The 71,940-nt window shown below is 46.7% G+C and overlaps 1 protein-coding gene across 1 annotated transcript; it reads left to right on the forward strand.

The window, feature by feature from the left end:
* The first annotated feature begins 367 nt into the window (after positions 1-367).
* Positions 368-31,758, forward strand: SUPT5H (SPT5 homolog, DSIF elongation factor subunit). Its single transcript, XM_088462119.1, has 30 exons — positions 368-548; positions 5,364-5,480; positions 5,802-5,970; positions 6,058-6,123; positions 8,231-8,245; positions 9,155-9,224; positions 9,356-9,424; positions 9,506-9,571; positions 9,819-9,849; positions 10,916-10,984; positions 11,253-11,504; positions 13,240-13,329; positions 14,205-14,275; positions 14,383-14,488; positions 14,674-14,767; positions 15,308-15,444; positions 17,906-18,061; positions 18,660-18,806; positions 19,284-19,430; positions 19,522-19,647; positions 19,727-19,811; positions 19,935-20,039; positions 20,135-20,237; positions 23,975-24,105; positions 24,560-24,665; positions 24,779-24,937; positions 25,355-25,523; positions 25,605-25,808; positions 26,112-26,207; positions 30,232-31,758. The coding sequence occupies exons 2-30, from the start codon at positions 5,400-5,402 to the stop codon at positions 30,370-30,372; spliced, it is 3,261 nt and encodes a 1,086-aa protein (XP_088318245.1). The 5' UTR covers positions 368-548; positions 5,364-5,399; the 3' UTR covers positions 30,373-31,758.
* Positions 31,759-71,940: the final 40,182 nt, after the last annotated feature.

The following is a 71,940-nucleotide window of genomic DNA, read 5'->3' on the forward strand; positions in this document are numbered from 1 at the left end:
GCCAGCAGGGGGCAGAGGTGGGGAGGTGGCTCTAACATGAGGCGATACAGAATCGGGCACAGATCTGGGAGCAGGATAGGTTCTACCACACATCAGGGCCTGGCCAGCAGGGGGCAGAGTTGGGGAGGTGACTGTAACATGGGGAGATATAGTAGAACCAGGCACATAGCTGGGAGCAGAACAGTTGCTATCACACATCAGGGCCTGGCCAGCAGGGGGCAGAGATGGGGAGGTGGCTGTAACATGGGGAGATATAGAACCAGGCAAATTGCTGGGACTGGGAGCAGGATAGGTGCTATCACACATCAGGGCCTGGCCAGAAGGGGGCAGAGCTGGGAAGCAATTGCAGTACAGGGTGAGGAGACCAGGTCCTCTCTATCATCAGTGACGTCATTTCCGGGGCGCCGACTGATGCATGAAGCCTCGTCGGAAAGCGGCTTCTTGCTGTCTCTGTACGTGATGTCATTTCCGGCGCTGTGGACGTCGCTTCCCCGGTTGTAGGTGCGGACGGCGGAACTGCGGCCGGTTCTCTCTCCGGTGTCTGAGCGGTGAGTTGTCCCTGCTCCCACTGCTGGCTGTGTGCTGTAACATTGCCGCCATATACATTACACCGGGCCATGCCCCGTAGTCAGTCACAGCTGCCCCACGTATGTAACCTGTGCTGTGTGTGCGGCTGTATCCAGTCCTGCTGCCGCCACCGCTGTGTATATAACCCGCTGGGCACTGGGAGGAGGAGCAGCTGCTGCTGTGTGTAGCACAGAGATGACACAGGGCCTATACATGTTCCCTACAGCACACTCGCACTGCCCATTGCTGTGCAACTACCCTACAGGTCACATACATGTACTGAGTGCTCTGCCCCTACAGCCCTGCCGCCGTACTCCAATCAGCCCCCACAGCCACGTCCCCGTATGCCCGCGCTCAGCCCCCACAGCCACGTCCCCGTATGCCCGCGCTCAGCCCCCACAGCCACGTCCCCGTATGCCCGCGCTCAGCCCCCACAGCCACGTCCCCTTATGCCCGCGCTCAGCCCCCACAGCCACGTCCCCGTATGCCCGCGCTCAGCCCCCACAGCCACGTCCCCGTATGCCCGCGCTCAGCCCCCACAGCCACGTCCCCGTATGCCCGCGCTCAGCCCCCACAGCCACGTCCCCTTATGCCCGCGCTCAGCCCCCACAGCCACGTCCCCGTATGCCCGCGCTCAGCCCCCACAGCCACGTCCCCGTATGCCCGCGCTCAGCCCCCACAGCCACGTCCCCGTATGCCCGCGCTCAGCCCCCACAGCCACGTCCCCGTATGCCCGCGCTCAGCCCCCACAGCCACGTCCCCGTATGCCGCGCTCAGCCCCCACAGCCATGTCCCCGTTTGCCGCCATTCTCCAACCTGTCCCCGCAGCCACACCACTGTAAGCCGCCATTCTCCAGTCTGTCCCCACGCCATTGTATGCCACGCTCAGTCCCCACAGCCACCCCGCTGTATACCGTTCTCAGTCCCCGCAGCCACCCCGCCGTATGCTGTGCACTGCATCATACCGCCGTATACTGTATTCTGTTCCAACAGCCATGCCATCATATGCCACACTCCTTTCCCGCAGCCATCCTGCCATATGCCACGCTTTGTCCCCACTGCGGTGCCACCATATGCTGTGCTGAATGCCACAGTCTGTTACCTCAGCAATGCCATCATACCCAGCACTCTCTTCCTACAACCATGCCACTGCTGTCTTTTCCCTAACAAGCCGCCAACACACCATAACCATGCCTCTGGGCTCTGCACTGTGGCACCATAATCATATAAAGAATAAGTTCACAAATCACTGCCTGCCCAGACATTTCCAAAAACGTCATAATAGTAATCCTGAAGTTCTGAAATTCAAAGGTATTGAGAAAATTACTATGAAAAATCGTGGTGGGGACCATGATAGAGATCTAATGAAAAGGGAAACATTTTGGATTTTAGCACTGGACACACTAATACCGAATGGATTAAATGAAGGGATAGAAATCACCCCTTTTTTAAAAGATTAAGACATTGAGTTGCATATGTAATAATCCATATTCCTTGTACAGCCCATAGGACACATATACATAGGATGGCATTTGACTGGATAAGTATTATTGTTATAGAGTATACTGCAGTTATATTATGACAGTTTTTAATTATTTATCTGTACTTTGTATGTATTTCATGCATTTACATGCAAAATATTATACTTAGCAAGATTATGTGTAAAAGATTATGTGTAAAATATTAGTAATTGTGGAGATGCACAAAATGTGGAAGTGTATAAACTCAGTCTGCTTAGTATATGCATTTGTAAATTATCGAATTTGAATTAGACGGGTGGATGCACAGGTGTGGAGTTACACCCCCCCACAGTGATTGGCTAGTTCAGCCTTTGTATGGAGCCTGTAACGTCATGAAGACCAGCCCTCTGACGAAACGCGTTAGAGAGGGCTTCATTGACGTCAACTACACAGACTCCCGGTGCCCCGTGCATCTGACCGGGGACGTATGTGGTCCGACCAGCAGCGACCTGCAAGCAGTGTTCAGCGGTAGGGTGTGTGAGCTGACGGATCCCCCAGACGGTATCCGGAGCAGTTGCCCGGTGGAGTTTTCCTATTTATTCACGTGGTAACCAGCTCACACTGTTTTTAATGAGGTACGAGCGGTAACGGTTTATGTGTGTGTTTTATAGCAACAGATGTTTCATTAGACCAAGGTTTATTTGCACTATGGAGCGCTCTTCTTTTATTATATATTAATATATATATATATACTGTAACCACAAACATGTCCATATGCTATGCTACCATAACATGTCACTGTACGCTGTGCTCTGTCCCCATGGCCCTGTCACTGTACGCTGTGCTCTGTCGCCATGGCCCTGTCACTGTACGCTGTGCTCTGTCCCCATGGCCCTGTCACTGTACGCTGTGCTCTGTCCCCATGGCCCTGTCACTGTACGCTGTGCTCTGTCCCCATGGCCCTGTCACTGTACGCTGTGCTCTGTCCCCATGGCCCTGTCACTGTACGCTGTGCTCTGTCCCCATGGCCCTGTCACTGTATGCTGTGCTCTGTCCCCATGGCCCTGTCACTGTATGCTGTGCTCTGTCCCCATGGCCCTGTCACTGTATGCTGTCCTCTGTCCCCATGGCCCTGTCACTGTATGCTGTCCTCTGTCCCCATGGCCCTGTCACTGTATGCTGTCCTCTGTCCCCATGGCCCTGTCACTGTATGCTGTCCTCTGTCCCCATGGCCCTGTCACTGTATGCTGTCCTCTGTCCCCATGGCCCTGTCACTGTATGCTGTCCTCTGTCCCCATGGCCCTGTCACTGTATGCTGTCCTCTGTCCCCATGGCCCTGTCACTGTATGCTGTCCTCTGTCCCCATGGCCCTGTCACTGTACGCTGTGCTCTGTCCCCATGGCCCTGTCACTGTACGCTGTGCTCTGTCCCCATGGCCCTGTCACTGTACGCTGTCCTCTGTCCCCATGGCCCTGTCACTGTACGCTGTCCTCTGTCCCCATGGCCCTGTCACTGTACGCTGTCCTCTGTCCCCATGGCCCTGTCACTGTACGCTGTCCTCTGTCCCCATGGCCCTGTCACTGTACGCTGTCCTCTGTCCCCATGGCCCTGTCACTGTACGCTGTCCTCTGTCCCCATGGCCCTGTCACTGTATGCTGTCCTCTGTCCCCATGGCCCTGTCACTGTATGCTGTGCTCTGTCCCCATGGCCCTGTCACTGTATGCTGTGCTCTGTCCCCATGGCCCTGTCACTGTATGCTGTGCTCTGTCCCCATGGCCCTGTCACTGTATGCTGTCCTCTGTCCCCATGGCCCTGTCACTGTACGCTGTGCTCTGTCCCCATGGCCCTGTCACTGTACGCTGTGCTCTGCCCCCATGGCCCTGTCACTGTACGCTGTGCTCTGCCCCCATGGCCCTGTCACTGTACGCTGTGCTCTGCCCCCATGGCCCTGTCACTGTACGCTGTGCTCTGCCCCCATGGCCCTGTCACTGTACGCTGTGCTCTGCCCCCATGGCCCTGTCACTGTATGCTGTGCCCCCATAACCATTTTGCTGTATGTTGGGCCCACATGTCTGTGCGGCATTATGTCTACTGCTATATATTGTCGTTTAACTACCATTTGCCATACTATATTGTGCCAACATAGGTGTACTTCCATATACAGTATTGTTCTCGCATGGCTATGCAATCATATATTAAACCAGTGGTTCCCAAACTCTGTCCTTAAGGCACCCTAACTGTCCAGTCCAGATTTTCAGGATATCCATACTTAAGCACAGGTAACTTAATTACTACCTCAGTGAGTGTGATTATATCATCTATGTACAAGCATGGATATCCTTAAAGCCTATACTGTTAGGGCGTATTGAGAAACGAGTTTGGGAACCCCTGTATTAATCTACTTAAATAATAGTAATTTGCTTTAAAGCAACCCAGTAATTCTACCATATACTGATTGATGCCACTGTAACTATATATTTAGATGCTATTCTCAGCCCACTCATCACAATATACTGTTTTCATACATATAGAAGGCTACAGTGTTAACTGTTTCCTCAAATATTGTGCCCATGTATTTTAATGTCATTCTGGAATCCTGTTTACACATCACTTTTGTCTGATGGAAATGTGGGCTCGATTCAGACCCGGTCGCTAGATGCGTACGCTCGTTCCCAGCGTATGCATATTCGGCTAAGTGACGGCAAGGCAGGCGATCGCATGGCAAGGCATGCCCACTATGTCTTGGCGTGCGATCGCTTTGTGTATGCAGACGCCCACCAGCCTGTCTTAAGACGCCCACTTGCGCACGTCATCTCCAGGAAGTGTATGCAATCGGTACATCGGGTACCATTGGGAGCATTCGCAGCGCTTGAGGTTGCCTGTACCCTGCCGCAAGCACTGCGATCACTTCAGTGTAAAATACAACCAGGTGACGTGTACTATGACGCTGCTTGTTAATTATGCACGCCTCTGAAACGGCGTTAAGACGCTCAGGCACGCATGCGTTCGCAACTCCACTCGCCCGTTTCTAGTGGCCTGCCCGTTACCACCCACAAACGGCCTCTCCTGTCACTCATTCAGCTGGGCTGTCTATGCTATGTGAGCGTACCCTTCCCGATCGCTCGGACTAGTTTGCGCACTGCGATGCATGCGCAGAATGCGGACCATCGGCAGCTACGAGCGAACGCTTGCTAGCGACCAGGTCTGAATCAGGTCCTAAGTTTCAAATAAAAAAAGGGTAGTTTGTGTTTGTTTGTGTCGCCAACCATAAGCACTCATATGCTGTAATGCACAGCTAACTTACTGTAGTTAATCCGATGTATTGTATTTATGCAGACCCATTATTCCTGTGTCCGCCCTTAGCGGAGTAAAATGTCAGACAGCGAGGACAGCAACTTCTCCGAGGAGGAGAGTGAAAGGAGCAGTGAGGCTGAAGAAGCCGAAGACAATGAGGTGGGTCTTGGGCTTCCCCTGAGAAGATTCTATATTTCTGGCATTGCATGTGCAGTTCAGCTGAGTTCACACTATTGTTCCATTGATCTGTATCGATGCCCTGCAGTATCATTCTGTAGTCCTACATGCAGTAAAACAGGTGTGCATAGGGAAACCTCTGCCACCATGGTCTAATCTTTAACCTGTAGCTCATGAAACGTTACACTGAAGCGCCAAAAGTCACGTATGTGAAGGTAATGGTAGGAGGCATCGCCCATAAGACTCAGAGGAAAGGATGTAACCGTTAATCACAAAGATCCCGTAATTTGTATTTTGCTCCAGGAAGTGGGGGAGGAGAGGGCCAGCCCTGCTGGAAGCGAGAAGGGTGAAGAGGAAGAGGTGGAAGAAGAGGATGAGGATGAGTATGATGAAGAGGAAGAAGAAGACGATGAGGATGATGACCGTCGTCGAAAGAAACCAAGACATGGAGGGTTCATCTTAGACGAAGCCGGTTAGATCATTTGAACGGGTCATGAATTTTCCAAATACTCCTCCGGCCGCTCTTCCGTTATTAATCAGACATGGCCTCTCTCCACAGATGTGGACGATGAGTATGAAGATGAAGATCAATGGGAGGATGGCGCAGAGGACATCTTGGAGAAAGGTAATTTGCGGAACCATGCAAGTCATCGTGTTTTTGGTGGGCTGCGTTAGAATGTTTGATTGCTGTGGAAGTTTGCGTGTACCAGAAGCAGCGGTGACAGTAAAAGGATGTGTGGTTTTTGTTGAAAATTGTGTTGATCGGTCGGTTGCTGTGTATCTGGCTGGAGATGTCCTCTGGGGCTCAGACCCAGTGTTGCCTGTCTGGTGACCTTATTCATAACTCCGATGCTGGACTCTCTTATGGCTTGGACTCTCCTTGTGCCTGAACTCACGTCATGGCTTTGGGGGGAGGGGGCAGAGGGGACTGTTCTTGTCGTGCGTCTGACTTCTTGCCTATATGCTGTTGTAGTGATTCTATTGGTGATCAGTTAGAGGACTCTCTGGGTGCTTTCTTGTCCACTGTTGGGTGAAGGCATCTAGGGATTGAGGGGCGTGTGACTGATGGATGATACCTTTTGGACCCCCGGTGTTGTACGGTCTACAGGTCGATTCCTCTCAGGAGCTTGGGGGGGGGGGTGGGGAGTTAGGAGATTTGTGTCTGTTATTTTGTATTGATTAGACCTTACTCGGTTTATCTTATTCCTTGCATGCCTTCTCTCAGTGTCTGGTAATTAAACTCTATATTCTTGCGTGTTACATTGTGTAATGTATATAATGTATCCTACTTCCATTGTTCATGAACATTGTGCGTGTGTATGTAATATGGTCACCGGCCAGGGTGTTGCTGGGTATCACAGTTCAGACCATCTGCTTGTGCTTTCTAATGCCCCCCCATAGATGTCACACACCCACACGCTGCGTTATGTACCATCCAGGCAGACACCAGAGGAAATGCACATTGATGTTTTCATGTAACAAAACAACATGTTTTTAATACAAAGCTCTTCATCAGTTATGAGATCATACTGTAGTACTGGGGATCTGTACTGTCCACCTGGCCCAGTCCAGTGGAGGGTTTGTTCTGTCCACCACAGATTGCTCACAGTCTGCAACATAATACAGTAGTGGGTTGCCAGTGAATCGGTCTCACATTATTTTATAGCCTTGCTGTCTTTCGCTCCACAAGCTATTGTCCACTGATATCAGCCGTCGAAGGTTCAGAAAGGCTCTTGCAGTGTTTTTGGCTTGTTTTACAGACTTTGGGGTTGATTTATCAAGCAGTGGAGCAGTTGAGGAGTTCCCCCATAGCAACTAATCAGATGTACTTTGGTAAATGCTTCCTCGAAACTGATTGGTTGCTATGGGGAAACTTCTCCACTAGTCCACTTCATCTCCATTGTCTCCTAGTGTCCATTCTAGCACCCTGCACCTGTTAATGCCCCGGTGCAGTTCCTCTTTCCTGCCTGGGTTGTTTGCTCCCTTCTCTGGTGCTTCTAGCACACACACACGGCTGAATCCTCAGCAGTGTGCTAGAACCACCAGAGCAGAGGGCGACACCCCGGGCAGGATAGAGGAACTGCACGGTTTGTCGAAAAGGTGCAGGGTGCTAGAATGAAGACTAGTTCCTGTGTCTTTAGGTCTGAGATGCTCCTGGCTTGCACACGATTAGCACTGTTCCATTGATGGGCATTTTATTTGGATAGTTTGGCAGCCTCCACAGATAAATGTAATATACAGAGACTGAAGTCTCTCGTCTCCTTTTATATTAGACATCCTTCATATCGGTAGGAGAATTTTGACAAAGAGCTCTGTACTGTAAACACGTTGTGTGACGTCCAGTGACCCCGCTTGTGATTTGTGATCACTGTGTGTCTCCTGTATCTGTGAGGATGGTATGAAGCTGGATATCTGCCCCCTAACAGCAGTTCTAGAATGCGGTGTATCTCACATCCGGTCCCCTATCAGTGCCCTCCTATTATTATTACACTTCCTCTCAGTGATCAGACTGTTTGCAGCTGGCATTGTAGCGTTAGCATTGCACAAGTATTAGTCTTACCCTTTTTGCTTCTCCCATGGTATCCCTCTCCTCCATTTATGCTGCTCCGTGAATCATGCCGCTTCTTCTGCCATACATTATAATTTTTCCCTTTCCCCATTTTCCGGTCCTCGTGGTTGATTTTGCCGCTATGTTTTGCACCATTCTGTCTTGGCTTCATCACCGCTCACAGCTGAAGAAATTGAAGGTAAGTGCTCATGCCACGTGCACCAAACCCGCCTAAGACCAGCCCCGGTGCTGGGTAAAGTGCTAGCAGTAGGGCCAAAGAATGGGTCTCAGGAGTTAGTAGGGGGTGACATCATGCTAGAGCATTATTTGTAGCATTGTGCAAACGGCATGTGTACTGTGACTGATGGCATCCAGACATTTAAAAAATAAAAAACAAAAACCTCCCAAATACTTGTGTGTGGAATTTTTTGGGAGTGCTCTGTGTGCTCTCGTATATACTAGTATGGTTCAAGACTGATTACTCTGCTCCCGGCCAGTACTAACCTCAACTCGGTGGTTACCTTGAACCGGATGATTATATTTTGGGGGTTTTTTGTTTTGTTTTATATGCTATTTGCGGTTATCTATTGATTTATTTATTTTTTTTGCCATTGGCTGTGGTACTTGTGTCTGATGTACAGTCACATAAGTGTGTGTGGGAATAAAGAGTTACTAACGGACTTTAAGCCACGTGTACATTGAATGAGGCATGGTCAGAAATAGGCTATTATTGCCTTTACACAAACACTAGCCAATGTTGCTGGGAAGTGAACCCCTCACAGACATAGGGCGAGGCAGCCGCTTTCTGATAGGATCGGATATGAGTGAGAATGCAGCCTGTGCATACACTAGCAATCCGCAACGATGCTCTAGTGAAATCACAGGCTGTATTCTCACGAATAGTAACTAAGCACACAAAATTGCTGGCTTTTGCCATGTACACACACTCTTATATTTAATATTTCCGATTGCATCGCTGCTCAGTCTAGATCAGTCTTTTCCCTTCTGTTATGCGGATGAGCAGGTTTAATTCAGTTACAGGATAGCTTTCAGGTGAAGTGGATCGAATCCAGTTTGACACCGTGAAATAATTTTTTTTCCCCGGCAGCCTCCAACATTGACAATGTGGTCCTCGATGAGGATCGCTCCGGGGCCAGGCGTCTACAGAATTTGTGGAGGTAAGACCCACCTTGAGCGGAAGTGGAAACAAGCACAGACCGGCGCTCTGTAGTCTCGCGGGCTCCAGCGCTTTCATGATGCCCCGACGTTTTCTTGTTCAGTGTCAGACTTTGCCTGTTTCTCTCCGCAGAGACCAGAGAGAAGAGGAGCTGGGGGAATATTACATGAAGAAATACGCCAAGTCGTCTGTCGGGGAGCAGTGAGTTCCATGCCTTCATTCATTTAGACATAACTCCCGTGTTCCATGTTTGTACCTAATACCTGTTCTCGCTATTCCCAGTATATATGGGGGATCAGATGAGCTGTCAGATGACATCACCCAGCAGCAACTGCTTCCGGGAGTCAAGTAAGAAGCTTTTACCGTACTCCTTTGCTTTCCACTGTGCCTGCGTGCTTTGTAGATCACCTTTCCTTCATCTGTAGTAATAAGTCATTGATTTATCATATATCTGTATCTACGAATGTGTACAAAGTGTTTGTTTTTCACAACTTATACTTTATTTACTTAGCAGAATAATTAATATTAATGGTTAGGTTTTTGTAGGCTGATGCCGTATTCAATTTCTGCCTGAAATGGTTTTACTTTTTTACAGAGACCCAAATCTGTGGACTGTGAAGTGTAAGGTGAGTGTTTTACGTGTGTGTGTGTGTGTAGGTGTAGGTGTGTGTGTGTGTAGGGAGAGGAGATTGCAGTGTTTGTAGTCACAGTGGGAAACTATGATTTGGGCAAATGTTAGGCTTATTTTCTGTGTGTTAAGATTTATTTGTTGGTCTTAGAAGTGGTAATCTACATAATGCGGACATCGTTATTCCATTAACGTGCTCTGTTAACATCTAGGTATACATATTGAATCTAGAGTCTAATAGCAAATCACAAGGTCCTGGATTCAGCATAGTGTTATTACAAAACTCATTCTCACATCCAGCCCTGTTTCACCTACATCTAGACAAGGACTCTGGACAGTAACACACGCAGAGCTTGTAGATGTCCCATTATTCATAAAGGTTGACGCCAGTGGCATAGTGTTCCTGTAATGGAAGAACCACTGCCATCTTTCCAATCAATATTCCCGTAAGCATTGGTAAAAGTGACCCTTGATCACACCTGTTACCTGATGATCACCAAGGGGTAAATTTACTAAGCAGCATTTTTTTTTTAAAGCCACCGCGTCTCTTGGCGGTTTTGGCCTCTGGATTTAAAGGGACCGTGATATCATAAGACACGCCTGGTTTTGTATTCGTTTAATATTCATGCCCCTTTAATTCCAGCTACTGAAGATGCAGCGGTTTGGAAGACCACCACTTGGTAGTTTTTTTTACCTCCAAGTGTTAATACTGCTTCTGAGGAAAGAAGTTTGACTGTAGTTGGCTTATTTAGGCTGGAAGTTTGCTGACTTAAGTTGATTGCTAGGTTCCTGACAATCTACCCCCAAATAGCCAAGTATTGCTGGGCTGTGGATAAAAGAGAGCACTCATGGCTATGGAAATGCTCTGCTCATATTATCAAAGCACATATTATACAAACGGTTATGTCATATAGGTTCAGTAAAATCTATTGTAGCATAAGGAAGACCGTTTGCTTATTGATCCAAGTCTGTTACATGGGATGTGCGACAGGGCCTCAACAAAAATGCTGCTGGTCACTTGTGTGTGTTTGTGTTGAAGGTTATTATTTTCTGTGCCCCTGCAGATTGGAGAAGAACGTGCCACCGCCATTGCTCTGATGAGGAAGTTCATTGCCTATCAGTTCACAGACGCCGTATGTGTTGTTGCCATCCCTCTCTCTCCAATTCTGTTCCCTCTCTTGGTCTTCTAACCCATTCGGTCCCCTGTAATTTCCCCTCTTCTATAACATCTCTAGTTTCCTGGCTGGTTTGTTTCCCCAACAGCCAGCTCACTGAATCGTTCCCTTCTGTCATGTGACATTTGGGCCACTGCTATTCCATTCATGCATATTTTTTAATCTCTATTCTAATTCTTCTCCTTTGTATCATTGCCTATTTTAAATTTTTTTTCTTCTACTACAGCCCCTTCAGATAAAATCTGTAGTCGCGCCAGAGCATGTCAAGGGTTACATCTACGTTGAGGCCTACAAACAAACTCATGTCAAGCAAGCCATTGAAGGGGTGGGCAACCTGCGAATGGGCTTCTGGAACCAGCAGATGGTACCCATCAAAGAAATGACTGATGTCCTCAAGGTGGTGAAGGAGGTCACCAATCTGAAGCCCAAATCATGGGTCCGGCTCAAGAGGGGTATATACAAGGACGATATTGCCCAGGTAATCAGATGTAAGGTTTTTATTTGGGGGTGGGTATCAATGAGAGAGGATCAATGCATCCTTGTGAGTACTGACCACAAAACAAATACAGAGAAACCGATCTATTTCCCCTGTCCTCTGTTTTCCCCTCCCCCTTATTCTCATTGGTTTAGTTAATTTTCAAATTGCCTGCGCAATTCAATTGTTGCTCAGTTCGGACGCCTAATGCCGCGATGAGACACATTTCTTCTCGCAGCGTCTTCAGGTGTGAGAAGAGATGTGTTCAAAGTCTGTGGTTTGGGCACTCTAACCACTTATTTAGACTGGTTTAGCCACTTTGCACAGCTAAACCTGGCGCTGTAGGCACGTTAAATATAAATGGGCACCTCAAAGGAGAGAAAATTGAATTGCTCCGTCGGGCGCTTATTCATAGAGACTCCCAGCAGGGGGCATGCAAAAAATGTAATCGCCCCCCTTTGAGTTTGTTATTTGGGATGTAGATATCAGACTGGTGAATGGCAAGCCGCCGGTCTGAATCCTGACGGGAAGCGCGACACGGCACTTAAGTTAGATGTCGAAATAACGACACCTATCTTAATACTGGCGCTGGGTTAGGCACCTCTTAGGGTTGAGGGTTAGGTACCACTGGGGATTATTTGGGGTTAGGCACTAAGGGGGAGGGTTAGGATTGGGCACGAAGAGCTATAGAAGGGAAAAGCTTAAGAATTTGAATAATTTTTAATGTGAAGTTCCCGACTACTGCACCATCCTCTATACCTAATGCTAACAGTGTCCCCAAACAGAAATCAGAGATTTAGGGCCGTATTCAATTAGTTTGGCACCCGCGATACTTTTCCGCCTGCCGTACTATTCGGCTACATCGAGGGTTTTAGCTGCAGAAACTTAACGCGTGCGTCCCCGTGATTCACCCTATTCAATTCCAAAGGACGCAAAAACGCAACCCTGCAAAACCTAGACATTCGGAAAGTCCTGTAAAAAATGGGGAAATCGGCCTGACACCCCCTAAAAGATGCACTAACATTGGGGATCAATATAGATGTCCCCGATTAGCCCTAATGAAGCTATTTGGGGTACTTTAGTGCTGTCAATTGCTTCAAATTAGCGTCTTTGCACAAGTGGTGAAGAGTAGCATTTAGCATTTTTTTTTTTTGGTGAGAATAAGTAGTCCTGTCAAATTTGGGGTACATGAAAATGGGTTCAAGCGTAGTTAAGTCGTTAAACTGCTGTTTTAAAACATGTAAAAAACGCACCTTCAGCAAACACCTGCAATCAAACCCCCCCCCCCCCCCATACTTGCAGACTCCCCAAAAAAGTCTATTTTTCTACTTTTTCTGTTTGTACCCCAACTTTGAACTTTTTTGCCCCCATTTACTAAGTCATTTTTTGGGGTGTTCCACATTTTTTTTTTTTTTTTTTTTAGGGATTTTTTTTGACGCAGTTACAGTTTGGAGGGTGCACAGGGGTATCGCACCTTTGCACCCCAAAACCGCAATTCTGCACTTTTTTCCGCCTGCTATTCTTAGGCGAAACTTTTCCGCGTACGTGAAAAGTCTTTGCAGTTGAATACGGCGTAAAGTTTCCGCCTGGTGAAATGCTGTCGTCCGCGATACTTTTTTGCGGATTCCGACTTTACGCGGTTAATTGAATACGGCCCTTAATGCAAGTACAAAAGACTTTTGTATATGTTTTTTTTATGTATGTATACAGCTGATACAATGGCCTGTCTCTCACTAAGGTGGATTATGTAGAGCCCAGCCAGAATACAATCTCTCTGAAAATGATTCCCAGAATTGACTATGATCGGATCAAGGCACGAATGAGTCTGGTATGTAGCATTAGCTGATGATCGTTACTGTTCATGGGATACGTCGTAGACCCATAGTGATGCACTTACACGCTATAACTGTTCATACTTTGTGCACAGAGCTACACTTTGCTGATTGTTAGCTCTTTATAAACGAATACCACAAACATTCTGATGTAATGAAATCATGTGACATGATGCAAATACATGTTTCTGACAAAAGCCTAATAAATCATACAATAAACCGTGTCACACACCTCTTGCTTACTCTTAAATCTCCCCCCAGTATCTCCACCTCTCTATGTTCTAGATCATTCACCCATGTGGCATGTTTTACTTTCTTCTGCTGCTCTTCTTGGACTACTCTGGCTCTACTTGGTTTCTCTTGGCAATTTCAGGCTAAAATCACACTCCACACCACTACCACCAACATTGTCTGGGTTCCCCAAGCGGCCTCACACCTCTACCACCAGCATTGTCTGGGTTCCCCAAGCGGCCTCACACCTCTACCACCAGCATTGTCTGGTGTTCCCCAAGCGGCCTCACACCTCTACCACCAGCATTGTCTGGCTTCCTCCAGCGCCCTCACACCACTACCACCAGCATTGTCTGGCTTCCCCCAGCTGCCCCACACCGCCAGCTGCCCCAGACCTCTACCACCAGCATTGTCTGGCTTCCCCCAGTAGCCTCACACCTCTTCCACCAGCATTGTCTGGCTTTCCCCAGCTACCCCACACCGCTACCACCAGCATTGTCTGGCTTCCCCCAGCTGCCCCACACCGCTACCACCAGCATTGTTTGGCTTCCCTCAGCTGCCCTACCCGTCACTCTCTAGTCCCTAACAGGCTAATGCCTCCTTATTCATTATTTCTTTATTTTACTCTCCCACTATATAGAAAGATTGGTATGCCAAGAGGAAAAGGTTCCGTAGACCTCCGCAGAGACTGTTTGATACAGAGAAGATCAGGTAAGAGCTATGCGTGTAGTAAAGCAATATATGGTAATCCTAGGTTAGATAATATGTAGTTTGCTTCTGTTTTCCTTGTTACTGACCAGTCATCTCCCTTTGCACAGGTCCTTGGAGGGAGATGTCTCCTCAGATGGAGACTTCCTCATTTTCGAGGGGAATCGTTACAGTCGTAAAGGTTTTCTCTTCAAGAGCTTTGCTATGTCTGCAGTGGTAAGCCAGCCCCTCTGCTTGTGATCTAAGGCTGCTGTCCATAGTGACATAACCCCAGACAAAGCCTACCCCCATGTCATTCAGTAAGGAGTCTGCATACTGGGGTATGTGTCACACTGGTTAATCTCTGTAATCATTGAATATGTTGTACACACAGAGGCAGAACCCAGCTCTCTTCCCCACAGATCACAGAAGGGGTGAAACCAACTCTGTCTGAGTTAGAGAAGTTTGAAGATCAGCCAGAAGGGGTTGACCTGGAGGTGGTAACAGAGTCAACAGGTAATTGTCAATGCCTGTGTTACTATGGAATAATAATATGATAATGGTGCATGTAAGTGCAGTTCCGTTAATTCCTTGCACATAAATACATTTATGTTGTTTTTTGTTTTAAATAGTTATTCGTAGCCTTTTTTTCTCCATCTGGGACACCCACAGATAACTGTGTCCTAACAGCAATCTAGGATTTAGGGCACCACATTTATCGTGCTCTCCGGATCTTCCCCCTCAGAGGGCAGGATCACTGCGGAAGTGATAAGAAGTGGTAGACGTGGGTAAATGGGAGTGTTTTAAGCATAGGTTTACACAGATGCCCAATCACAGTATCACTCTTCTAGGGAAACCCTTGCAAGGTACCAGATTACTGCACAGTTCTCCAACTGGAGTCTGAGAAGTTTCCATTAATACCCTGCACCCGCAGACTCTCCTTTTAAACTGAAGCGATCACCTAAAGTGCTTTCGGACATGAATGTGTTCTGTAGAATTTCTGTGTCTGTTAATCCCTAATGACCTCAGCACACCAGTAATATGGCTGTTACACAGGGAAGGAACGCGAGCACAGCCTGCAGCCTGGAGACAACGTGGAAGTGTGCGAGGGGGAGTTAATAAACCTGCAGGGTAAAGTCCTCAGCGTGGACGGGAACAAGATCACTCTCCTGCCCAAACACGAGGACCTCAAGGTGAGTGTTGCCTTGAAGAGAACATTGTGATTTCATTACTACTTATAACATTGGGGTATATAATTTGGTTTTGTACAGAAGAGTGTTCTACACCACAATCTGCTAATGCTGGTTGTACAGAATGCTTACATCACTGCTCTCTGACTGGCTGCATAGTGTCTCAGCGGCAAACCTGCTTATACATGGTCATGGGTGACTGATTCAAGGAACAAATGATCTGTTTGGTTATAGGTAGTTCTTGCATTTAATTTTCTACATATCTGCATGTACTGTACCCAGGTTTTAGTATGTTTTTAATGGATGTCATTACCCAGGTGGGGGCTGCTTGTCATATCATTCCTGCACTAGGATGCCTACAGGAACTGACCTTTGGAGGGCTGGTCCCTGGGGAGAGGTACATCCCTTTTGGACTTTCCTCGCTAGAGTGGCTTCCCAGTCGGCATCAGCTTCTTCCCTCCCTGTCTCCCTCACATCTGCAGGGAATGAGTGGAGCGCTGTATTGGGGTGCTGGGTTTTCCTGTCGGCTCTCTTCTGTCTATGGCCTATGTTTCCATTTCCCCTAATAGCTGCTTTGAACTTCCATTATATTCTTATATCCACCCTTTACGTTCTGCACTCGTACATGTGGTGTTGTTTTTTTTACTGTTCTATTACAAGTCTCTTCCGTTTTTTTTTTGTTCTGCGGTCCTGTCCTGTACTATGGGACTTTGTTGGACAAAATTAATGTTCAGAGATCACATTAACATAGAAGCCTCAGCACTCTTTGAACCAGGTCCTGTGTATTCCTATGCATGAGACAGGTTGGAGAGGTTGGTAAAGCTCCGGCTGCCGTGGATGGAAAGTGGGGGGTCTGGAACGCTCTACGCCCCGGCCAAGGTTTTCACAGCAGCTCTGGCCGGTGCTGCTGTATGTGTGGGGGGCATGGCTGGCGCCCTACTCCACCGCAGGAAGTTATTTTTCAAAAGCTCTGGACGCTGTATTATGGTGGTGGGGGGGGGGGCGTGTGTGGAGCTTTCACTCCAATGCGCCTATAGCCCTCTCCATCTCCGCGCCAGATCTTGGCTGCCGTTGTCAGCGCTGTGCAGCTAAGAGCAGCATGTCTGCTGAGCTCCTCTGTGCGGGGTCTATTTTAACTCTGGACAAAGGACCTCATTCAGACCTGCTCGCAAGCGCTGAGTGCTCGCAAGCAGGTCGATGTGTAGGCCCTGCGCACGCGCAGCGGCCGCACTGTGCGTGCGCATGCCCCGGAGCGCAAGATAAATTCTCTCGCTCCGGGGCTCACTACCAACGGGGTGGCTGTTGATGTTGTTAAACAGCTCGCCCCATTTTGTAGGCGTGGCGGGGGGTGGTTTCACAAACAGAGGCGTTCCTTAAGGAATGCCTGCCTTTTTGTGGGCGGCCGCACTGACATCAGCAGTGATGTCAGTGGGGAGCTTACTGCTCGATCAGAGCAGGAAGCTCCCTGGGGCTTGCGGTTGCCGAGACCCAACCTTAGGGTCTTGTCGCAAGCCCCGATGGTCGTGATGGTCTTGACCATCGTGACCATCAACCTGGTCGGTCGCTAAAGCTGTGGGTGGTAACCCACAGCTTAGCTAGCGACCAGGAGGCCGCACTTCTAAATACAAGCGGCCGCCCTCATTCAGAGCGACCGCTCACATTTTGCGACCGCCTCTGAATGAGGACCAAAGTGTCCATTACAAGTGTCTAGTAAGAAGAGTTTGGGAATGTGAATGGAGGATTGTGTATTGTATGAGGGCTAAAGGTGGGTACACACTAAGGCTATATGTGTACCTGGATGATATGTCAGGACAGGAATTTTTTTGCTGAAACTCACTTTCCAACATATCGTACCTTGGGAACACATTGTGCGATGTAATGAACCATGGAACAATCCCTCTTTCCGTCCATAATTAACATGCATGGAGCCGCGAGAGAGAGAGAGTGTTGGGTTTGATGTGCAGCACATGAAGCCTGACGACATTGCGTGCGGGAGCGTGCATGCACAATGAGTTGGGTATGAGATCCCGTCGGTCAGAATCTCGTCAGGATTAGGATACCGACACTTGTCTGTCAGTATCCTGACCCTCCCCCTCTCCCTACTCTAACCCTAACCCAACCTCCCAAGAGTAATTCTTTCAATTGTATATTGCAATTGAAATTCATAGAGCTTTTTAAAAAAATGCTGTAATTGTCTATTGTCCTCGCCAGCGTCTCTAACGTTCCGGTGAACTTTTGATTGACTTTCGTTTCAGTTTTGAGCCCACACAGAGTTAAATGTAGGAAATTAGTTTGAAAATAAATAAACCTAATAAACACCTATAACTCTCTCCATTTCGTTGACACAATATCTGGGAAAGGAAATCCCAAGGTCTCATTATTCACCTGGAAGAAACCTGCTCATTCCTGCACCATACTGACCAGACCAGTCACCACCTCTCTCATTTCCAATCTCCACCTACAGGACGTGTTAGAGTTCCCAGCTCAGGAGTTAAGGAAGTATTTCCGCATGGGTGACCATGTCAAAGTGATCACAGGGCGCTACGAGGGAGACACCGGTCTTGTTGTGCGGGTTGAAGAAAATTTTGTTATCCTGTTCTCAGACCTGACCATGCACGAGGTGAGTGACCTATTACTGTCCACTCTTCAGTCTCTGTCAGCCAGACCGCAAACAACTGGCTAAAAAACAAATGTGCCCCGATATCCTGTCCCAAAAAGCTAAAGGAAGTTTGATATTGTGTTTCTAAGCGGTGCAATTCTAGCCAGGTGGTCCAGTTCCAACTCTTTTGACAAAATAGCTTTTCAAACCCCTTTCCGTCTGGGACGAGTCCAATGTGACCACAGATGCCAGCCTGCAGTGATGTGGGAACCCACCAGGATCTAACGGGGCTTATGTCCGCCTCCATGCAGCGTTGTTCCTCAAGGAGAACACTGCTAAGTACTTGTGTAATATTTTTGAAAATGCTGCCCAGCAGCTCGGAAAAGGCGTCCTACTTCATACGCACAAAGTAATATATCGGAGAAGTTATTGCTAGTGGGGTATAGTTTGGGATGAACTTGAGTTTCAGCAGTTTTAAAGTTATAAATTGCTGCCTACTCTAAAACAAGCGCACTCTATGTCCCGAGGTTGGCAGCGCCCACCAGATGGAATTTTTTTATTTTTGTCATTTTTAGCGGCCAGTAATCTTTTGCATGTTTTTTTCCCACCTCCAACACAGTTAAAGGTCCTGCCCAGAGACTTACAGCTGTGTTCCGAGACGGCCTCGGGGGTGGATGTTGGAGGACAGCATGAGTGGGGCGAGCTGGTGCAGCTGGACCCGCAGACTGTAGGGGTGATTGTACGCCTGGAGAGGGAGACCTTTCAGGTAAGTGTAACCTCCTAGAGGTTGGTGGGCTCGATCTTTGCTGACCTGTGAGATGGTCACAATATCCTTCTAACAAACACAGGGGTCTTATGTACTTAGCCTTGGAGAGAGAGAGAAAGTACAGACCAATCGGTTCCTAACTGTCATTTTTCAAACACAGCCTGTAAAGTGACAGGAGCTGATTGGTCGGTACTTTATCTCCGTCCACTTTCTCTCTCTCCAAGGCTTGGTACATAGACCCCAATGTTGTATAAATCTGAACCTAACGTACCACTCTACTGTTATTAGGGGAGCTGCTGTATTTGTACCCCACAGCTTGGATTTAGTATTTCTGTTCTCTCCTGTTAGCTTTTACCCACCACCTGCTGCTTCCCTGTGTTCTCTTTACTTTTCAGCTTTTTCCCCTGGTCCTTTTTCCTCTGGCTCCTGTCTGTCACTGTGTTCTAGTCCATTACATATTCCTTTCCCTCATTTCAGGTCCTGAACATGCACGGTAAGGTGGTCACGGTCAGGCACCAGGCTGTCAATCGGAAGAAGGACAATCGCTTTGCTGTCGCTCTGGACTCAGAAGAGAACAATATCCATGTGAAAGACATTATCAAGGTCATTGATGGACCCCATTCGGTAAGGGATAGTTATGTTGTTCTTCTCATCCGCCTTCAAAGCCCTTTCTCATGCGGCTTCTGCTCCAATATTATTTTACCCACCTTTCCAGGGCAGAGAGGGTGAGATCCGTCACTTGTTCCGTAGTTATGCTTTCCTGCACTGCAAGAAGCTGGTTGAAAACGGAGGGATGTTTGTCTGTAAAACCCGTTACTTGGTTCTGGCCGGCGGTTCAAAGGTAAAATTGTTCAGGAAAGTGAGACTTGTTTTATAATACCTTATCCAAGGTTCTCGCTAATCAGCCTCCTCTTCTACAGCCTCGAGATGTCACAAACCTCATAATTGGGGAATTTGCCCCCATGAGCCCGCGAATCAATAGCCCAGCACACCCTAGTGGTGGAGGTAAGGGTCATGGCTTAAAGCAACGTCTTTATAGAATTGATTCTTGACCAAAATACTGCTCACATAGGATGCGTAGCTTTAATACATCTTTCCATCCCTGATCATTCACCTCTCACATTACAGAAGGGCAGCGAGGGGGGATGGCAGGTGGTGGAGGGAGAGGAAGAGGCCGCAGGGACAACGATCTGATTGGTCAGACTGTAAGAATTTCTCAAGGTCCTTATAAGGGTGAGTGACTGTAGATGTGCCTTATACCTTACCTCCTTGTGTCTAAGACGATGCATTGTCATCTCTCTGCTTACACACAATTCCTTCTCTTCCAGGCTATATAGGGGTGGTGAAAGATGCCACAGAATCCACAGCTCGCGTTGAGCTTCATTCCACCTGTCAGACGATCTCTGTAGACAGACAGCGTCTCACCACAGTGTTAGTAGTAATCCAAGCACGTTTCCTACCCAGTAACTGTGTGTTTCTCTTGGCTGCATCTTTTATTGAAGGTGTATTTGTGCTGTTTGTGTGTCAGTAGCAGAAGGTGTATTTGGGATGTGTGAGTCAGTAGCAGAAGGTGTATTTGGGATGTGTGAGTCAGTAGCAGAAGGTGTATTTGGGATGTGTGTGTCAGTAGAAGGTGTATATGGGATGTGTGTGTCAGTAGAAGGTGTATATGGGATGTGTGTGTCAGTAGCAGAAGGTGTATTTGGGATGTGTGAGTCAGTAGCAGAAGGTGTATTTGGGATGTGTGAGTCAGTAGCAGAAGGTGTATTTGGGATGTGTGTGTCAGTAGAAAGTGTATTTGGGATGTGTGTGTCAGTAGAAGGTGTATATGGGATGTGTGTGTCAGTAGCAGAAGGTGTATTTGGGATGTGGGAGTCAGTAGCAGAAGGTGTATTTGGGATGTGAGTCAGTAGCAGAAGGTGTATTTGGGATGTGTGAGTCAGTAGCAGAAGGTGTATTTGGGATGTGTGAGTCAGTAGCAGAAGGTGTATTTGGGATGTGTGTGTCAGTAGAAAGTGTATTTGGGATGTGTGTCTCAGTAGCAGAAGGTGTATTTGGGATGTGGGAGTCAGTAGCAGAAGGTGTATTTGGGATGTGGGAGTCAGTAGCAGAAGGTGTATTTGGGATGTGAGTCAGTAGCAGAAGGTGTTTTTGGGATGTGGGAGTCAGTAGCAGAAGGTGTATTTGGGATGTGGGAGTCAGTAGCAGAAGGTGTATTTGGGATGTGTGTCAGTAGTAGAAGGTGTATTTGGGATGTGAGAATCAGTAGCAGAAGGTGTATATGGGATGTGTGTGTCAGCAGAAGGTGTATTTGGGATGTGTGAGTCAGTAGCAGAAGGTGTATTTGGGATGTGTGAGTCAGTAGCAGAAGGTGTATTTGGGATGTGTGTGTCAGTAGAAAGTGTATTTGGGATGTGTGTGTCAGTAGAAGGTGTATATGGGATGTGTGTGTCAGTAGCAGAAGGTGTATTTGGGATGTGGGAGTCAGTAGCAGAAGGTGTATTTGGGATGTGGGAGTCAGTAGCAGAAGGTGTATTTGGGATGTGTGTCAGTAGTAGAAGGTGTATTTGGGATGTGAGAATCAGTAGCAGAAGGTGTATTTGGGATGTGTGTGTCAGTAGAAGGTGTATTTGGGATGTGAGTCAGTAGCAGAAGGTGTATTTGGGATGTGGGAGTCAGTAGCAGAAGGTGTATTTGGGATGTGGGAGTCAGTAGCAGAAGGTGTATTTGGGATGTGAGTCAGTAGCAGAAGGTGTATTTGGGATGTGTGTGTCAGTAGAAAGTGTATTTGGGATGTGTGTGTCAGTAGAAGGTGTATTTGGGATGTGTGTGTCAGTAGAAGGTGTATTTGGGATGTGTGTGTCAGTAGAAGGTGTATTTGGGATGTGAGTCAGTAGCAGAGGGTGTATTTGGGATGTGGGAGTCAGTAGCAGAAGGTGTATTTGGGATGTGTGAGTCAGTAGCAGAAGGTGTATTTGGGGTGTGAGTCAGTAGCAGAAGGTGTATTTGGGATGTGTGTGTCAGTAGAAGGTGTATTTGGGATGTGGGAGTCAGTAGCAGAAGGTGTATTTGGGATGTGGGAGTCAGTAGCAGAAGGTGTATATGGGATGTGAGTCAGTAGCAGAAGGTGTATTTGGGATGTGGGAGTCAGTAGCAGAAGGTGTATATGGGATGTGGGAGTCAGTAGCAGAAGGTGTATATGGGATGTGTGTGTCAGTAGCAGAAGGTGTATTTGGGATGTGTGTGTCAGTAGCAGAAGGTGTATTTGGGATGTGTGAGTCAGTAGCAGAAGGTGTATATGTGATGTGTGTGCATCAGTAGCAGATTGTCTTTAGGCTGTGTGTGTCGGTAGCAGGGGTTGTAATTGGGATGTGGGAGTCAGTAGCAGAAGGTGTATTTGGGATGTGAGAATCAGTAGCAGAAGGTGTATTTGGGATGTGGGAGTCAGTAGCAGAAGGTGTATTTGGGATGTGGGAGTCAGTAGCAGAAGGTGTATATGGGATGTGTGTGTCGGTAGCAGAAGGTGTATATGGGATGTGTGTGTCGGTAGCAGAAGGTGTATTTGGGATGTGTGAGTCGGTAGCAGAAGGTGTATTTGGGATGTGTGAGTCAGTAGCAGAAGGTGTATTTGGGATGTGTGAGTCAGTAGCAGAAGGTGTATTTGGGATGTGTGTGTTAGTAGAAGGTGTATTTGGGATGTGTGTGTCAGTAGAAGGTGTATTTGGGATGTGGGAGTCAGTAGCAGAAGGTGTATTTGGGATGTGGGAGTCAGTAGCAGAAGGTGTATATGGGATGTGAGTCAGTAGCAGAAGGTGTATTTGGGATGTGTGTGTCAGTAGAAGGTGTATATGGGATGTGGGAGTCAGTAGCAGAAGGTGTATATGGGATGTGTGTGTCAGTAGCAGAAGGTGTATTTGGGATGTGTGTGTCAGTAGCAGAAGGTGTATTTGGGATGTGTGAGTCAGTAGCAGAAGGTGTATTTGGGATGTGGGAGTCAGTAGCAGAAGGTGTATATGTGATGTGTGTGTATCAGTAGCAGATTGTCTTTAGGCTGTGTGTGTCGGTAGCAGGGGTTGTAATTGGGATGTGGGAGTCAGTAGCAGAAGGTGTATTTGGGATGTGTGAATCAGTAGCAGAAGGTGTATTTGGGATGTGAGTCAGTAGCAGAAGGTGTATTTGGGATGTGAGTCAGTAGCAGAAGGTGTATTTGGGATGTGTGTGTCAGTAGAAGGTGTATTTGGGATGTGAGTCAGTAGCAGAAGGTGTATATGGGATGTGTGTGTCAGTAGCAGAAGGTGTATATGGGATGTGAGTCAGTAGCAGAAGGTGTATATGGGATGTGTGTGTCAGTAGCAGAAGGTGTATTTGGGATGTGTGTGTCGGTAGCAGGGGTTGTAATTGGGATGTGGGAGTCAGTAGCAGAAGGTGTAATTGGGATGTGGGAGTCACTAGCAGAAGGTGTATTTGGGATGTGGGAGTCAGTAGCAGAAGGTGTATTTGGGATGTGAGAATCAGTAGCAGAAGGTGTATTTGGGATGTGAGAATCAGTAGCAGAAGGTGTATTTGGGATGTGGGAGTCAGTAGCAGAAGGTGTATTTGGGATGTGAGAATCAGTAGCAGAAGGTGTATTTGGGATGTGAGAGTCAGTAGCAGAAGGTGTATATGTGATGTGTGTGTATCAGTAGCAGATTGTCTTTGGGCTGTGTGTGTCGGTAGCAGGGGGTATAATTGGGCTGTGTGTGTCAGTAGCAGGGGGTATAATTGGGCTGTGTGTGTCAGTAGCAGAAGGTGTATATGGTATGTGTGTATCAGTAGCAGATTGTCTTTGGGCTGTGTGTGTCGGTAGCAGGGTGTGTAATTGGGATGTGTGTATCAGAGCAGAAGGTGTATTTGTATTGTCAGGAGCAGGTGGTGTATTTGAGCTGTGTGGGTCGGTAACAGAAGGTGTATTTGGGTTGGGTATCGGTATTAGTATTTGGGCTGTGTGTTATAGTAGAATTTGTGGTGTGTGCATCAGTAGCAGATGTTGTATTTGCTGTTTGTCAATGGAAGGCAGACATATTTGATATACATTCTAGGTCCTGGTAAAACCACAGAAAGTGATGTAGTATTTCCCATAAAATACATTAGAATTGTTTTCCTCTGACATCAAGTTTTTTTCTTCTCAGTGGTGCTCGCCGCCCAGGAGGAATGACCTCCACCCGTGCCAGTACACCCATATATGGCTCCCAGACCCCAATGTATGGTACTGCTGGCTCCAGGACCCCGATGTATGGCTCACAGACTCCAGTGCACGATGGTATGTCTTCCTCGCAGTACGTCTCCTCTAACCTGGCACGCATCCATTGTCAGACGGTCCTGTCATTTAACCTTTTAAACGACCACCGAACCTAAACACAAATGCCTTCTGTACAGACACTTAATGCGGTTAACAAAATCCATACATGTATGTGTTATTGCTGTGACCTAGTGAGTTATTTCACATTGTAATTTACTTTGCTGTATAGTCAAATTCTCAACTCTCTTCGGGCGCTCTGCATTGTCCATCAGTGTGATGTATGTGACTTCTGCTGGCGAGAAAGTCCCAGCTCTCTGCTCAGATATCTCCAATTACAGGAACGGGGCAAAACAGAAGATGATTGTGTGTTTGCTTTATATAAACTTTTTATTTTTTTTTATAATATTCAGATTGTAATTTTATATTTAGTGGTCCTTTTAACTCTATTTTTATTTATTTTTTGTTTCCTTATAAGGAAGCCGAACGCCTTACTATGGCTCTCAAACCCCTGTGCACGATGGCAGCCGGACTCCAGCACAAAGTGGAGCCTGGGATCCCAACAACCCAAACACTCCTTCAAGGTAACTTTTGTGATATTCTTTGTGTTCTCTTGCTGTTATATACCCCCTGAGCCCACAATTAAGGCGTACGTACTTTGTGTTCCTCACATTCCATCTGATTTTAACATTTACAGGACGGATGAAGAGTATGACTACCGGTATGACGACGAGCCGTCTCCATCACCGCAAGGCTACGGAGGGACCCCCAACCCACAAACTCCAGGGTACCCTGATGTGCCGTCCCCGCAGGTCAATGCCCCATACCATCCCCAGACGCCAGGAACACCTGCCATGTGAGTGTCTGCACCTATAACACTAATGTATCTTATGGTACCGCAGGGAATGAGACATCCTCAGGTAAAGCCTTTCTTTAATGTTGGGATAAACCCCAGGCAACTGTGGACCTAAATCTTCTGGCTTTGGGCTCACTTCTAAAGCTGTCTATGGTTTTATTACGTTCTTGGCTCCTTCTAAAACGTTCAACTTGTATAGATCCTATGGTCTGGAACGTCTACATTTCTAGGCTGATCTCAGCTTATATTCTGAGTATTTCCTATTAATAAATGTAACATTTGGGAAGTATATATAGTTAGTGTTAGCAGACTTTGGCAGTTTTATTTAGTTAGTGTTATGACAAAAACATTTCCAGATCTTTTTTATGTCACAAACAAGTGTCCTCCTCACTGCTGCCATCTTGTGTTCCGTGACAGGTACAACACAGACCAATTTTCGCCCTATGCTGCTCCATCACCTCAAGGCTCCTATCAACCTAGTCCCAGTCCGCAGAGCTACCATCAAGTGGCCCCGAGCCCTGTGGGCTATCAAAATACGCATTCTCCTGCAAGTTACCATCCGACCCCATCACCCATGGCTTACCAGGTATATGAACCCTTGACCTTTAGTTGTTAGGTGTCTACAAGGGTGTTCATGTAGGTAAATGTTTAAATGCTTCCCTTCCAGGCCAGTCCTAGCCCTAGCCCCATGGGTTACAGTCCAATGACGCCCGGTGCACCGTCTCCGGGTGGGTATAACCCTCACACGCCTGGCTCATCCATAGAACAGGTTTCCAGCGATTGGGTGACTACAGACATCCAAGTGAAAGTGAGAGACACCTTCCAGGACAATCAGGTTGTGGGACAGGCGGGGATTATACGCAGTGTCACGGTAAGTCCCACCACACACAGTATCGCTGGCTATAGACCCAGCTATGCTGCCTTGTTTCTGAATACTGACTGGTCAACTCACTGTTGCGTTAGGTTTAAATACAACCTATTCAATCAGTGCATTACTAGGACAAAGTATATAAGATTGGCTGCTGATCTACTATCCTGCTGTGTAGTGAACCCTCTACACGTATCCTTTGCTTTAAATACATTGTGGTCCATTTAGTAATGATCAACTCCTGCTGCTGCCTACGGTTTCCCTGGTAAGGTGTTGGTCACTGAGGCCCTTCTCTTTATTTTCCAGGGTGGTCTTTGTTCTGTGCTGCTGCAGGACAGTGAGAAAGTGATCAGTATCTCTGGGGATCATCTGGAACCTGTTACCCCCACCAAGAACAGCCGGGTGAGCGACATAATGCAGGAAGCCTATGAATCCTGTCATGTTACCCGTAGCAACCAGTCGATTTGTCACCTTTTCTATACAGTCCCATGTACAATAGTTTTCAGAAATGTCTGAAATGTCTGATATCTGTTTGTTCTGCGGCTCACAGTGCGATAACTTTATGTGCAAGCTAATATGACCCAGGCACTTGTCCTGTAAAAATACCGAAAAATGACCTAAAAGGTCAGCTACTAAATTTTTATTTAAACCCATTTCTAAAGGTTTATAGACGTTTCATATAGCGCCAACGCTTTCTGTTGCACTTAAAAATTGGGAACACAGTAATATGAGATTAGGTATTAAGACAGATCGTGGCCCTCTTAAGAAAATAAGGATTTGATAAATGATTGCAACATGTTGCAAATTGATCCATCCGGATTGCATGGGTTTAAAGTAGAGATGTGCAGACTCGGATTGGTTCAGATTTTCCCGCCAAATTCTGATTTTTTTTCCTCCCACATTTCTGGTCTCAGAAAGAGGTGAAACATCATCTTTCTTGGAATTTTGTCCATGAAATATTAAGTTTTGCCTCCCAAAATTTGGCGGGAAAAAATAAATAAAACCTGCATTTTTCGGGAATATCCGAACCGATCCGAGCCTGCACATCTCTAGTATAAAGTGCTTTGTGGGATACAGGGTCCGGCCACACAGCAATTGGTGGTTTGGAGTCAGAGGGTTGTTTGAGAATTTGATAAAACTTGCCTGAAGAGGTGCGTTTTCAGGGAACACTGGAAGGTTTGGAGGCTAGAGGGGAGTCTTATTGTACATGGGAGGGCATTCCACAGGGTGGGTGCAGCCCAAAAAAGTCCCAGGAATGGGAGCAGGTGATGCGTATAGATGAGAGACACGGAGGGGGCAAGTTAGGGGATATTTTGAGATGAAAAGAGATGTACATTGTTAGATGTGCTTTATATTGGATTTGATAAAATACAGTCAGCCAATGGAAAGACTGACAGAGGAGCAGCCGTAGAATAATGTTTTTGCAAGTAAAATCTGCTGCATTCAAAATAGAATGAATGGGTGAAAAACTGGTATGTGGAGGACCAGTAAGGAGGCTAATGCAATGCTGGAGTTGAGGACATGAATTTAAGTTTTTGCAGTGTCTTATGTTGGATGTGTGCGTATGGTGAAAGTAATTCTTAAGCTGCATACACACACACAACGATTTAGTAAATGAACAATTTTAGTAAACGATTTTTGTTCATTTTTTCAAGGGAAAAATGAACGAAAATCGTTTACTAAAATCGTTCATTTACTAAATGTAATGAACGATTTTTTTGAACTACAAACGATTTTTGCATATTCCCTTAATGAAAATCGTTGAGTTGGTCAGTCTGACTAAACTACAAACATAAACGCGCATGAAAGATAATCGTTCATCGTTTTAACTCAGAAAGGGAACTTTTTTTAACGATTGACCGATAAACGATATCGTTAATCGTTCAAAAAATTGTGTGTATGCACCTTTTAGATGTATTAAACAGGATTAGGAAGCATTGAATATGGGGAACAAAAGACTGTTCTGATACAAGGATGACACCTAGACAACAGCTTGAGGGGTAGTGTTGATTTGTTGCGCCATCCACAGAGATAGCGATGTCAGGCCGGTAACTACTGGTGACTGGTGGGAATATTTATTAGCTCTGTTTTTGAAAGTTTGAGTGAGGGCACCCAACATGACATGGCATAAAGACATTCAGTAACACAGGCCAACGCTGTCTGCGATACATCCAGAGAGTAATAGTATAAGTTGATTGGAGTGTCATCCGCATAGTGATTGTTCTGAAATTCAAATGAGCTGATTAGTGATATAGATAGAGAAGAGCAGGGGACCTAGGACTGAGCCTGGCTGTACTCCAAATTGTAAAGGAAGCGGAGAGGAGGCAGAACCAGAAACACTCGCTAAAATTATGATTGTATAGGGTTGTAGCACCTGTATAACAGAGAGTGGTCCAATGTGTGAAATACAGCAGAGAGACCCAGGAGAATTAGTAATGAGTAATGGCCTATTGATGTAGCTGTGATAAAATCACTGAATACCTTGGTCGGTGCAGTCTCTGTTGGGAACAGAAGCCGGGTCCAAGAAGTCTTGTGATGCAAGGAAGTGTGTGAGGCGTGTGTAGGCAAGTCTCTCAAGCAGCTTGGAGGAGCTGGGAGATGGGATGGGAATTTGACGGAGCATTTGGGTGAGAAAATAAATCTCTGCATGCTTAAAAAATTATGGAAAGACACCAGTACAGAGAGAGAGGACATATTTTATTTAAGGCTGGATTAAGCACAGATTTGTGAGTGTATGAGATCAGGAGGAGAGGCACAGATGTGTGAGTGTATGGGATCAGGAGGAGAGGCACAGATTTGTGAGTGTATGAGATCAGGAGGAGAGGCACAGATTTGTGAGTGTATGAGATCAGGAGGAGAGGCACAGATTTGTGAGTGTATGGGATCAGGAGGAGAGGCACAGATTTGTGAGTGTATGGGATCAGGAGGAGAGGCACAGATTTGTGAGTGTATGAGATCAGGAGGAGAGGCACAGATTTGTGAGTGTATGAGATCAGGAGGAGAGGCACAGATTTGTGAGTGTAGCACAGATTTGTGAGTGTATGGTATCAGGAGGAGAGGCAGTAGAGTAGGGAGAGAAGAAGAGAGTAGATACTGCATCTGTCTTTGTGGGATCAAATGACGAGAAGGTGTCAGAGGGTTCCGGAAAGGGCAAGTTGCTGGCTGTGGAAGAAGAGACCATTTCTTGTCAGATGTTTTCAGTGGGATGCGTTCGGCATCCTGGCATTCGGGATGCCGACGCTAACATTACCAGCGCCGGAATACCGAAGCTGGTCAGAATTCCAGCATCCCGACCGACGGGATGCCGTAGGTAAGTAGTGGGGTCGAGGGTTAGGCACTAGGGGGGGTGGGTTAAGTTTAGGGGAGGGGGAGGTTGAGGTTAGGCACCAAAGAGGGAGGGTTAGGATAGAGAAAGGGGGAGGGTTAGCATATTGACCAACAAGTGTCATTATGTTTAACCCTGTCGAGATCCCAGCGTTGGGATTCTGACTGCCAGGATCTCCCGACTGTCGGTGTTTTCAGTCTCTGAAGAAAGAAGAAAGCAAGATCATGGGGACTGATAGTTGTCGATTGGGTTTGGGTATGCAAATGAGGTAAGAAGCCTGAGCAGAGGTTAGACACTGGAATTATAATTCTGTTTGGCATTGTCCAGAGCATATCCATGATCGCAGTAAAGGAAGTGAGGTCATGAGAAGTAAGACACTTATCCCAATGACGTTCTACTTTGCTGAAAAGACCTTTAAAGATGTCGTGTTTCTTTAGTTTGCAGCGGCTGACATTGAAGCCAGCTTTAAGTGTGAAGAGCAGCTGGGGGGCCTCCTGATCAAGGGCTGCTGCTAGGATATTACCACATCTGAGCCAAACCCTATCAGGACAGGGGAATGTCGAAATAGGAGCAAGATGTTGTTGCAGAGTTATAGCAGCCAGCATGCTAATTTACTAGCAGTGGATCAGGTTAGCCTAGACGTAGCCAAGCTCTCTGCAAATGCATTTCCAAATTCTAGTAAATTGCAATGTGCATGGGCTCAGAACGACCATCAATCCCGGGAAGAGCTGGTCTGTCACTTCATCAGGACTGGTGGGAAGTGCAGTCAGATTGGTGAACGTCCTCCTCCTTAATTGCTTTTTCCATACCCCATATGCCCTGGCTATCTGTCCCGAACATCGGGCAGTCAGACCTGCCCTATTGTCTACTCGAACTGAAGATATGCCTGGCCACTGCTTTATTAGACCTAGACCAGGCGTGTAGCTTTCCAGTTGTGTTGCTCTCTAACATGCCTTGCCAGCCAAAGGCACTACTACATGATTAATGTACATCATTATCTGACAAGCCTGTAAATGCCTTGCTCACCCTCTAATATTCTCTGCCATCAGATATCCTACAGATTATCCATTCTGAGTCTTATTCTTTCCTCTTTTCTTACAGGTAAAAGTCATTTTAGGGGAAGACCGCGAGGCGATGGGCATTCTTCTCAGTATAGATAATGAGGATGGCATTGTCCGTATGGACCTGGAAGAACAGCTCAAAATCCTCAAACTACACTTCCTGGGGAAGCTGGAGTCCTGAGGGGGCATGCAGAGGTGCACCACACAGCAAGGCCTCCACCTGTCTCTCCCTGACATAAGCCACTCTTCATGCAGTCGTCTTGCCTCTGCTGCTCAGCGGGGAAAGGGTTTCTGGGAACAGAGAGAGTGTTTTTCTTCTAATAAAGAACTGCATTCAGTGCCCTGCCCATCTACACACTTTATATTGCAAATTCATCCTTAGGATTGTGTTTTTATTTCCCATGTCACCTGTTCTCTTCTGGTTAATCAGATAGTGACGTGTTCTCTGGTGCGAGTTCCACTGTGTAATATTTATATGGTGTAGTCAATAAACCAGAAGAACGGTGTGTCTGCGTGATCTCTTCACTGTGCCAGTCCCCTGACATCCGCAGGGCAGCCTATGATTTTTTTAAATTTCATATACGATGCATAGCAAGTAATGCAAAATTTCCATTTGCTGCTCTTATTTGACGATTGTCTCATCTTGCTGGAACCATCCACTCATTACATTATCTGCCCCTCGCTGACACCCATGGATGACTGTAGACTACATACTAGGAGGTTTTATTAGGGTTTGGGGGACCTCTACCATGTTACATGCTGATTGTCAGCCACAACTTCTCTGAAAATGGTATAGCCAATCAGTCGTGCGACCCCAATTCATATTGCTTAGCATGTGTTCAGCAGTTGTCCATGACAACTGGGGGACAAGAAGTGAGGAGGCAGCAGATACAATAAGAGACCAATGGTTAAATGGTTACAACAAGGTAAGTAATAGTGCGAAGTGATACTTAGATCAGGTTCTTGCTACTTGTTATAGTACAAGGAACATAGCCTGTAACCACTTTATTTTCCCAATTTGTATTGCATCATATATTTATTTTTTTCTTTCTCATATTACAGTCTAGAGAGAGCCAAAGAATAACTGTAGCAAACTGCTGGCATTGATGAGATTTGTACGTTTTATATAATATAATGTCAATATCCTAAATGTGCAGTAAACTTTGGTAGCCATGGGTAGGTTTATTTTGTTCAGTCTTATGCAAGTTAGAAGCTTATTCTATCGGATTTGTTACCTTAAGCCCTCTAGCCCCCCCCCTAACCACCAGTGGCCAGACCTGATAAGTATTTGGCCCTGCTTACTAGTTTATTGCCAATTTTGAGGTTTCCCTCACCAAAATCTTAGAGGCACTCTGTATACTCTAAAGTAATTTAAATAGAGCAGAGGTTGCTGTGATATGTACATATGTGTATCAGCCTTGCTGTTCAAAAGGATTTCAGAATAAACCTTTGTAAATAAATTTTTGCCTGCATATGAGGAATTCAGTGGTTTTGTAAGCCAGTTATGTTGTTTTACCTTCTTTCTGTCATGTTTTGCTGAGCAGACTAATAAAGCTTTGTTTTTTGTTTTTTTAATAATAAAAAATGAGTTGTAGACTGCATAAATCTTTTATAGTAAATGATGGTGTCAGCAATTGTATCTTATTCATAACACACATAAGGTGGTGCTAAGTTGGCTGTGTGCTGTGCTTACTTTGCAATATACAGTCAGGTGCATAAATATTGGGACATTGACATAATTTTCATATTTGGGCCTCAAGATGTGCTTTAACTGCAGACTTTCAAATTTTATTTGAGGGTAATTACATCCAAATCAGGTGAACAGTGTAGGAATTACAATGGTTTCTATATGTGCCTCCCACTTTTTAAGGGGCCAAAAGTAATGGGACTATCAACTCAAAAGCTATTTCATGAACAGGTGTGGGCTAATCCCTCGTTATTTCATTATCAATTAAGCAGGTAAAAGGTCTGGAGTTGATTCTAGGTGTGACATTTGCATTTGGAATCAGTTGCTGTCGACTCTCAATAGGAGATCCAAAGAGCTGTCACTATCAGTGAAGCAAGCCATCATTAGGCTGAAAAATCAAAACAAACCCATCAGAGAGATAGCAAAAACATTAGGTGTGGCCAAATCAACTGTTTGGAACATTCTTAAAAAGAAAGAATGCATCAGAGAACTCAGCAACACCAAAAGACCCGGAAGACCACGGAAAACAACTGTGGTGGATGACAGAAGAATTATTTCCCTGGTGAAGAAAAACCCCTTCACAACAGTTGGCCAAATCAAGAACACTCTCCAGGAGGTAGGTGTATATGTGTCAAAGTCAACAATCAAGAGAAGACTTCACAAGAGTGAATATAGAGAGGGTTCACCACAAGATGTAAACCATTGGTGAGCCACAAAAACAGGAAGACCAGATTAGAGTTTGCCAAACAACATCTAAAAAAGCCATTACAGTTCTGGAACAACATCCTATGGACAGATGAGACAAAGATCAACTTGTACCAGAGTGATGGGAAGAAAAGAGTATGGAGAAGGAAAGAAACTGCTCATGATCCAAAACATACCACCTCATCAGTGAAGCATGGTGGTGGTAGTGTCATGGTGTGGGCATGTATGGCTGCCAATGGAGCTGGTTCCCTTGTATTTATTGATGATGTGACTGCTGACAAAAGCAGCAGAATGAATTCTGAAGTGTTTCGGGCAATATTATATGATCATATTCAGTCAAATGCTTCAGAACTCATTGGACGGCACTTCACAGTGCAGATGGACAATGACCCGAAGCATACTGCAAAAGCAACCAAAGAGTTTTTTAAGGCTAAAAAGTGGAATGTTATGCAATGGCCAAGTCAATCCCCTGACCTGAATCTGATTGAGCATGCATTTCACTTGATGAAGACAAAACTGAAGGGAAAATGCCCCAAGAACAAGCAGGAACTGAAGACATTTGTAGTAGAGGCCTAGCAGAGCATCACCAGGGATGAAACCCAGTGTCTGGTGATGTCTATGCGTTCCAGACTTCAGGCTGTAATTGTTGCAAATCCTTTGCAGGCAAAGTATTAAAAAGTGAAAGTTAGATTTAGGATTGTTTAGTTTGTCCCATTACTTTTGGCCCCTTAAAAAGTGGGAGGCATATATAGAAACCGTTGTAATTCCTACACCGTTCACCTGATTTGGATGTAATTACCCTCAAATTAAATCTGAAAGTCTGCAGTTAAAGCACATCTTGTTTGTTTCATTTCAAAGCCATTGTGGTGGTGAATAGAGGCCAAAATATTAAAATTCTGTCAATGTCCCAATATTTATGCACCTGACTGTATTGTGAGGGCCAGGCCAAATACTTTACTGAACTGAAATTAATTGTTGTATTTAATGAAGGTCAAGACTGACCTACCTAATTTGACCCTTTTTATCATCCTGTACTATAACTCATGCTATAAAGTGGTGGGACTTGAGCACTATGTGATGTCAGATGGTGGAACACAATCTTAAAAGAAGTGATGAATAAATAATGGTGCCTCATAGATGAATACAGAATGCATCACATCTAACTGCTCTTATTGCGCTTTGAGCAAAGAATTCCTGAAGCCTGTGGTTTATAATACATTGGTGATAGAGTTTGAGACCGCATCTGCTTTCTTTAGCCAACCTGCTACAGCCTTAAAGATATTCCTGGGACTACCAAGGTTGTTGACCACAGCAAAAAATGGAAGACTTAAAACTGTATCCACCAGCAAATGATTGAGCGTATATAGCAGGAACACATACAGTAGGGAGTAAACATCCATGGGAGAGGCAGACTTTGTGTAGCCACGTTTCCAAAATGGTAAAGAAAACACTGATTCTCGTCTGGAAACTTAAGCAAAGGCTACTGGCGGATCATCTTGGAAGCAAAACGTCCTGTCAAGACCAATGCTACTTTTAGGGCTCTGTCTGAGTATGGTTATGAAAAAGGTTAAATAAGCATTCTATTCTTGGTATACTCTTGTGCTTGACTTCTACAGACAGATGTTTTGCTTCCTGGTTACAGTACTTACACAGGCTGCAGAACAGTGGTTTAGAAAGGGCACTTAATGAAATGAAGCCCAACAACAAGGATTGAGTAATGGGTGGTTGACGTGCAAGCAAATGGAAACCTACTTTCAGGTGGGCAGAGCTCAAGCAATAGCCTTAAAACCTGGCAAGAAGTAGGCAATGTGTTTATTCAAAGGAACACCACATTAGCTTCAGAATGTTTCCCACCCGACAACTAGGATGGCACCGACTAGGAAGAAAATGTCTACAGGTGTGGCTCTACTTTAAATTTAATACAGGACCTTATACAACAGCTCTGCACCCATTCACTTTTTGCTTGGTGGCTGTTCAGAGAGATATTGACCACTGACTCAGTAGATTGTACCATTTGACAGTTTATCAAATGAATTGAGTTCAGGCATTCCAGCCTGTGGCAAATCATACCCCTAATCAAACTACTGGAAAAGGAGCTAGAGAAGCTTACAGAGGATCTGAAAAGTGAGTAGTTTGATTAACTATGTTGGCAGTTCTTCACTCATAGGAGCTGCTCCCTGATCAGTACAAGCCACTTATCAGCATGGCTGTTAGTATGCCATGCCGGTGCATGATGAGAGAAGCGCCGACTTCTTCGGGGGCACATTTCTCAATTACAGCCGTTTATCAGCGCGGCTGTCTGACTGCTGTGTGATGCTTACATTCAGAGAAGCGCTGGTTTCCTTGGCAGGTCCTCTGTTACATCTGCAGCACGGCTGTCTTACTGCCGCGCCGGTGCTTACATCAGAGAAGCACCGACTTCCTTGAGGGGCACCTGTTTCAGATGACAGACACATGTACGCTATCCTATTGAGAGCTGTTTAACGGGGGACTGCAGGAAGTTGTGGAATGGGCGGAGCTTCCTAGTGGCGGCCATACTCTCTCTGAGGTGTATGTACAGCCTTCTCTTCCTCCTTCACTACTTTGGCAGTTTTGGCATGCTCTGCTCACAACAGTGCAGTCCAGACAGCGTGTTCCACACTCCACATCCTTGGGGAGACAGAGCGACACAAAACTGCTTCACAAAAACTTTGCATACACTAGGTGCAAAAAGAAATGTACCCATGCTTGCTCTGAAGGGTCTTCCCTGTGTAATGCGTGTGAAGCAGAGAGTGCTAACAGCACAGACTGTCACACCCTCCTTAATAAATAGTTTGACGGGTATTGGTGGATCTTACTTCTGAGTTAGCTGCTTCCCGTAGGGAACGAGAGGCTGCCAGAGATCGACCTAGCACCTCTCACTCTTCTTTTCTAGTGACAGAACCAGTGTTGCCTCCGGGTCTAAACCGCTCCGTGAATAGCCTTGCCAAGGTAATGGGTTCTGTGGCTAAAGCTCTAGACGCTGCTGTATGTCTGCTATCTAAGAAGAGGGCAGTTCCGGCGGTTCTCCAGTCAGATGAGGATTCTGCAGCAGATCACTCGTCTCAGGAGGAGGAAGGGGAGATGCTGGACAAATCCGATGCAGAGGCTTCCTCACAGGAACCTGAAGTAATGCAGGGTATTGATGTACTCATCCTGGTGGTGAGGGAAGTACTTAATGTTTCTGACCCTGAGGCTCCAAAATCATTTGATGACTCCTTGTTTGCTAAGACACAGAAGTCTTCTGTCACCCTCCCTGTTTCTCCCAAGTTAGACGAACAGATAGCGGCAGCCTGGCAGAATCCAGACCGTAAATTCCAGATCCTCTGTGTTTTATCTCCCTTTATCCATTTCCAGCAGAAAGTAGGAATCGATCGGAGACTCCGCCACCTGTGGATTCTTCGGTTTCTCGTCTGTTGAAGAAAACCACGCTACCCGTTCCAGGAGTTACTACATTGAAGGAAAGCTCAGTGGAAATTAGAAATTACAGTGAAATCCATATGTACTGCTGCAGGCGCACTTCTACGACCGGGCCTTGGCTGGCTATTGGGTCAAAAAGGCAGTGGAGAAGTGGGCGGCGCAATTGACATAGGGTCTAAAGTCAAACACTCCATGGGCAGATCTGATTACCTTGGCAGAGCATATTCAGGAATCCGCTGTATACCTGGGAGATGCCACCAGATATATCGGTCAGGTAGGCGCTAGGATCTCTGCTACGTCAGTTGCTGCTCTCCGAGCACTTTGGCTTCGTGCCTGGCAAGCGGAATCTGAGTCTAAAAGAGTGGTTGAAGCTCTTCCTTTCACAGGTGTTATTTTATTTGGTCCAGAGTTGGATGAGTGGATCTCACTGGCCACTGGGGGTGAGTACTTTTCTACCTTCGTCAGCACCTTCCCCACATCGCTGCTTGTACCTTCTTTTCGCTCCTTTCGAGCTCCAGCAAGATCTCAGGGTCGACCTAGAGGTTCCTCTTCAGCAGGTCGAGGAGGTCGCGCCAGAGGACGCCAGGTGACCACTGCCCACCATCCAGATCCCAAGCCAGCAGACAAGCCTGTGGCATGATGGCCTCCCATCTCACCTCAGGGATTCCAATGTGGGTGCTTGTCTTCAGCGCTTCTCAGAGGCTTGAAGGCAGACTTGTCCCAACACTTGGGTTTGGAATCTGGTATCTCGTGGATACAAGATCGAGTTCGCCTTCACTCCAGTGCGATTTTTCACAACAGGGGTTCCTGTCGATCCTTTGAAACAACCAGTATTGCGTCTGGCAATCGATAAATTTCTACTGGCTGAAGTTCTGGTTCCAGTTCCCACTGCACAAAGAAAACAGGGATTTTGCTCAAACCTTTTTGTGGTTTTGAAGCTGGATGAGTCAGCAGACTCATTCTAAATCTGAAATCCTTGAACCAGTATCTCTCCTTTCACAGGTTCAAGATGGAGTCCTTTCATTCTGTGATTGTGGGACTAGAAGCAGGAGAGTTTTTGGTGTCATTAGACATAAAAGATCCCTATCTGCATGTTCTGATTTGCCATCAAGGAGACTCATTACCAATTCCAGGCCGTGCTGTTCGGTCTCTCGTCAGCTTATTCACCAAGGTAATGTCTGTAATGGTGACTCATCTGCTCTTGTGGGGTGATGATTGTCCCATACCTGGACGACTTGCTCATCAAGGCTCTGTCGGCAGAAGTCCTCCTGCGCTAAATGTCCCTTACTCATCAGATTCTCATACAACACGGATGGATTGTCAACTTCCAGAAGTCTCAGTTAATGTTGTTGCAGAGACTTCAGTTCCTGGGTATGATTCTGGACACAATCCTGCTTTGGATCTTCCTGCCAATAGACAAGGCCATAGCCATCCAGGAGATGGTTTGCTTGGTGCTCAGACCCAGAAAAGTGTGTGCGCATCTTTGCATAGGGAATATGGTGGCCTCCTTCGAGGCCATCCAATTTGGGAGATTTCACGCCAGAACTTTTCAATTGGATCTTCTGTCTCAATGGTCGGGGTCCCACCTACAGATGCATCGGCTGGTGCATCTGTCTCCTCTGACTCGCATATCCTTGCTCTGGTGGCTTCATACGGACCATCTATTAGCGGGTCGGCGCTTTGAAACTTGGAATTGGACCCTGGTCACTACGGACGCCAGACTCCGCGGATGGGGAGCTGTGGTCTTGGACAATCACTTCCAGGGCCGTTGGTTGTGGCAGGATTCCCTGTTACTGATCAACGTTCTCGAACTGCGGGCAGTCTACAGAGCCTTGATACAGGCTGCACCTCTTCTACAAGGACTTCTGGTTCGGATACAACCCTACAACGCCACGGCCATGGCGTACATAAATCAACAAGAGGGAACCTGCAGTCGTCTGGCAATGAGAGAGGCCAACCGCATTCTTCTGTGGGCAGAAAGACACATCAAGGCCATCTCCGCAGTCTTCATTCTGGGTTGTCGACAACTGGGAAGCCGACTACCTCAGTCATCTGGATCTTCACCTCGAGGAGTGGTCCCTTCATCCCGAGGTCTTCCTTCAACTGTTTCACTGATGGGGGGGAGGCCACAGATAAATCTCATGGTGTCCCGGACAAATCATCAACTACCCCTTTACTGCTCCAGGGCTAGGGATCTGGCAACGGTGGGAGCGGATGCTTTACTGATTCTTTGGCCGTACAGCCTTGTATACCTGTTCCCACCTTTTCCGCTTCTCCCTTGGGTTCTCAAGCAGATCAAACCAGAGTCATCCACAGTCATCCTAGTGACTCTGGATTGGCCTCGTCGGGGTTGGTATACGTATCTCTCCCTCCTTCTAGCAGATGAACCTTGGCCCCTTCCACTGCGGCCAGATCTTCTGCAGCAGGGTCCGTTTGCATACCTGGATTACGTTGGTTTCATTTGACTGCGTGGCTGTTGCGACTGCCATCCTAAGAAGTCATAATGTCCCACGGGCGGTCATTCCTACCATGCTTAGGGCAGGGAAACCGGTGACATCAGCGCATTATTATCGCATTTGGAAGGCTTATATCTCCTGGTGTGAAGGTTGTGAATCTTCCACTTCATCCTTTCATTTGCCGCGTTGTATTCTTTTTCGTCAAAAGGGTCTTGACACGGGTCTACATCTAGGATCGCTTAAAATGCAGTTTTTTGCTTTTTCTAATTTTTTCCAGCGTCGCCTAGCTCTGATTCCGGAGGTAGAGACCTTTTTCCAAGGGGTGCTTAAAGTTCAGCCTCCCTTTGTGCCACCCACGAGACCTTGGGACCTGAACCTTGTCTTATCCTTCCTTCAGTCCTTCATTTGAACCTTTGCAGCACGTGGATTTGAAGTATTTAACTTGGAAGATGGTCCTTTTATTGGCCCTGGGTTCGGCTATGCGAGTGTCGGAACTTGTAACTTTGTGCTGCCATTCCCCTTAATTTTTCACGATGATCAGGCGGAACTATGTACCTGACCTTTTTTTTTTTTTCCAAGGTGGTCTCGGCTTCTCACCTGAATCAGCCGATTGTGGTGCCGGCCTCTTCCGGAGGTTCTCACTCCCTGAATATTGTACGTGCACTTTGAATTTATGTGGCCCATACTGAAGACTATATAAATCTGAGGCTCTGTTCATTCTTTGAGGCCAATCGGCATGGCTGGCCTGTGTCTAAACAGACTTTGGCTAGGTGAATTCGGCTAACCATTCGGCATGCATATGTTGCTTCTGCTCGACCTCCACCTGTATCCATCCCCGCGCTTTCTACGTGCTCGGTGGGTACTTCTTGGGCGGCACGTAGAGGTGCCTAAGCTTTGTAGAGCAACTACGTGGTCTTCGGTACAAACTTTGGCACGTTTCTACAGATTTTACACTTTTGCGGCTTCTGCTTCGAGTTTTTGGTCGCAGGAGCAGGGTAGCTTTGGGACGTCCCCCCTGTCATGAAGCTCCAGTGTCCCCTAGTGGATGAAGGAGAAAACAAGATTTTGGTACTTACTGTGCAATCCATTTCTCCGATTCCACATGGGACACTTGATGCCCGCCCAGTGCTTCTTACTTGCTTACCAGTTCCTTGTTCTGCTTCAGTTCTTTTGTAGTTTGGTCTGTTCTAGTTGTGTGACTGTTATATTCCTGCAGACTGTTGTGTTCCTGCAGTGAGTTGATAAGTTGGACTGAGTGCTGGGGCTGATGGGGCACAGAGGGGGAGGAGCCAGTCACACTTTTAGATTCTTAAAGTGCCAGGCTCTACTCAACCACCGTCTATACGCCACTGTAATGAAGCTCCAGTGTCCCCTGTGGAATCGGAGAAATGGATTTAACGGTAAGTACCAAAAGCCTTTTTTTTCTCACTATAACATAAACTTTCCCGGTGTATAGAGGGTCCACTGTACTTCACATCTGCTTGTATTTGTGAAGGCTGTTGCACACTGAGTGGTTGAACTCTCTGTGCCATATTCTGTGCTATGTTCTCCTCTAGCTGTATGTAAGCAAGGGCAGGGTCACTATACTGCATACCCACTTGTATTTGTGAAAGCTGTCACATACTTGGTTGCATGGGTAGCAAGCAAGCAAGCTGCTGCACCTATTCTGCTGTCTTGCAGATCCTGTGCAGCTGGCTTAACTGAGGAGGATATAATTTAGGATGGGCTATGTGCAACTTGTTATAATGCACTGGCCCAATGAGCCCCTGCTCAGGAACCCCCCCCCCCCTGTGCTTCCATTTCACAGGTGTTTGCTACAATTGTGGACCACCTAGCAGTCCCGGCAGTAATTCCCCCTAACCTCCTATGCCTCCTCCTGGGGTAGACATACTCTCTAACTCAGTACAGAGTCTAGCGGCTACCTCCACTGCCTTTCTAAATATGTTGCAAGGTGGGAAGCCCCTACCCAGTAAAATTACTAAATGTACTGCACTATCACTAGGAGGCAGAAGACGCAGATCTCTCTCTCACCGAATCTCCCTCAGGGGAGGAAGAGCCTCAGTCTAAAATAAATGTACCTGCTTTAGTGCAGGCTGTCAAATCAATTCTTAAGTTAGAAGATGCTGAGTCCACTCCCAAAACAAAACAGCCACTGTTTAAAAGACAGAAAGTGGTTTTAGTGGAGTTTCCTCACTCGGATCAGCTTTCTGAACTCATGAGCAAGGCTTGGAATACTCCCAGTAAAAAGTTTCAGCCTCCAAAACGCCTGATTTCTTTTTACCCTTTTCCAGCAGCTGATTGCGCTAAATGGGAAGCTCCCCAACTGTTGATTCCCAGGTCACACGTCTATTTTACCTATCCCTACCACTTCCTCTTTAAAGGACACGATGGCTAAGAAGATTGAAGCTTGTCTCAAGTCTGTGTATTCTCTTACAGGAGCTATTACTCATCTAGCAATGGCCACTGCCTCAGTGACAAAAGCCATTGAGTGCTGGGCTGATGCTCCGGAGGAATAATTTCTCTCGGATGCTTCCCGGGAACAGCTGTCTTATATCTTCCACATCAGGGATGCAGTCTCCTATTTAGGAGACGCGGCTTTGGATACTGGTCTCTGCCTCCAAAGTGTCTGCTACTTCAGTGTTAGCTCGCCGTATCCTTTGGCTTCATTCATGGAAGATGCACTCGGACTCTAAGAAGGCCTTAGAATCACTGCCTACAATGGGGAGATCCTCTTTGGTCTGGAGCTGGATAAGAGTGTGGCTACCTTGGCGGCGTGTAAGATGGCCTTTCTGCCTTTAGGTACTTTCATCCCCAGGGAAAAGCTAAAGGGTCTCCAAGCCCAGGATCAAGCAAGCCTGGGCGACCAGATGTCTTGCTACTAAATCCAAGGTCAAACCTTCATCCTGATGGGGCGGGTCTACTCCTGGGGGATCCCAGAGTAGGAGGCCAACTTCTTCAATTTGCCCAGTGCTGGCGTCAAACCACCGCAGACGCTTGGGTACAAGAAGTGGTCTCTAATGGGTATGCCCCCCCCCCCACAGCAGTTCTTTTACACAGGCCCTCCATCAGACCCCAGCAAAGCCCTGCTCCTCCAGAAGGCCATTCAGTCCTTCCTGCATGTGGGGGTAATAATTCCAGTCCCATCGTCACAGCAAAGAAATGGTTATTATTCCACCCTTTTCCTGGTTCAGAAGCCCAATGGGTCTCAACGGCCTATGCTCAACCTCAAATCTCTGAACAAATTTATCAGGGTGCCCAAGTTTTGTATGGAAACTCTACACTCTGTTGTCCTAGCTATGGAGCCTGGGGACTTTATGGTGTCTCTGGACATTCAGGACGCTTACCTACATGTACCTATACCACCCTCTCATCAGCGGAATCTTCAGTTTGCTGTCCTACAGCAACATTTCCAATTTCAATTTTACCAAACTCATGGAAGCTATGGCAGCCCACCTGCGTCGTCAGAGAATCAGGCTGCTCCCATACTTGGATGACCTCTTGCTCTTAGCACACTCTCCAGAGGTTCTTCACCACCACCTTCAAGTAATCATTGCCTTTCTACAGACATGGCTTGTTAATCACCTGGAAAAAAGTTCTCATAGACCCCTTCACAAAGAATGGTGCATCTGGGAGGTCTTCTGGATTCTCATGCTCAGAGAATCTTCCTGACAGCAGACAAGATCTTAGAACTGCAGGAATGGGTGCCCAGGTTACTCCATGGTCGCCAAGTGGCAATTCAATCAGCAATGCAGACCTTGGGGTCCATGGTATCCACCTTCGGCATGGTGGAGTTCGCTCAGTTCCAGTCCAGGCGCCTCCAACACCTAAACCTATCTAGGTGGAATGGGCTGCCTCATCTGATCAGGTCTCAGATGATGATCCTCTCTCTGGAAGTTCACCTAACCCTCTCCTGGTGGTTTCAGACGTCCCACTTGAACAAGGGTTGCCCCTTTTGTATCCCGAAATGGGTACTCCTCACCACGGACGCCAGCCTAAGCGGGTGGGGCTCAGTGAACGGCCAGCAATCCTTCCAAAGTCACTGGACTTTGGCTGAGATGACCTTACCAGTAAATGTCCTAGAACTCTGAGCCATTTACAGAGTTCTCACTTTGGATCAGGACATTCTTCAGGGCAGACCAGTACAAGTACAGTCTGACAATGCCACGGCGGTGGCCTACCTCAAATCACCAGGGAGGCACTCGAAGTCGGTCAGCAATGGAAGAGATCTCATGTATTTTCACATGGGCAGAACGCTATCTCCCGGCCATCTCCGCTGTGTTCATCACCGGAATTCTCAATTGGGAAGCAGATTTCCTTAACCACTTGGATGTGCTTGTTGTGGAGTGGTCTCTACACCCAGAGGTCTTTCAACTCCTGGTGGCCAAGTGGGGCCTCCCGTATGTGGATCTCATGGCCTCTCGACAGAATTGCAAGCTTCTGATGTACAGATCCAGGACAAGGGATCCCAAAGCAGCCTTCAAAGACACCTTATCAGTGAAATGGACCTTCCATTTGGCGTACCTAGTTCATGCAGTCTCTCTTCCTCGAGTTCTTTGGAAGTTCAAGCAAGACAGAGGCACTGTCCGGTTGGTAGCTCCGGCTTGGCTCAGACGACATTGGTACTCCAAGCTTCAGAGCCTCTCAATAGACGCTCCTTTCCTACTTCCTCAATGACCGGACCTGTTGTCTCAGGGTCCATGTCTACATCCGGACCAGGGACATCTGTCTTTGATGCAGTGGCTCTTGAGACATCCCTCCTAAGGTCCAACGTTTTTTTTTGCTCTGTGGTCCAGACCATGCTCAGGGCGCGTAAGCTGGCCTCTGCCCGGATCAATCACCGAGTATGGCATACATACTTCCAGTGGTGTGCTGCCAGAAGCCTTGACCCTCACATTTTTGGGGTTTCTAGAGTACTTGCCTTCCTTTAAGCTGGATTGGATCTGGGACTCCGCCTAGCCTCTTCGAAGATGCACATCTCTGCTCTCTCCATCTGGTTACAGCGCAGACTTGCTCCACTGCCGGATGTTCACACCTTCCTTCAGAGTGTCCTCCGTATTCAACCTCCCTTTGTCCCTCCAGTGGCTACGTGGGATTTGTCAGTGGTTCTCCAAATACTTCAGGGTCCTCCGTTTGAACCCCTGGATTCAGTGGATGTCAAATGGCTCATTGCAAAGACTTTTTCTTCTGGCTGTCGAGATTGCCTGTAGGGTCTCCGATTTAGGGGTGCTCTCCTGTCGCTCCCCATTTCTGATCGTTCATCAGGACAGGGCTGTTCTTCGATTTTCACGCTGGAAGAAATTCGGGTTCCGGCCTTCCAATCACAAGACATCTTGGAGGGTGAGGCCTTCTTAGCTGTGGTCCGTGCTCAAAGGATATATGTGTACTGTACAAGTTTCATTAGGAAAACGGATTCCCTCTTTGTCCTATATGAATTCCACAAGAAGGGCTGGCCAGCTAACAAACAGACTCTGGCCAGGTGGCTTCGCATGGCTATCTCACAGGTTTATTCGCAGGCTTGTCTTCCTGTGCTGGCTACTGTCTCTGCTCATTCTACTCACTCTGTGGGTCCCTCGTGGGCAGCCTGCTGCATCTGCTGAAAGAATTTGCAAGGCGGCCACGTGGTCTTCTGTCCATACCCTTTTTAGGTTCTATGCCTTCGACACATTTGCATCTCAGGATGCTTCATTTGAATGCCAGATTCTCAGCTCAGGAGCATCCCCACCCTTGAAAACCTGCTTTGGGACATCCCCATTGTCTCCCTGTGGAGCCCTATGGACCCTGAAGAAGAAAAGGAGAGTTATGGTAGACTAACCTTTGTTAACTCTCTTTCTTCGAAGTCCATAAGGTCCACAGGGCATCTGCCCTGAGATGCCTGGTTTCTGTGGGTTACATTTCTTGGTCGCCGGTTTCCTTCTCCATTTTGTGAGAGTGTGATTCTTCTGTGTACCAGTCTTCCTTCTCTCCTCTCCTGCTTGTTGAAAAACTGATTGCCTCAGGCTCAGGTGCAGGGAATAGGGGGGAAGGACTGGAGCATTCTGAGATTGCAAAAGCTTAACTGTTTGGTGTCCAGTCTTCCTATCCACTACCTACATCCCATTGTCTTCCTGTGGACCCTATGGACTTTGAAGAAAGAGCATTAACAAAGGAAAGTCTACAATAACTCTCCTTTTTCCGAGTCTCATTGATTTGTAAAGGCCGCCAATTTGAAAGTGTATGACATCTGTTCACAACATATTGACCAACCAATTATACTGGAAAGTAGACAAGATTTAGCAGTCCTTTAATATTTAATAATATTTATTAACACACAAAAGGAAAGACAAACCATTACCGAAAAAAGAGACCATATTATGAAGGAAATTAAAAGAAATTAATTGCTTGGCCTTTACACAAGTAACCCCACCTGCAGGGAATACATATCAGGTAGGTCACCCTCTGCAGCACCATTTCAGAGGGAACAAAACACTGCATGGCTGCATATGCTGTGCTGGGAACCTGGACACAGAGGACACTATACTGCACATGCTGTGCTGAGAACCCACTACATCCAGCACAGGGAGCCCACTACACAAACACACACACACACCACTGAAACCTGCCTAACGAGAGGCTATGCCAGTACTCACCTGCTCGGTTATGTGCACCCTTTGCATGGCTATGTGAACCCTGAGTGCCATCATCATGGACAGCAAGCTTCACCTTTCCCCCTGCACTGTGGGGATGTAATGTAATGACAAGTAGCCTGCTGACCATGGCTGGGCTGGCCTGGCAGCTTAGGTGCAGGAGTCAGTCCAGGCTCCATAGCAGCCACACCCCTGCAACCTACGGTAGTTACGCCGGTGATCATAACTAGGGCCGGACTGGGACTAAAAATAGGCCCTGGCATTTACAGCACACAGGCCCACCTTGCGTCAACACCTGGCTCCTGGCACAGACTCCTCCCCTTACTATTTCTGACTTCTCCCACTTCTTAGTCTATGCAAATATAATATTAGAACAACAAAAAAGTTGACATCATTCTCTGTATTAAAATACACACACTACAGAGCTCATCCTGCAGGGGATTCATACATGTGCCATAGTCAGACATTTGGTATTTGGTCAGTAATGTTAGGTAAAGCTGGCACTACATTGGTCGAGGTCACACACAAAGAAAAGGGAAGGCATTTTCCTAATTTACCAAGCCCTAGCTTAGCAGTTGTAGAGGATTAGATAGTGTCACTGTAGAATTTTTTTCGGGGCAGGGGAGCTGAACACAGAGGAGGACACATCCGTGCACACCAAATCAAAGCTGTTACTACACATTGTGGTGCCCTGTGTACATAAAGAGCATTGGTGCTCCCACCCTCAACAGAAGCACGAAGGCGCTGCAAAAAAAAAGTGTGGTCTCGCTGGGAAGCATCACGACCACTAATAGTACACCAAATGCAAATGACGGCACACAGTAGTAATGCCCCTAATTTCACATTATGCAACGCAGTAATGCCCCCCCAAAAGACATCATACAATGCGGTAATGCCCCCCAGAACCAAAGCAGGGAGAGAGCGCACTGAAGGCGTGCGCTCTAAAAAAAAACGTGTGGTCTCACTGGGAAGGGTCATGACCACACAATAGTACCCTGAATGCAAATTATGCCACACAGTAGTAATGCCCCTAATTCACATTATGCAACGCAGTAATGCCCTCCAGAAGACATCATGCATACAGTAATGCCCCCCAGAAGACATCATGCCATACAGTAATATTAATGCCCCCCAAAAGACATCATGCCAAAAAGTAATGCCCCCATAAAACATCATGCCATACAGTAATGCCCCATAAGACCTCATGCTACACAGTAATGCCCCCCCAGAAGACATCATGCCATACAGTAATATTAATGCCCCCCAGAAGACATCATGCCAAAAAGTAATGCCCCCATAAAACATCATGCCATACAGTAATGCCCCATAAGACATCATGCTACACAGTAATGCCCCCCAGAAGACATCATGCCATACAGTAATATTAATACCCTCCAGAAGACATCATGCCAAAAACTAATGCCCCCATAAGACATCATGCCAAAAAGTAATCCACCCCAGAAGACATCATGCCATATAGTAATGCCCTTCAAAACATTGCCACACAGTAATGACCATTAAAACACAATGCCCCCCCCCCCCCCCCCAGAAGCTTACCTCCCCCAGGGAGGCTGCTTCCAGTCCAGTCCTGCACGTGCCTGATCCGACGAGACCTCAGTGCTGCTGGGCAGCCCTGCGCTACTCCTCCCCCACCCCCGCCGTGCTTCTCACACCAGACCCTCATCGAGACGCGGCCGCACATGTCACCAATCTGAGCGCAGTGCCATCCGGGAGGCAGCCCTGCACTCCGGCTCAAAGAAGTTGTCAGAATGGTGTCCGGCCACCTGCCCAGATTCCCCCCAGTGCACTTCTCATACATTCCATCCCGTGATGTCATGACGTCACAATGTAATGGCACGGCTGCACATGAAACCACCCGCCGAGCATGACGCCATCCGGAAGGCGCTGCTGCCCAGTGAGCCTGCGCTCGGCCAGACCGGCCCATGTGGCCATTGGCCCTTCTGGCATCTGCCAGAGGTGCCAGATGGCCAGTCTGGCCCTGGCTGGATGCTTTTATTTAGCATCTCTGTATTTTGGGGGTACCTCATAGGTGAGTTGGCTCTCAACTTAAATATATTTATGTATGTGCTGTTTTCATGTGGCGCTACAATGTGCAATCATGACCCAGAGTGGGTGCTATTATTATGTAGCGTTAGGGACGTCGGTACAGAGGTGCCCTGATGCGGCCCGGCGCTTAATCATGTATTTGCAAATATATGTAACAAAGACCTCTGGATTTCTATTATCATGTAGTATTTAAGTCTTTTTGCTGTTTTGGTTTTTTTGCAGTGTGCTGGAGGGAACCTTTTTTCTTTTTCTTTTTTCTGTAGTTTAGAGTAAACCCCTCCCTTTACAAGTACTTGTGAAAAACCATTAAGCTGATTTGAGCAGCCACTATTTTATATTTTTGTATCTCTACGTCTCTCACAAGTGTAGAGTATGTGTTTCTTGGTCCCTTGTTGGGATATAATTTTTCTTGCTATTGAAAGGTAGGCCTGACCTGACAAGAGCTTTCTCATTCAGAAGGCTTTGATGGGTTGGGCACATCTTGCATCTGTGTCACCATATAGTTGGCACCCCATCGATGTCCTCCTTCTTGCTACTATCATTGTTGCCGTGTTGGATGTTGCTGCGTACCGCTTCAATTTTGTTTCAGTTAGCGTTTTCAATGTCCTTTCATGCAGCTTTTTGAATTTCAGAGTTGTTTGCCTCCTCCAAATGAGTGGATGCCACCATGCTACGTTTGGATATTATCATGGGCAATTAGGTTGTTGCTGCGCAGATTGTAGCACTCCAAAAGTGAACAGATGGGTAGAAGCTGCTGGATTTAATTAGCTCCTGTCAAGGACCGACGAGGTTGTCTGGTCGCTCTTGCCAGACTCTATGTGGCTGGGAGGCCTTTGGTTAAAGGTTCTTGTTACATTAACAAATTACCAATTCTGGTGGGTTTTGTGGTTGTTGCATTGCCAGGGTTAGCTTGTCACCACGGGATTTTGGCACCCACTTGTTTCAAATTGTTGCTGCTACAGCTTTTTTTGTCGGTTCTGAAATTCAGGCGTTTGGGCCGATGGAAGTCGGCCAGTTACTAGCGTTATTTTAGGCGTGTTCGTTAACTTTGTTCTGTTCTTGGTTGTGCTCTGTTGCGTTCATTGTTTGAATCATTGGTCTGTCTTCTTTGTCTTATTTGTGTTGCTGTCGACTTATTTATATAATTATATTAACTTTTACCGCTTGCTGAGTTTACTTGTTTTTCTTCTCCCCCCCCATTTTTCCATCCCAGTTTATCCTGTCTTTTTTGTTGTTGTTCTACTCTACACAACAATATTTGTATTGGCTATAATTTAATTGCCAAGAATCCAATTGGAATACTTCACTCTAACGAATTCTATTTGGCACCATTTTTCTTTTTGGCAGTTACACTTTTATATTTGTCTTTTTAATCTTAACTCATTTTAATAATCTTGTCTTTGTTTTTTCCTCCTTATAGGTTTATTGTTTGATTTTGAAAGTATGGGTGGTTGGCCATTCCTATGTTTTTTGGCTGCACAGCATCTGGCTTCCGATGGGGCTCCCGTCTTTCCAGGTTAAGATGGTGTTAGATAGCTTTGCTTTAGGGGTATGCTTGGCATTCTATTAGAGCAAGATTTTTGGACTTTGCAGTGCGTTTGGTGTTCCTGAATTGTTGGTCATCCATTTGGGTGGCAATGATCTTGGGAAGAGGACGTCATTGGATTTACGTTGCTCCATTATCGATGATATGGCTAGGGTGTTGTCAGAATGGCCAACTTGTAAAATAGTTTGGTTGTGTATTGTGCCCAGGCTGGTTTGGCTTGGTGTGCGGGACTGTCAAGCGATTGGTGAGGCCAGAAAGATAACAAAAAGTTATAAAAATATAAAAAAAAGTTGATGCGGCTATGGCGAGATTCGTGCTGGCCAATGGAGGTTATGTTGTGCAGCATGCATCCATTAGGTTTTGTTTTTCTTATTTGTTTATACCTGATGGTGTTCATTTAATGGAGGAGGAACTTTCCATTTTTATAGGGGATCTGTTTTGCCATGGTGGTGTAGCTGGGTATGGTAGCAGTGTGGCAGTTCTATAATCAGAACCTTGCTGTGGTGGGAAAGAACATCAGGTCACCAGTCCCAATGCAAGCTGGAAATGTTTCGGTTGTGCTCACCTTCATTGACTGGGTAGTTGGCTACACCACCCTGACAGGGGCAGTCACCACCCTACTGGTAGGGTAGTCAACATGGAAGGTTGAGTAGTTACTTTTTGTCTTGAAGTTGCGTTGATGCATCTTCGGCTGCAATGCATAGCTTTGTTTGGTTATTGCGCATTGATGGATTGTCTAATGCTGGCTGTCCCTTCTTTGCCACCATAGATTTTCTTCTTCTGTTGTTTATAGTTTTAAGTAATTATCTTACATAATTAATCTGCCAAATCTTTGTGTTCGAGTCTTTATTTATTTTAGTTATGGTTAAGTATAGTTTTTTTGAGTGTTGCACACACATGACACCCTCAGTCAATACAAGACTTACGCCAGCTGGAGACAACCACACGGAAAATTAATCAAAAATTACATCTGGGCTAACCTGCAAGGTATTACCAAGCTTCTGGTTTCTACAGCAAATGAGTAAAAGTACAATAAATCTCTGGGTGTAGCACACCCCGGTGTACCATCACTATCTACTATATTGAATAACCTGGCATCTGCTACTATCGGTATTACCTATCTCCATGCTGTATAACATTGAGTGACTTGCGTTGTCTTTCTCAAACCATTTGACTTCTGGGTGAGGACCACCTTGGTATATCTTTCAGTATGCTGCCATCCTATCTGTCACTGCTATGTCTGTATGTTTCATAGATGTCACAGCAGCCATGTGTTTGTGCTGCTGTTCTGTCACTAATTTTAGCCATATAAACTCTCTGGTGCTGACCAATACATAACACATTATACATGACCAATATATAATTAATAACCAAAACATAAATCCTAAGTGTAAACTGCATTCAGTTTTCAATGTGGCATGTGAACTAATAAGGTTGTGATACTTTTATGTCCCTGGGCCACTGATAGATAAATGGGGCCTAAGACTGGGGGAAGGCGATTGGGAGTGGCCATGGATGTGGCCAAATCCGGAAAGCCTGGCCACGCCCCTTAAAAATAAACCTTTGAAAGCACCATGAGTGGCACCGCACGCTGCAAAGGGGTCCTCCTCAGTAGCTGGCCTCTTCAACAGGCTCAGTACCTAGTTCCCCCTGTCCCTGCATTATGCATTATATGCAGAATCACTTACAGTGTGTGCAAGAAGTTCAGAGAACACCTTAGTCAGGGCCAGCAGGGACCCAGGGCATTGCACTGATTATGGGTGATATTTAGGATAAGCCTTTTTACATTGTACTTTTGTTCCCCGAGGACAGGTCATTAAAGACTTGAAGACAGGAGGCCTAGTGTAGTCCAATGATTCATTGATCTGTGTTTTAGTCTGCAGAGTGGTGTCCTGCTGTACTTCATCCCAGCGATGACCCATGGCCTGCATTCCCAAAAAGGGGGAGTGGTCTTGTGTGGATAGGGTCATGGCTTTGTGGAACACCCTGGTTTAAATTAGGGGTGAGCGGGTTCGGATTTCTGAAATCCGAACCCCCCGAGCCCCCCCGATCCGAGGCAGATTCGAGTCAGGCTCGACTTTTCCCGACTGACTCGGATCTGAAATCGAGGCAAAACGTCATCATCCCGCCTTCCGAGTCTCGCGGGTTTTGGAACCTACATAAGGTACCCGCGTCGGCGCCATTTTCTCACTCGGCTGTGGACAGTGAAGAGGGAGGGTGGGAGTTAGGGCTGGCTGGGCTGTGTAGTGTAGTGTAGTGCAGAGTAGTGTTGTGCTGTGCTGTGCTGTGCTGCGCTGTGCTGCTGTTGTCCACTACTTCAAAGTCCATAGGGGCTGGCTGTGTTGTGCTGTACTGCTGTTGTTAATAGGGGCTGTGTCCACTACTTCAAAGTCCATAGGGGCTGGCTGGACTGTGTTGTGCAGTAAGTTTTCCATAGGGGCTGTGTCCACTCCAAAGTCCTGTGCAGTGTCCCAGTCCTAAAGGGGTGCTGTAGTGTTGTCCAGGGGGTGGTCTGTCCATCAGGGGTGCTCCCCCCAAGTGCTAAAAAAATAATATTTTTTGTGTGTTTGTGAATTGTGTGCGCAGTAGCCGCATGTGCATCAACAAAGTAGTGCCAAGCGTGCGCCTGTGTCATAAGTAAAGGGCCGGCTGGCTTGACCGTTAAAGGGTGCTGTAACCCCCAAAGTACACTCCAGTCCAAACCCCAAAAAAAATTATTTTCTGTGTGAATTGTGTGCGCAGTAGCCGCACGTGCATCAACAAAGTAGTGCCAAGCGTGTGCCTGTGTCATAAGTAAAGGGCCGGCTGGCTTGACCGTTAAAGGGTGCTGTAACCCCCAAAGTACACTCCAGTCCAAACCAAAAAAAAAATTATTTTCTGTGTTTGTGAATTGTGTGCGCAGTAGCCGCACGTGCATCAACAAAGTAGTGCCAAGCGTGCGCCTGTGTCATAAGTAAAGGGCCGGCTGGCTTGACCGTTAAAGGGTGCTGTAACACCCAAAGTACACTCCAGTCCAAACCAAAAAAAAAATTATTTTCTGTGTTTGTGAATTGTGTGCACTGTGGCTGCACGTGCATCAACAAAGGAGCAGCGCCAAGCGTGCGCCTGTGTCCCATAAGTAAAGAGCCGGCTGGCTCATTTCTTAAAGGGTGGTGTAACCCACAAAGTGCACTACTCTCCAGCAAAAATAAAAAAATATTTTCTGTGTTTGTGTGCGCTTTAGCCGCACGTATATATCAATATAACATAAATGGAGGACCAAACTTTCTCCGATAAAAATAAAATAGGGAAAGATCAAGAACCACTTCCTCCTAGTGCTATTGCTGCTGCTGGGAGTTGTTCATCATCCCAGAGAGGAAGTAGGAACACCACCACTTTTACTAAACAATTGACCCTCCAACAGTCCCTATCGATGAGGATGAAGTACGACAGCAGTCATCCTGAAGCAAAACGTATAACTGAGGCCTTGACTGCTATGTTGGTGTTAGACGTGCGTCCGGTATCCGCCATTAGTGCAGTGGGATTTAGACAATTGATGGAGGTAGTGTGTCCCCGGTTCCAAATCCCGTCTAGATTCCACCTGTATCCTCAAAGCAGCAGCGACAAGCGTGCGTCTGTCTGTTAAAGGGTGGTGACACCCTCAAAGTGTGCTACACAAACAATAAAAATATTGTTCTTTTTTTTTCTGTCTTTGTGAATTGTGTGGACTGTAGCCGCACTTGCATCCTCAAAGCAGCAGCGACAAGCGTGCGTCTGTCTGTTAAAGGGTGGTGACACCCTCAAAGTGTGCTACACAAACAATAAAAATATTGTTCTTTTTTTTCTGTCTTTGTGAATTGTGTGAGCTGTAGCCGCACTTGCATCCTCAAAGCAGCAGCGACAAGCGTGCGTCTGTCTGTTAAAGGGTGGTGTAACCCTCAAAGTGCTCCAAAAAATAAAAAACTATTTTTTTAATGTGTTTGTGACTTGTGTGCGATGTAGCCGCACGTGCATCAACACAGTAGCAGCGCCAAGCGTGCGCCTGTGTCATAAGTCAAGGGCTGGTTTGGACATCAGGTCCGGACTGAAGGACGTGCCAACAATTTCTGACAAGTCTACTGTCACTGCATATGATACTGTCCTCAAAGCAGCAGCGACAAGCGTGCGTCTGTCTGTTAAAGGGTGGTGACACCCTCAAAGTGTGCTACACAAACAATAAAAATATTGTTCTTTTTTTTCGGTCTTTGTGAAATGTGTGGGCTGTAGCCACACCTGCATCCTTAAAGCAGCAGCGACAAGCGTGCGTCTGTCTGTTAAAGGGTGGTGACACCCTCAAAGTGTGCTACACAAACAATAAAAATATTGTTCTTTTTTTTTTGGTCTTTGTGAAATGTGTGGGCTGTAGCCACACCTGCATCCTTAAAGCAGCAGCGACAAGCATGCGTCTGTCTGTTAAAGGGTGGTGACACCCTCAAAGTGTGCTACACAAACAATAAAAATATTGTTCTTTTTTTTCTGTCTTTGTGAATTGTGTGGGCTGTAGCCGCACTTGCATCCTCAAAGCAGCAGTGACAAGCATGCGTCTATCTGTTAAAGGGTGGTGACACCCGCAAAGTGTGCTACACAAACAATAAAAATATTGTTCCTTTTTTTCTGTCTTTGTGAATTGTGTGGGCTGTAGCCGCACTTGCATCCTCAAAGCAGCAGCGACAAGCGTGTGTCTGTCTGTTAAAGGGTGGTGTAACTCTCAAAGTGCTCCAAAAAATAAAAAACTATTTTTTTTTATGTATTTGTGAATTGTGTGGGCTGTAGCCGCACTTGCATCCTCAAAGCAGCAGCTACAAGCGTGCGTCTGTCTGTTAAAGGATTACATCGGTGACAGCATCCAAGTAGGCATGTCAGACAGTCCGTACCTGTGGAGCAGGAAAAAGAAGCAATTTGGAGGTCCCTGTACAAACTGGCTCTATTTTACCTGAGTTGCCCCCCCTCCAGTGTGTACTCCGAAAGAGTGTTTAGTGCAGCCGGGAACCTTGTCAGCGAAAGGCGTAGGAGGTTGCTTCCACAAAATGTGGAGAAGATGATGTTCATAAAATTAATTATCAACTCTTCCAGGGAGACCAGCCTCCAGAACGTACAGAGGGACCTGTGGTTGTGGATTCCAGCGGGGACGAATTAATACTCTGTGAGGATGAGGATGTACACAACACTGAAGAGGGTGAGGAATCGGTGGATGAGGAGGATGAGGACGACATCTTGCCTCCGTAGAGCCAGTTTGTGCAGGGGCAGATTAATTGCCAGCTTGTTTTGTGGGGGCCCAAACGAACCAATCATTTCAGCCACAGTCGTGTGGCAGACCCCGGCGCTGAAATGTTTGGTTTGTTAAAGTGTGCATGTCCTGTTTATACAACATAAGGGTGGGTGGGAGGGCCCAAGGACAATTCCATCTTGCACCTCTTTTTTTTCTTTGCATTATGTATAGTTTGGGGCCTAGTTTTTCAAACTGCCATCCTGTCTGCCACTGCAGTGCCACTCCTAGATGGACCACGTGTTTGTGCCGCCCACTCGTACCTCTTAGCATAGTCATCCAGCTACCTCGGTGCAACCTTTTGGACATAAAAACACTATTGTGAGGTGTGAGGTGTTCAGAATAGACTGGAAGTGAGTGGAAATTAAGGTTATTGAGGTTAATAATAGCATAGGAGCAGAAAAACCCACAAATTCTGTGATTTTAGCTGTTTTTATGCTTTTTTTCAAAAAAATACAGATCCAAAACACAAAACCCAGAACCCAAAACACGGAAGGGTGGTTTTGGCAAAACCAATCCAGATCCAAAACACGAAGAAAGATCCAGATCCAAAACCAAAACACAAAACACGAAAAGTGGCCGGTGCACACCCCTAGTTTAAATCACTCTGGGAGCATGCCAAGTAGTCCCGAAGGTGCTGGCCTGCCCCCAGGGACTCTCCCAAAATTGCCGATGCCTCTTCAGTGACCGGGAGCCAGAGGCTGCACAATGACATTACTATCTATCTATCTATCTATCTATCTATCTATCTATCTATCTATCTATCTATCTATCTATCTATAATACTGTGCAAAAGTTTTCGTCAGTTGTTAAAAAAATGCTTCAATGTAAGAATGCTTTCAAAAATAGAAGTGTTAATAGTTTGTTTTTATCAATTAACAAAATGCAAAGTGAATGAACAGAAGAGAAATCTAAATCAAATCAATATTTGGTGTGACCAGCCTTTGCCTTCAAAACAGCATCAAATCTTCTACGTACACTTGCACAAAGTCAGGGATTTTGTAGGAATATAGTCGGGTGTATGATTAACCAATAGGAGGCTTAAAACTGGGTAAGGAAAAGCCAAACTCTGATGCAAAGGTGAGGTTGGGGAATCCTGTTTCCCGTCACAGGTCATACACTATGGCAAGACTGAGCACAGCAACAAGACACAAGGCAGTTATACTGCATTAGCAAGGTCTCTCCCAGGCAAAGATTTCAAAGCAGGCTGGGGTTTCAAGATGTGCTACTCAAACTCTATTGAAGAAGCACAAAGAAACAGGCAATGTTGAGGACCGTAGATACAGTGGTAGGCCAAGAAAACTTAGTGCACCATGCTTACTTCCCTACGAAATCTGAAGATGTCCAGCAGTGCCATCAGCTCAGAACTGGCAGAAACCAGTGGGACCCAGCAGGGGCGTATCTACCCATTGGCCAGGATGGCACTCGCCAGGGGCGCCGACCAAAGGGGGGGCGCCGTCCGGCAGTGCCACCAGTAGCCAAGGGGTGGACAAGTCCCCCGGCCCCAATAGTGTAGGGCAGATCACAGTGATATCGGTCTGCCCTACACAGTTTACAAACACACAGCCGCCAGTGGCAGCTGTGTGTTTGTAATAGCAGCCAGCTAATGAGAGTCAGACAGACTCTCATTTGCTGCTGCATCGTCCGTGGAGGGAGCCGGCTGGAGCTCACTAATGAGCTCAGTGTGCCGGCTCCTCCCGCAGCATGTGATGGGAGAGACGTCATACGTCATGATGCAGGAGAAGAGAGGCCGGGATTCACAGCAGACAGCGGAGGTCGCCTCAGGAGCGGGGATCAGGTAAGTAGAATATTTTTTCTTTGTGTGTGTTTGTGTGTGTAAGCCTGGCACTACAGGGGGGGCACTGAAATAGGGGGTGGCCACTACTGGGGGCACTTTATGGGAGGGGTGCCCGCTACTGGGGGCACTGTATAGGAGTGGCCACTACTGGGGGCAATTTATGGGGGTGGCCGCTACTGGGAGCACTGTATAGGGGTGGCCAATACTGGGGGCAATTTAGGGGGTGGCCACTACTGGGGGCACTGTATAGGGGGAGACTACTCCTGGGGACACTGTATAGGGGGGGACTACTACTGGGGTCTACTACTGGGGTGACTACTACTGGGGGCACTGTATAGGGGGCTACTACTGGGGGCACTGTATAAGGGGGGCTACTACTGGGGGCAATGCCGCATAGGGGGGATTACTACTGGGGGCACTGTATAGGGGGAGACTACTACTGGGGTCTACTACTGGGGTGACTACTACTGGGGGCACTGTATAGGGGGGCTACTACTGGGGGCACTGTATAAGGGGGGCTACTACTGGGGGCAATGCCGCATAGGGGGGATTACTATTGGGGGCACTGCATAGGGGGGGCACCAGTCCATTACATTGCCAGGGGCGCTTGGATCACTAGATACACCCCTGGGACCCAGGTACACCCACCTACTGTTCAGAGAAGTCTGGTCAGAAGTGGTCTTCATGGAACAATTACCTTCAATGTGGAAACAAAGCCGAGCGTCTCAACTATGCACGAAAACATAGCAACTGGGATGCAGAAAAATGGCAGCAGGTGCTCTGTACTGATGAGTCAAAATTTTAAATATTTGGCTGTAGCAGAAGGCAGTTTGTTTGCTGAAGGGCTGGAGAGCGGTACAATAAGGAGTGTCTCCAGGCAACAGTGATGCATGATGGACGTTCCTTGCAAGTTTGGGGCTGCATTTTAGCAAATGGAGTTGAGGATTTGGTCAGGATTGTGGTGTCCTCAATGCTGAGAAATGCAGGCAGGTACTTATCCATCATACAATAACATCAGGGAGGTGTCTGGCTCCAAATTTATTCTGCAGCAGGACAACGACCACAAACATACCGCCAATGTCATTAAGAACTATCTTCAGCTAAAAGAAGAACAAGGACTCTTGGAAGTGATGATATGTCCTGTACTCAACATCATCGAGTCTGTCTGGGAATACATGAAGAGACAGAAGGATTTGAGCAAGTCTACATCCACAGAATATCTGCGATTAGTTCTCCAAGATGTTCGGAGCGGCCTCCCTGCCGACTTCCTTCAAAAACTTTGTGCAAGTGTACTTAGAAGAATTTATGCTGTTTTGAAGGCAAAGGCTGGTCACACCAAATATTGATTTGATTTAGATTTCTCTTCTGTTCATTAACTTTGCATTTTGTTAGTTTATTTTTATCAATTATTAACACTTCTATTTTTGAAAGCATTCTTACTGTGCAGCATTTTTTTCCACACCTGCTAAAACTTTTTCACAGTACTGTATATATTACAGATGAGCTGGTCCGAGTCAGGCTCGGGCCTTCCCGTCTGACTCAGATCCGAAAATGAGGCAAGACGTCACCATGAATTCATGGGTTGTGGATTGCATATAAGTCCCTCCCCACAGTGATCGGCGCCATTTGCTTCACTGCTGCGGTACTCTGCTGCGGCTGTGCTGTGTCCGTCTGATGGCTGTGCTGTCCATCCAGGGGGGCTGTGTAGTGTCCATCCAGGGGCTAAGCTGTGTCAATCCAGGGACTGTAATGTTCCATCCAGGGGGTTTCTGTCCATCCAGGGGCTAGGCCAGTGGTCGCCAACCTGAATTGAGGTGTGAGCTACTTGAGAAAAATAAAACCTCCTGAAGAGCTACTAAAATTGTAGAAAAAAAAAATCTGGCTAGTAACCGAACAATTGAAGGTCATTTAATGAAAATAATAAAAAAAATGTTTAATAGAAAACAACAATGCATTTAATTATTACAGTGATATTGTTGTAATTTGTAAATAAAGTTTAAGACCTGGCACATTTCACTGCATACTTGCCAACTCTCCCTGTTTGTCAGGGAGACTCCTTGAAATAGTAGCAATCTCCCTGACTCTCTGAAGAGTCCAGCAATCTCCCTGATTGCACCTTAGCCCCATTATGAATCTGTTATATAAAAATAAACAGATATATACATTCAAATGGGATCATTAGTATCATCTCCCTGCATTGGTTATAAGGCACAATGATCCCTATGGCTACATGCATTTTCTTAAAAGTATCAGTGTGTTTTCATCAACAAGTAGATCTTACTAACTGCTTTGGGGCTCATTTACATTTGGATTTAAATCAATTTTATGACACGCCTCTCAGATGTAGCAGCACCCGCCCACTTTACCGCACGCTCTAAGGTGTTGCTTTCACAATCTCCCTGAAATGCTTTTTCATAAGTAGGCAAATATGTTTCACTGTTAATTACCAGCTCAAAGGAGGTAAGTGCAGTAGAGAAGGAGAAGATATAGGCAGGGCTGCTGTGTGATTTTCCCGCAGGGCTGGACGGGAGCCACTCACTCCGCTGTGGCATAGATGCCGTCGATGGAACCATGGGGAAGCACATCAGGCCATAGAAGCTGCAGCAATCACCTGATATGCTTCCCTGTGGCTCCACCCATGACTTCGATGCTACGGGGGAGCACGCGGCAGAGGTCACTTCTTAGTTTACTCAGCAGTACTGCAGCTAGGTGAGCTACCAAAATTAAGGCCGTGAGCTTTGGTTTGGAGACCACTGGGCTAGGCTGTGTCCATCCAGGGGCTGTACGGTTCCATCCAGGGAGGCTGTGTCCATCCAGGGGCTAGGCTGTGTCCATCCAGGGCTGTACTCCATTCAGGGGCTGTACTGTTCCATGCAGGGGGGCTGTGTCCATCCACTAACTGTCCTCTGTCACACACTGATGCTGCAGTGAGTCCACAGGCCATAGCCCATTGCATTCAACAACTTCAAATAAGCAGCACATGACTCCAAGCAGTGTGAATTGGTTTTTTAAAAAAACACCAGTTTAAATTAAAAATAAGTTTAAAAAAAAAATACTATATATATATATATATATATATATATATATATATATATAATCACAGGGGCTCTGCACTCACCATAATAACTAATAATAATAATAAACATAACAAACAATGGGGTTTTAGTTCATGAATTGATCAATGCATTTAAGCTTGCAGCCCATCGTCACGGGACCCCACATTACTGCAAGTCCCTACTCTATTGCTCAGAATCAGAACATGGACATGGGCCCTCATTCAGAGCCGTACGCTCTGAGCAGAGCGCACGCTCTGAATGAGGGCCGGGCTCCATGAAAATGGAGCGTCCTCCTGGACGCTCGTATAGCTGTGGGTCACCACCCACAGGCTATACGAGCGTGCATTGTGATGGCCGTGATGGTCGTGACCATCGCGACCATCGAAATTGCGAGCCGGAGCCTGCGGTTGAGGTTTTTAACCGCAAGCTCCGGAGTGATTTTGGCTCTATCAGAGCCAAAATCACTCCCACTGACATCACTAGTGATGTCAGTGGGCCGGCTTTTGACGGGAGGCGTTCCCGTGGGAACGCCCCCATCAGGGAGGCACGCCCCTGGCATGCCCACCAAAGGGGGCGTGCTGTCAATCAACATTGACAGCACGCCCCCTTTGATCGGACACAACGAGCGAAGAACTTTCCTTCGCTCGTCGCGTCTGGCGCGTGCGCACGACGGAGCTCCCTCCGTCGTGCGCATGCTCAGTCCATAACATCGACCCACTTGCGAGCGGACAGCCGCTCGCGAGTGGGTCTGAATCAGTCCCATAGTCATCACATTAGTGTTAAACTCAGGGTATGCTATCAAGGTTTAAAGCTCACAGAAACTTTGCTTTTAAATGTGAGACAGTTACCAAGCACACCTGTTGCAAAGCACCTAGGAAAACAGCTGACACAAGTTAGATAACTAGTTAAGAGGGGTGCATGAGAAAATGTGATCACAAAAATGATTAAATTATAAAAATGAATCATAATAAACAAAAAGCACTAATCCACGGCACTCACCATTCCTAGTTTTGGGGTGCAACATGATATGTGACCACATTGTTTAAATAGAAATCACAGGGGCTCTGCACTCACTAAATTTACTACTAATAATAATAATAATAATAATAAACATAATAAACAGTGGGGTTTTAGTTCATGAATTGATCAATGCATTTAAGCTTGCAGCCCATCGTCACGGGACCCCACTTTACTGCAAGTCCCTACTCTATTGCTCAGAATCATAACATGGACATAGCCATCACATTAGTGTTAAACTCAGGGTATGCTATCAAGGTTTAAAGCTCACAGCAACTTTGCTTTTAAATGTGAGACAGTTACCAAGCACACCTGTTGCAAAGCACCTAGGAAAACAGCTGACACAAGTTAGATAACTAGTTAAGAGGGGTGCATGAGAAAATGTGATCACAAAAATGATTAAATTATAAAAATTAATCATAATAAACAAAAAGCACTAATCCACGGCACTCACCATTCCTAGTTTTGGGTTGCAACATGGTATGTGACCACATTGTTTAAGTAGAAATCACAGGGGCTATGCACTCACCATAATAACTAATAATAATAATAATAAACATAATAAACAGTGGGGTTTTAGTTCATGAATTGATCAATGCATTTAAGCTTGCAGCCCATCGTCACGGGACCCCACATTACTGCAAGTCCATACTCTATTGCTCAGAATCATAACATGGACATAGTCATCACATTAGTGTTAAACTCAGGGTATGCTATCAAGGTTTAAAGCTCACAGAAACTTTGCTTTTAAATGTGAGACAGTTACCAAGCACACCTGTTGCAAAGCACCAAGGAAAACAGCTGACACAAGTTAGATAACTAGTTAAGAGGGGTGCATGAGAAAATGTGATCACAAAAATGATTAAACTATAAAAATTAATCATAATAAACAAAAAGCACTAAGCACGTGTGGCAACTTCAAAGGGTTTGAAAACCTTGCAAAACACGGAAATTATTCTCCACTGCGCTTGACTAAGGTGCATTCCTGCTCCTTTCTCTATGTCATAGGCCGTAGTGTAGCCTTGGATGGCCTTTTTCTGCTCCTCCATCCACTGAAGCATATAGAGGGTACAATTCCACCTAGTTACTACCTCTTGCTTCAGCTGATGGCAGGGCAAATTCAACAGTTATTGCTGGTGCTGCAATCTTCGACACACAGTTGTTGAATGTCGAAAATGTCCAGAAATCTTTCAGGCCACCGAAAGCATCTCCTGAACACCCCTGTCATTTTTTTAAAAATGTTGCACCACCAAATTCATTGTGTGTGCAAAACATGGAATGCATGGAGTCCAAGTGGGGTAAGCCATTTTGCCATGATTCCCTGAGTTTCAGTAAGAGGTTCTCAGCGGTATACCTCTTACTGAAACCGGTGATACACAGAGTAGTCTGCTTCTGAATGAGCTGGCATTTGTTAGATGCTGCTGCTGTTTGCACTGTTGGAGGCAATACACCTACCCAGTGGGCTGTCACAGTCATGTAATCTTTAGTTTGCCCTGTCCCACTTGTCCACATATCTGTGGTTAAGTGGACAGTGGGCATAATGGCATTTCAGAGGACATTAATAAGGTTTTTTTTAATGTCCTTGTACAGATTGGGAATTGTTATTCTAGAGAAGTGGAATCTAGAAGGGACATGTTAGTGGGGACACACGACCTCCATTAACTGTGTAAAACCCGCTGCATTAATGGCAGATAGTGGAAGCACATCTAATACCAACATAGCTGTTATGGCGTCAGTAATCTGCTGTGCAACTGAGTGTTTGCCGTCATACTTTTTCGCCAAATCAAAGGATTGTGTGACTGTCATTTGTTTGGTTGAACTTCTTGAACTACTAAAAGTAGTCTTCTTCCTGGTCCCCTTCTGGAATGAAGATCCACTCATAGCAACTGCAGCAGCAACAGGCGTAACACTCAAGGATCCTTCTGAGGAACAATGGATAGGAGAGGAGTCAGTCCTTATGATATTGGATGCAGGACTACTTCCAATCATGAATGAGGATGTTGATGATGATGCAGGTGTTGGTGGTGGATATAGCAGGCGCTTGGATCCAGATAGAAGGGAGCAGCTTGGTGACCCTGGACTGATTGTTGTTTGTTTTTTTGTCCCCAAAGTTTCAATTTCAATACCCTTTCCAATTTGATGAATGCACTGCAAGTGACGTAACAGGGAAGAGGTCCAAGATGGTTAAGGTCCTTACCTCTACTCATTGTTACATGGCAACAGTTACAAATGGCTTGACAATGGTTGTCCGGATTTGGGTGGAAATGATTCCACACATGAGATGTGGATTTTTTGATCCTTTGCCCAGGCATACCAACAATGGGATTTTTCCCACTATGGGCAACAACTGTTGCCTAATTGTGATTTACTGTTTTTGCACAAACATCCTCGGCATCAACATCCTCATCAACATCCTCATCATCCTTGTTGTTGTTATCGCCAACTACATAAATATCCTCCTCATCCTCCTCGTGCAATTCCACAGAAGCATCCTTGATTTCTATGTCAGCATGTTGACTTGTGCTGCTGATCCCCACATTTGCAGAGAGCACGCAAATGGTGGAAGTACGATCCTCTTCAAGTACAGTTAGAAAGGTCAGGCTCACACGTGGCAACCGCGGACACACTTGGACTCTCCTTTGGGATCTGTGACTTTTTGGAGACTATTTTAATTTTTTTGTACCTCTTCTACAAGCAGAAGGGCTTAAATCATCACCAGTCATAAAGAAAGGCCAAGGCCTTATCCTTTCCTTGCCACTTTGTGTAGTGAACGGCATATTTTTTTTTTTCTTTAACAGGCTGATTTTTTTTAGCCCTGCTTTTGTTCTGGCTTAAGCCCTGGTACATCGGCCTTCATAGATGACGTTGATGGCCTTGCATTGTTATCATGACTGCTGCCAGAAGATACAAGACTGGTATGTGGATCCTGCTCTCCGGTCATGAGACTGTCCTCCATACTCACTGTGGTCATACAGCAGTGTCACCAAGCAATTATAGCGCAGCTAAGTTGGGGCTAATGCACATAACCACACACAGAAAAAATGTTTGTTTGTTTTTTTCACACTGGGGGTGAAGAGCACCCCTGAAAGAGGCAGCAGCCCCTTGACAGACAGCAGCACAGCACCCCTGCGCACCTACATTGATAACTGGTGTGGCTAACATGCAGACAAAAAAAAATGTTGTTTTTTTTCACACTGGGGGTGGCTGAAGAGCACCCCAGAAAGAGGCAGCAGCCCCTTGACAGACAGCAGCACAGCACCCCTGCACACCTACATTGATGACAGGTGTGGCTAACACACACAGAAAAAATTGTTTTGTTTTTTTCACACTGGGGTGGGTGAAGAGCACCCCTGAAAGAGGCAGCACAGCCCCTTGACAGACAGCACAGCAGCTCAGCACCCCTGCGCACCTACGTTGATGACCGGTATGGCTAACACGCACACCCAAAAAATTGTTTCTTTTTATTCACACTGGGGGTGGGTGAAGAGCAACACTGAAAGAGGCAGCAGCAGCCCCTTGACAGACAGCACAGCATCCCTGCGCACCTATGTTAATGACAGGTGTGGCCAACACACACAAAAAATTTTTTTTTTTTCACTCTGGGGGTGGGTGAAGAGCACCCCTTATGGACAGAGCACCCCCTGGACAACACAGCAGAACAGCCAGCCTCTATGGATAACAGCCAGCCAGCCCTTATGGACTATAGCGAGCCATCCCCTATGGACAGGACAACAGCCAGCCAGCCCCTATATATAGACAATAGACAGCCAGCCCCTATGGATGGACAGGACAACCTCAGTCACAACAACAGCCAGCCCCTATATGGACAACAGCCAGCCCCTATGGACATTAAGCAACACTGTAGCCAGCCCTATGCACAGCAACACAGCACAGCTCCCAGCTCCCTCCCTTTTCACTCTCCACAGCCGGAATGAAAAATTGCAGGACCTTTATAGAATCCAAAACCTGTGAGAATCCGACAGCAGAATGATGACGTTTTGCCTCGTTTTCAGATCCGAGTCAGGTGGGAAAACTCGAGCCGATTCAGGTCTGACTCGGATCCCCAAAGTTCGGGTGGGTTCGGTTCTCAGGGAACTCGCATGGAGTTCTACCTAATTACCAGAGGAATTCATCATTCGTCATCTCCATAAATATCTATTCCGAAAAGCTGTCATTTTTGAGATTACATCTTTTCAGAAAATAGATACTTTTCCCTGCCTACACTACCTTCCCGCAGCTGTATTCAGTGCTAAGCATGCGCAGTTACAGTCACAAAAGTGGCGCAAGCGTAGCACTGATTACAGCTCCAGTAACTGTGTGTCCGTCCGCTTCCCTCCCCCACCTACCTGACCACCTGGACCCTGACAGACTGCAGCCGCAGACCCAGACCTCCCACCCGGCTTGCTGAAGATTTTTTTTTTATTTTTTTATTTTTTTAAAAAATTTTAATTGATTTTTTTTTTTTTTAGCTTTACTGTGTTCTACCGGGAGAACACAGTCAGAGCAGCAGCCGGAGCCAGAGGAGGGCCCAGGAAGCGATGGAGCGAGCTGGACCTGCCCAGCTGAAAACAGGTAAGTGTAACCCACACCTGAGAGTGGCGTATAATAACACCATCAAATTCCGAAAGTACATAATTTTCCGGAATTTGATGAATAGCCTAATTTCTACATCCCCATACTAATGTACTAATGTATGGGGAGTGTGGAAATTAACGCAGGCGGACTTAACCAGGAGATATCAGTGATATCTCCTGTGTTAATGAATACTAAAATAACGGTAATTAATTAAAATGTCCTTAAAACCGTTATTTTAGTGTTGATGAATAGGCCCCCTCAGTCTTTTAATTGCCCCCTTCACTGAGTGCCAACCTTTGACAAAGAGGAGCAGCAGCTGGCAGCTACTACTCCATGTGTGTGATGGGCTGGGACTGAAGTGATGCCACAGTCTCTTTACGAACTCAATCTGGGCACAACATTAGTGCCCATGATCGCATTACAGTATGTGATCATACGCTCAGATGTATTAAAGAGCATCTGCAGGGGCTCCGAAAGGAACAGTGACGTAACTACTGCCCCTGCAGCCCCCGCGGTGGCCTGGAGGCGCCGGGTAGCTTGGGGGCGACGGGGGCAGTGGTTACACTGTGCTGGCCTCTGAACACTTCAGAGGCCAGCGTTCCCAGTAATGCAGTGCGCGGGTGACGTCATGACGTCACCCGTGACCTGGGGAACCTGCGCGGCCGCGTCTGCTGGATCTATTTAGATCCAGTCAGCGTGGCAGCGGGAGAGACAACCCGGATGACAGCACGCAAAGTCAGGTAAGTGAGGGAGGGGGGGGGAGGGAGAGAGATTTGGGGAGGCCACAAATACAGGAGAGGCCACAACTACAGTGGGCACTACTAAAAGGGGCACAACTATGGGGGCACTACTAAAAGGGGCACAACTACAGAGGGCACTACTAGAAGGGGCACAACTACCGAGGGCACTACTAGAGGGGGCACAACTACAGGGGGCACAACTACAGGGGGCACTACTAAAAGAGGCACTACTAGAAGGGGCACAACTACAGGGGGCACTACTTTAATGGGCACAACTACAGGGGGCCCTGCATAATTGGCACTACTACAGGGGGCATTGCATAATGGGCACTATTACAGGGGGCATTGCATAAGGAACACTAGTATAGGGGGCATTGCACATGGGGAACAACTACAGGGGGCACTACTTTAATGGGCACAACTACAGGGGGCCCTGCATAATGGGCACAACTACAAGGGGCCCTCCATAATGGGCACTACTACAGGGGGCATTGCATAAGGGGCACTATTACAGGGGACATTGCATAAGGGGCACTAATATAGGGGGCATTGCATATGGGGCACAACTACAGGGGGCACTACTTGAATGGGCACAACTACATGGGGCCCTGCATAATGGGCACTGTTACAGGGGGTATTGCATAAGGGGCACTATTACAGGGGGGCATTGCATAAGGGGCACTAGTATAGAGGGCACTATATAAGGGGCACTAAATTGATACACGCAGTTTACAGGTTATAAACTATGTTCCCAATAATCTTGTTCTACATGGACATAAAATCTGTACAACCTGTCTTGAGCTGAGGTGACAGACTGGCAGGAGCAGAGAGGAGGGTTGGTGAAGTAAATCTTTCAGGGTGGGATGTAATGGGCATTACTGTTTGGCATAATGTGTATTTGGCATTACTGTGTGCACAATGTGCTATTAGGGGCATTACTGTGTGGCATAATGTGTTGTATGTGGCATTACTGTGTGGCATAATGTGTTGTATGTGGCATTACAGTGTGGCATAATGTGAAATAGGGGCATTACAGCGTGGCATAAATTTGTTATAAGGGCATTACTGTATGTCATTATGTGTTATATGTGGCATTATTGTGTGGCATGTGTAAGGGGCATTGCTGTGTGGCATAATGTGTTGTAAGGGGCATTCCAGTGTGGCACACTGTGTTATAAGTGGCATTACTTAGTGTGTCATAATGTGTAAGGCACGTTACTGTATCATGTAACCACACACCTTTAACGTTGTCTTTGGGTGTGTTTGATCTTTGGGCGGGGAAGGGGGGGGAAGGGGGCGCCTGAATCTTTTTTGGCATGGGGGAGCAAAATTTATAGTTACGCCACTGGAAAGGAATGTATTCCTGCAATATGCTGGGAGTGAAGTGACCGTGTCAGCGTTCTCTTCAGTCCTGTGCCGGGATTCCTGCGCATGCATGGTCTACAGACAGTCTACAGGCTTGTCATTCCTGCGCATGCGTGGTCTACAGACAGTCTACAGGCTGGTCATTAAAAACGGGGGAGTGGAGGTGCAAACGCAGGCGTGCCTGAGATCCTCAATGCCGTTTCAGAGGCATGCATAATTAAGAGGCAGCGTCATTGTACACGTCACCTGGCTGATTTTTATACTCAAGTAATCGCAGTGCTTGCGGCAGGGTATAGTCAACCTCAAATGCTACGTTCACTTCCGATGGTACCCAATGTACCGATGCTTGCATACACTTCCTGGAGATGACGTGCACAAGTGGGCGTCCTACACTAAGCGATGGCATACCAAGATATAGTGGGCATGCTTATGACCTGCTGTGCGATCGCCTGCCTTGCCGTCACTTAGCTGAATTTGCATATGCTGGGTGCGAGCGTCCAGCGAGCGGGTCTGAATCGAGCCCTTGGTGCCATACTTACCACCTGTGAAGGATTGAGTTCCAGTAGTCCTGTTGAGAGGGTGATCCAGATGGGGTGGTGGACAGGGTGGTGTTGTGAATCACGTAACTTGAGTGGGCAAGAATGCTTAGTGCTAGGATATTACTGCTAGCTAGTTTTAACCCACTACATATATTAACAGATAACTGCTAGGGTGGTTCCAGTGGAGCTCCTGCTCCAGGAGTCTGCTACGGAGAGTGGAGCTCCTTCTCCAGGCACCTGCTTTGGCTAGGGCACTGGAGATCAGCTATCTGACAAAGGGCAGAGCATTTGCAGAGCTGAGCCTGAAGCACATAACGAGATCAGTGGCATAACGTGAATTAATGGGCACTACTGTGTGGCATAACATGCATTGTGGGTATTACTGTGTAGGATAATGTGAATAAGGGGCACTACTGTGGTGTAACTTGAATAAAAGACACTAATATGCGCCGTAAAGTGAATAAGGGACACTACCGTGTGGCATAACATGAATTGTGGTCACTACTGTGTGGCTTATATTTTATTGGTGGAATTACTTTAGTGGGCTGGAATATATCTAGCCCTCCATGCCCTAGTCTGATACTGCCCCTAAAGTTTATATTTTTATTTCCCTTTAATTTGCCCCAACATGCTGGATACCACCCTACCTGGCTCACGTTAGCACACACGGGCTCCAGGCGCCGTGGCTACACGCTACACCCATGTGTGTGTGTGTGTGTGTGTGTGTAGCTTTATTACATATTTAAATATTAAATTATACTATAAATCTTAAATTATACTATAAAGATGAACCTATCATCACATCCTATGTCTGATAATTCTGTGATCCTTCTCATGTTGGGATGTCTTGAATGTGTAGATCACACTGCTTGTTTCTTGAAGGAAAATTACATATTCAGCAAATTATTAAAACAGGGGAGATGTACTTTTACTTATCACTATAGCCATAGGCACCGGAACTGGGGGGGGGGGGCAAGGGGGCAACCCACCTCCCGTACCACCCAAGATTTGAGAGTAGCGCCAGCAGTGCAGTGACTAGGGAGCAGGGTACCCTGGGGTGGGAACGGCCACCGCCACAATCTCTATTTGCTGGGCGCCCGCTGTAATGTATCTTACGCTAGCTGTGCCCCCGACTCCCTCTCTCCACAGCCTCCCAGCAGCCAAAGAGTGATAAAGGCGCCCTGAGTGGTTGGAGCTCTGAGTACTGGCCCCGTCTCTCTCCCAGCAATAACGCAGAGGAAACATCCGCCTTCTACGCTCAACAAATGCATGTCGCCTCTCCTGCCAATTGCTTACTTCCTCCCACTCCGCCTCCAAGATTTTGCCAGTGCTGCTCCCTACCTCTGGAACTCTCTCCCTCTTCCTATCAGACTCTCCACAAATCTTCAAATGGGCTCTCAAGAACCACTACTTCATCAAAGCCTTCCAGCTCTCATCCTAACCTGCTGCTACTTGCTCCTTCCTCCCTGTGTACCCCATTTGTGTCACACCTGTTTGTCTGTCCCACCCCTTTAGAATGTAAGCTCTTATGAGCAGGGCCCTCTACTCTCTTGTGCTACTCCTTATACTGTCATCTACTCCTCATTTGGGCGCCTAACACCTGGTTTCTTATGCCTTGTTGCTTATTTCAGTGTTATGATCGCTAATGAAGCAATGTATACAAACCTTGTCCTTGTCCTGTATTGTATTGTACTGTAAGTCACTTGTTGCTTGTTCACTTATTTGTCTATGTACTGTGTAAGGCACTGCGGAACACTTGTGGCGCCATATAAATAAAGGATAATAATAATAATAAACATGCTAACAGCTGAACCATCGCTGAATCGGAGCTGCCAATCGGCAGGTGAGGAGAGCCTGTGGGCGGACCTGGCAGTGACAGCAGACTGAGTTGAGGTGCGGAGGAGGAGGAGGGGATTCTTTTTATGGGCTGTTAGTTGTTACTAAGGCAGGTGTCGGAGTTGAGGTACCCGACTAGGAACGCCTGGCACCATAGAGGTGAGGGTCAGAGGCGCACATTCCCACAGGGATAGGGAGGTCAGGGCCAGTACCAGGTCTTAGTCCTGCTGTCAGAGTTCCCTGTCAGCACTTACACAAGGATCTCTGGGCCTGATTCAGAGCCACTCGTAAGCGGCAGCTCGTTCGCTCCGAGCGATGTTTGCCCAACTGCGCATGCGTACGGATCGTTATACGCATGCGCGAACCAGTCAGTGCGGCCGAAATTCATGTGCTCGCAAAATAGCGAATGCCTGCTAATTTGAGTGACAGGATGAGGCGTATGTGGGTGGTAACAGGGGAAGGTGCTTGAAAACGGGGAGTGGAGATCCGATCGCAGGCGTGCTTAAAGGTCAAAACGGGCGTTTTATGGGTGTGCATATTTAAAACAGCAGCGTCATTGACCACGTCACTGGGTTTTTTTTTAAGTCAGAACTGCTCGCAAAATTGTGGTAGAAAAAACCAACCACAAGAATAGCGAGCAGCTCATACCCTGTTCGATGTACTCGATTAATCTAATAAATAGCGGACATGACGTAGGATGCGAGCGGCCAGGGGGCGTAGTTTCCCAAAAAACAACGGCAAGTTTTGTTCGCTCGTTCAGACCTAAAGGCGTGAGCAGACCGCAAACAGCGAACGGTTCATTTGAATAGCCACCCCTATTTTCTGGACGAGCGAGCGCAAATAGCGACCGGCTCTGAATCAGGCCCTCTGTCATCAGGTAGGTGATGTGATGGGTTACTCTAGCTGCAACTTAAGGGGCGATTTAGGGGTGCCAAAATTAATTTTTATCTTGCCCCCCCCAACTTAAGAACATTGTGGCTCTTCCTGCTGCGCCTCTCATCGGAGCATAGCAGTACAGTAACGCATTAACATCTTGGCCATCAGAGTTGGGGAGAGAAAACTCCCCCCTCCGATGATCTCTGAAAAACCCACAGCACATCAGCCTAGTGCATCTTGCATTGTCGCTGCCCCATGACCTTTGCTTCTAGCTAGCAGGGTGACACCAGAGAGGCACCCTCCTGCATTCTGTACAGCAGATCGGAGCATCCTCAGGATGCTCCGGTCAGTTCTGCACTTACCAGTGCTGCCATCTCCGCACCCTCTGCGAGATGTAATGACATCATGCACGCAAAGTCATTACGTTATGTGCTGTGAGCGGGACTGGCACAGGGAGCAATTGAGCCCTGTTACGGCACTGGGAGTGGCTTCCCATATTGATGCTCGATCATGACAATCTCTCTCTAAAGGGGGTGTAGAATGTGAGCAAATCGGCAATATGCCAATAGTGGGAACTAAAATAATAATTTGTAAGACTCATCAGGATAATCTACAATTAACATGGGATGGTAGGACAACTTTATTCAATGTATTCATAATCTAAACAGGAAAGAATAGAATCACTCACTCACAAAACAGTAATAACTGTATATTTATTATTTAGATTTAAAATTAGGGATTAATAATTCTGATTAGAGACCATAATTTTTAATTTTTTTATTCTAAAAAAGTGGGTGCTAACAGTTTTGTGTTATCAGCTCCTTATCTTAGACCAGGGTGGGGAACCTTTTTTCTTCCGAGGGCCATTTTGATATATATAACAATATTTGCGGGCCCGGTGCAGGTTATGCCCCCTACGTGTGACATCACAAGGGGGCGGGGTCACAATCACCGATGAGGCTAGAAGAAATATACTCAGAGGGCCGGCCGAAATGATTCCGAGGGTCTTGTACGACCCCTGGGCCTGAGGTTTCCCATCCCATAGACCTAAATGATAAAGTTCTATAACATATTTGCAATTGTTGTGGTGAGGAAGCAACTGTAGCAATTTAGATAAATTCCTCCTCCCGGTAAAGCTATTTTTAGATAGAAGGTGTCATTAACTTATTCAGAAAGAATAATAAAGGCGTCCACACAGGGCCATCTTCACATATAGGCATATTGGGCAGCTGCCCAGGACCCCACGATTCTAGGGGCATCTGTAAATGTGCTGGAAGTGTCTGTGTGACTGCTGGTCCCTTCCCCTGTGCTGTACGGGGCAGCTGTGGATAGATCTCCATGTAGTATGCAGGAAAGTTGGTGTACGCCTGCCTCCTGCAGGTCATTTTGTACTGAAGTTCCACTGAGAGATAACCCCGCCCCTCATTATACCCGGCTCCTCCAATCACCTGCTCCAGACCAGCTGACACAAAGTCAAGCCCCCGTGTAATTGCGGGGAGACAGGGAACACTATACCGGTAACGTGCTGGGGAATACATACTGTAGCTTGCATAATTCCCATCAGACTTCCCATAAGGTAACTAGTGCAGCTCTGGTTGTGTATAATTCATAATCAAAGCGCTGCCTGCCTCCCAGCCGGCTGCCCTATGCACAGAGCCAGCGGCCACACACAATATGGTGTGCATAGGCCAGTAGCTGAGAGGCAGGCAGAGAAAGATGCTCCCCAGCCGCATTGGATATGGATTACACACAATCAGGGTGGCCAGGCAGCATTCTCTACCTGCAGTGTCAGACTGGGGCATAAAAGGCCCACCAAGGAATGCAGTGATAGGGGCCCAAGCGTGAGGAGTGTGGCCAGCCACCAAAGGGGTCCATAACAGAAGAACTTAGCCAACCATTATAAAGAACATGCTAAAAACAGGGCCCCTTTATAAAAGAGGAACAGGGGTGTGTCAGGACCACCCACTTTGATTGGCAGGTGGGCTAAGCTTGGTGCAATTTCCATAGAAACAAATCAAGCACCAAAGTTCATCCGTGATACTGCTCTACCCCTACAGGAGTGGGTCAGTCCAGGGGCGTCTAAAGAGAGGAGGGGGCCCGTGTGCACTCCACTTTCAGGCCCCCCTCCTCTCTCCCCGGTG

The sequence above is a fragment of the Taudactylus pleione genome, unplaced genomic scaffold (genome assembly GCF_031769625.1).
Source record: "Taudactylus pleione unplaced genomic scaffold, aTauple2 ptg001150l, whole genome shotgun sequence".
Lineage (NCBI taxonomy): Eukaryota > Metazoa > Chordata > Amphibia > Anura > Myobatrachidae > Taudactylus > Taudactylus pleione.

Excerpts from the sequence above, each read along its gene's own strand:
- SUPT5H (XM_088462119.1), top strand. The coding sequence starts at position 5,400 with ATGTCAGACAGCGAGGACAGCAACTTCTCCGAGGAGGAGAGTGAAAGG. Across the intron at positions 5,481-5,801 it reads AAGAAGCCGAAGACAATGAG|GAAGTGGGGGAGGAGAGGGC; the intron begins GTGGGTCTTGGG and ends ATTTTGCTCCAG. Across the intron at positions 14,489-14,673 it reads GCTTTGCTATGTCTGCAGTG|ATCACAGAAGGGGTGAAACC; the intron begins GTAAGCCAGCCC and ends TCTTCCCCACAG.